At 39.1% G+C, this 72,089-nt stretch overlaps 1 protein-coding gene across 2 annotated transcripts; it reads right to left on the bottom strand.

Annotated features, from left to right (window-relative positions):
- Positions 1-4,714: 4,714 nt before the first annotated feature.
- On the bottom strand, positions 4,715-48,325 carry LOC128655705 (DNA ligase 1-like). 2 transcript variants are annotated; one of them, XM_053709281.1, is made up of 8 exons: positions 48,203-48,325; positions 19,702-19,873; positions 18,548-18,619; positions 16,963-17,013; positions 16,420-16,519; positions 8,051-8,151; positions 6,957-7,019; positions 4,715-5,546 (listed from the first exon to the last, which is right to left on the bottom strand). In XM_053709281.1, exons 6-8 carry the CDS (start codon positions 8,115-8,117, stop codon positions 4,873-4,875), a joined length of 804 nt encoding a protein of 267 aa, XP_053565256.1. In that variant the 5' UTR covers positions 8,118-8,151; positions 16,420-16,519; positions 16,963-17,013; positions 18,548-18,619; positions 19,702-19,873; positions 48,203-48,325; the 3' UTR covers positions 4,715-4,872. The 2 variants fall into 2 exon arrangements, with proteins under 2 accessions (XP_053565256.1, XP_053565257.1); XM_053709282.1 differs by lacking the exons at positions 19,702-19,873; positions 48,203-48,325 and adding an exon at positions 18,753-18,863.
- Positions 48,326-72,089: the final 23,764 nt, after the last annotated feature.

Below are 72,089 nucleotides of genomic sequence, written 5' to 3' on the forward strand. Positions count from 1 at the left end.
TTTTATTTATTTATTTCTTTTTTAATCTTTTATTGAGATTCTTGGTAAATAAACATCAGTGAAATGACATAGCAAGTAATATACATGAACAAATAAAGTTGTCTCTGCTCAGTAGTTGCACAATTGACCATTAAGTCTCATATATCAACAGGTGATAGCTGTACATTACTTAGTTATCAATAATTTGAGAATCTCGTTTTATAGCATATAGGTAATAGCATTTAACAGTCTCTAGTTTGATAATTACATATAAACCAACTGATATAGGAAACAGTATTGTTCTGAAAATGATAACCACAGAAATTATATCTTTACAATGAAATATATCAGGATGAAGCGGAAATCGTTATAGGAATATGCAGCGGGTAAACACCGCTATAAGTATAGTGGGGGGGAGGGAGTGTTGAGAGCGAAAGGGGGCAAACAAAATAATAATCTATTTTAAGGTGATAGTGTATCTCTTAAGATAAAATAGTACAGAGGATAAGGGGTGGGCAAAATATAAAAGTGTATCATATATTACAAAAGTTATGAGGGTACAGTGGCATTATTATATAGAGGCAATAATGATGAGGGAAACCCCGCGCCTCTGGAAGGTCCAGCATTCAAACATAGTCGGGTGCTGATGATGAGCCTTTGACACAGAAAATCTAACATCATTAACACCAAGACAGGTAACCTACTATTACCCCAAAGGTATTAGTGCACAAATTGAGGAGCTTAAACCATACGATAAGTGCTTTTATAACTGCAAGCCATATATAACTTTGCTTATGTATGGCTAAAACAGCCAATCTCTACCAGTTTCTTATCACAAGCTAAATATAGCAGGTAAAGCTAGTTCTGGGCTCAATAGATACCCATGTTAGTGATATTCTAGTACTCACCAAACCTACGTCCTTATAGGATATAGGAAATAGCATAGGCAGGTTAATTTGTAAACTAATCAAGGAGGAGCTAAGTAAACATAACCTCAGGAATAGAGTTAAATAAACTAAATTTAGGCCAATTACAATAGGATCCTGTAGCACTAATGAAGAGTTACATACCTGTTATTAAGAGAATTATATGTTAAATATAAGTTAAATATATGGACTCCCCTGCCCCGGCCGCAGGCAGGTGATACTGTATACATTTATTTAAACTAAACAAGAGTGCTTAGAGGGACAGTCAAATCCAAAAAAAGCTCATGATTCAAAAAGGGCATGTAATGTAAACAACTTCCCAATTTACTTTTATCATCAATTTTGCTTTGTTCTCTTGGTATACTTAGTTGAAAGCTAAACCTAGGAGGCTCATATGCTAATTTCTTAGACCTTGAAGGCCGCCTCTAATCTAAATGCATTTTGATAGTTTTTCCCCACTAGAGGGCATTAGTTCATGTGTTTCATATAGATAACATTGAGCTCATGCACGGGAATTTACCATGGAGTCAGCTCTGATTGGCTAAAATGCAAGCCTGTCAAAAGAACTGAAATAAGGGGGCAGTCTGCTGAAGCTTAGATACAAGGTAATTATAGAAGTAAAATGTGTATAATTATAACTGTGTTGGTTATGCAAAACTGGGGAATTGGTAATTAAGGGATTATCTATCTTTTAAAACAACAAACATCCTGGTGTTGACTGTCCCTTTAACTCCCCTTTAACTCCCACTATTTTAATATGAACAACATTTACAATAGCAAAATAAATATATTATAGGGACTTTTGCAGCATAAAATAAAACGGCTGTTAACTGCCTAACCTCTACCTGTTTATGATAGAAGGTGTCTCAGGCCTAAATGTACAAGCTGATAATTAATATAACAATTATAAATAGTCGCCACAATATAAGTAGTTGCTTTATACCATACTTGTGAACCTTTGTATAACCATAAAGCCTTAATTAATCCGTTGTAGACTGTATTTCTAGATATATTTGTATAAAGTAAATGGAAAAGTTAGCCAACAAATAACTAAAAGTAGATGTATAAAATAGTAGTATGGATATAGAACCTAGCTTCTAATAGAGATACCTTACTAAAATTCAAGGAGATATAACAATGTACGGAGACAATGATCTGCCTCAAGTAATTCACACATAGAACTTAACAGCGAATTACAAGGTACAAAGCGAAATGGAAAAATGGTATTGATGACAGAGCACACAAGAGGATCTTTAATCTTTTGGACCACTCTGACTTCATGTCGCAATGGGGAAATGTCAGATCCCATGGAGTGCTAGCCAACGCCAGTCCTGAAATGTAGTCTTGAGGAGGTCGCTACATAGGTCAGTATAAAGAGTAAACTATCGTGACTGGAGAGTGACTCCTGATCTTGCAATTTAAGTCCGACCGTGGTGAGCTGCAACCCAGCAGGGGATCTGTAGAGGTGTTGCTCTCCCTCTTTTCCCCAAGCTATCAATGCATCGCCTCTTGTGAGCTTGAGGAGTCTGTGGGGAGGGACATAACAGACTTGATTGTAGACTTCTGCAGGATTGCGCACACATTGCTCCAGCTCTGACATATGTAAGGGACCCGTAGCAAATTTTGTAGATATCTCAGTGTCTGCATTAGCATTGACTGCCCAGGTGTTAAAGTCATCATCCTCCCACTTGGTGCAACCCCTATAGCGGGAGAGGAGGTAAGGTATATGAGACTGGCTGGTTTATTTCTCAGTGTGCAGGCAGATACACCTCCTTCCATATGAATGTTTGTATCTGTTGGATCTTCCCCCTGCTGCTCTTCGGCCTTAGCTGATATCTCCTGTGTAGAAATGGCCGCCTCCATGCGCATATCCCTCACTATACCCATGAGGCTTTCAAATCTTTCGGACATCTGTAGATCCAAGTCCAGCAATAGCTTCTGAATATGTAAATTGTCGTTCTCTATATCCACAAAGATATAGTGCCTCAGTAACACAAAGGTTGCTGCCAAGCCTCGGGTAACCAGTGTGCAGGCAGATACACCTCCTTCCATATGAATGTTTGTATCTGTTGGATCTTCCCCCTGCTGCTCTTTGGCCTTAGCTGATATCTCCTGTGTAGAAATGGCCGCCTCCATGCGCATATCCCTCACTTATACCCATGAGGCTTTCAAATCTTTCGGACATCTGTAGATCCAAGTCCAGCAATAGCTTGCAAATATGTAAATTGTCATTCTCCATATTTACAAAGATATGGTGCCTCAGAAACACAAAGGTTGCTGCCAAGCCTCGGGTAACCAGATGGGATAGGATTATCTAGTAGTGGGCCAAGACTGAATAATTTAACATATCAGCTCTTCGAGATCATTCTCTTGATGTTCTTAGTCTTCCCCTTAGTATTATGGTATCTCCTCTTGCCAAAAATAGTCGCTAAACAATGGTTAAAGGTTACTTTTGAAACTGAAATAGCAGGAGCTCTCTGCTCCTGTCGACTGCTAGCTCTGACCCCAGATATCCTTATTTTATCACTTTTTATACGCACAAATGCTTCCTTATCTCTGTTTGTATACCAAATCCCAATACTTAGAGATTACTTAGTATGCTAAATCCCAATACTTATAGAAAACAATTGGAAATTAACATTTTACAACTTATCTTTCCTACCTCCCACTGAGAGTGTAATTTCTTCTGCTGACTATGTTTACACAGCTTTTCTATAGCTTTTAGTATAGGTAAGGAATCGGATACCACAGGCAAAATCAACTATTTCAAATAATGATATCAATGTTTTATAGAAGCTGCTGCTAGGGTTAGAGTACATTAAGCAAATATGAGCGGTAATCCCGACGAGCGCAAACCCCTGTGATAAACCCCTTATAGCTTGCGTTTGCACTCCACTTGTAACATGGCCAATAGTGTGAGAAAATCCCCTATCATCTGATGCCTCACTAATTACAGAGTTCCAAACTACAAGCTCCACACAAGCCTCAACATGCACAATAAGAGTCACCTGGAGTGAAAAAAATCACACTTTACTTTTATGCAGTTTGATTGAAGAGCCTGAGTGTGTCAGATACCAGGAGAACGCTACCTACCAGAATGCTTAGTGACTACAGCAACATTTGGTGATGGAGGGATAATGGTCTGTAGCTGTTTACAAATTTATTTTTATGGTTTATGCTAGTCCCCTTAATTCTACAGAAAACAAATTATTTTTAAACAATTGGGTACTTTAAACTTGGTGGCAACAGTTTGTGGAAGACCCTTTCCTATTTCAGAATGACTATGCCCATGTGCACAAAGTGCGGTCAATGAAGACATGCTTTTTAAAAAATTGGTGTGGAGCAACTCCAGTAGCCTGCACAGAGCCATGGTTAACCCCAGTGAACACCTTTGGGATGAACTGGAATGTCAATTGCAAGCCTGAGCTTCTAGTCCTACATCAGTGCCTGACCTCACAAAAACTCACAAACTCTGGATGGGCACACATTCCCATAGACTCACTCCAAAATCTTGTGGAAAGCCTTCCCAGAAGAATTGGAGCTGCTGTAGCTGCATAATGGGGGGTGGGGGTCCTTATTAATGCCAGTGACTTTGGAATGGGATGTCCAACAAGCTTATTTAGGTGTTATAGTAAGGTGTCCACATACTTTTGGCCATATAGTGTATATGATTGCACAGGTTAGCCAGTATTAACATATTGTATAAAAATAATTATATAGAATACACACTATGGTCAAATATCCAGCATCCAGAAAATGAGCAAAAGGCCTAGTAAAATGCAAAGAGACCAAAATAATTCCATTCCAGGTTGTTTTGTTTTTATAAGTTTTTTATTTACAAACTATTTACAAATTATTTACAAACTATTTACAAATGATTTAAGAACTATTTACAATATATAAAATTACTATGTACAATGAACAACTAATGCTAGGGGGCGGGACTTATATTTACATATATATAGACCTACTTAAACCTCTTAAATTTCTTAAACCTCTTTGGTTTTTTTAGACGAAGTTTTGGCTTTTTCTGTAGTTTAAGTTTTGGCATTTTCCTTATCTTTCGTATCTTTGAGAGTTTTAGTTTCTGAATTTTCTTTAGCTTTGGTGCCTTTGCAAGTTTGATTTTCTTCTTGCTTCTTCTTTCCTTTACTTTAGTCTTTTCAGTTTTCCTGACCTTTTCTGTCCTTTTTTTCTCCTCTTTTGCTTTTTTATGTTTACGTTTTTCTTCCTTCCCTTCCCCCTTTTCCTTCTTTTTCCTCTTCTCTTTCAGTTCTTTGCGCTCTTTCCTCTTCTCTTTCTCTTTCAGTTCTTTACGCTCTTTCCTTTTCTCTTTGTCTTTCCTCTTTTCCTCCTTTTCTTTTAATTTATCCTTGTGCTTTTCCTTCCTTTTCCTTTTTTCTTTTTTATCCTTTTTTGTGTCATGTTCATCGTCTTCACTTTCCTTGTGTTTATGTTTTTCACTATGCCTTTCCATTTCTTGTCTTTCTATCTCTGATTTCCTCTGTTCAATATGGTCCTGTATTTTCTGCCCTATCCATGACACTATTGAGCCTCCTGTCTGCTGTTCTACAGCTTCATCATTCGAGGTCTCATTTTCATCCGAGGAAATCTCTTTTTGTATTTGGTATTTACGGGCACCTAATGCAAAATCATAAGATAAAATCAGTACATACAAATCCTTCTATAAAACGCTAAAATTCTTCCATTTGCACTATATAACCTTCTTACATAACTAACCCTTATTTTTTATTACCCCTCTGCAGAAAATCGATTGTTCCGTAAACGTCTTCCCAGTAACTCACTCAGCTGCTTAACAGAACAGTCCATCAATCATCTCAGTGTTCCTTATATTTTTTAACAATATTATTTTCTACTTGATGCAAAAAGCTAAAAGGACAGTCTAGGCCCAATACATCATTTTGATTACTTATTGTTACATACCAGAGAAGCATCCTGCAACTGGTCCCACATCTATACGCTTGTTAGAAGTACATGAAACATTTAAATACTCATTGTTTTTTAGGAGCCAAAAATGTCCGCCAAGCCCCGCCCACCTATTGAGTGTATCTTTTGGTATGTTAAGTTTCTCCAATCACGATCGACTTGTGAATATGTTTTCCTACTAACACACACTGATTTGTGCATGTGCAACTTGAAAAAGCTAACTGAAAAATATGAAATGTGTCATACAAAAAATCAGCTTACTGGACAAGAGGAAAGCTGTAGACAGAGCTTGGTGGCCATTTTCAGCTGCTAACAAACTATGATTATTTGAAAGCAAGATGTGTGTCTGGTATGTCACAATAAGCAATAAACAATGAGTATTGGGTTTAGACTGTCCCTTTAAACTTACACAATTCTGAGAGAGAACGCAATTTAAAAAAATGAAAATTCCTTTTATTTTATTGTAAAAATGTTTTTTTTCACTTGGTGTCTTGTATTAAAACGTTAAGTCTGGAGAGCAGACCAAGGTAGGCTTAGGAGTATGCATGTGTTCTAAGCATTATATTGCAACAGCATTTAAAGGACCAGTCAACACAGTAGATTTGCATAATCAACAAATGCAAGATAACGAGACAATGCAATAGCACTTAGTCTGAACTTCAAATGAGTAGTAGATTTTTTTTTTCTGACAATTTAAAAGTTATGTCTTTTTCCACTCCCCTGTACCATGTGACAGCCATCAGCCAATAACAAATGCATACACGTACCATGTGACAGCCATCAGCCATTCACAAATGCATACACACTTATTCTTGCACATGCTCAGTAGGAGCTGGTGACTCAAAAAGTTTAAATATAAAAAGACTGTGCACATTTAGTTAATGGAAGTAAATTGGAAAGTTGTTTAAAATGGCTGCTCTTTCTGAATAATGAAATTTTACAGAGCTTAGAATAGCAAAAAAAAATTTTTTGTAATTGAATGTTTATTGTGAATCATGACCCTATAATTCTGACCTCCATGACCCTTTAACTAATTACGTTTATTTGATCTCACTTCGTTTTCTTTCCTTTACCTCCCTCTATATCACATTTACCCCTTTTTACCTTTTTTCTTGTTCTTTTTCACTTTCTTGGGTTTATCTTCTCCCATTTCAATGACTGTGTGTCCTATTGGAGATTCAAAGGCAAAATGATGTTATAATATTATACGTATGCTTTTATAACAGCCCAGGGGCGTATCTACCTAGGCAAACAAGGCACTGGCCTAGGGTGGCAATATGGGAAGGGGAAGCCCCTTTTTGTGATTATATTTGCAAGAAGCTTACAGTTATTTAAGTATTATACAGGTATATAATGGGAGATTTTTTCTAAAGAGCTTACATTCTAGGGGGTATAATAAGAGACTGCCCATGGAACTTACAGTAAAGAGGTAGCTCTGAACCTTTATTTTATTCAGCTAGCTATTGCCTTTAATTCTATTGTCTTTAGCCCTTAGTATTGTGTTTAGGGAAGTATTGTTTTAAGAAATCTGTGTTTGTTTTTTTTATATATATATATATATATATATATATATATATATATATATTGCAGCAATAGTTAGGTGTGTATGTGTCTGTGTATGCTTGTGTGTTGCTGTGTGTGTCTGTGTATGTCTGTATGTCTGTGTATGTCTGTCTGAGTGTCTGTCTGTGTGTGTGTCTGTCTGTGTGTGTCTGTCTGTGTGTGTGTATATGTGTATTTTTATGACTCTGTGTGTGTCTGTGTGTTGCTGTGTATGTCTGTGTGAGTGTCTGTCTGTGTGTGTGTGTGTCTGTCTGTGTGTGTATATATGTGTATTTTTTTTACTCTGTGTGGGTGGGTGAGACTGTGTGTGTGCCTGTGACTGTGTGTGTGTGTGTGCCTGTGACTGTGTGTGTGTGCCTGTAACTGTGTGTGTGTGCCTGTGACTGTGTGTGTGTATATATATACATGAACATTTATTTTGAAAATGCCATACAAAATTCACATTACTCCCTGGCCAAAAAAAAATTCTGGCTAAAAAAGGCCTAAAACCTTGGGGGAGAGGGTTAGATGGGAAGCTAAAGTTTTAGTGGCTATGGCAGCACAAATCTGAAATACGCAACTATATTAGCCCCTATAATGTCTCCAATGACTATATACTACCGCTTTTCTCAAATTTTCTATTTAGTTTGACGTACTATTGACATGTTTGGGGCGATGTTCCTTTCCCTTCTCTTCATCCGGTGTAATTTTACCCAAGGTCATCAGAATGTCTCTTACTTTTGTTGAATGCTGCTTACTGGGAAATAAAAAACAAAAAAACCATAATTTATGTAAGAACTTACCTGATAAATTCATTTCTTTCATATTAGCAAGAGTCCATGAGCTAGTGACGTATGGGATATACATTCCTACCAGGAGGGGCAAAGTTTCCCAAACCTTAAAATGCCTATAAATACACCCCTCAGCACACCCACAAATCAGTTTAACGAATAGCCAAGAAGTGGGGTGATAAGAAAAAAGTGCGAAAGCATATAAAATAAGGAATTGGAATAATTGTGCTTTATACAAAAAAATCATAACCACCACAAAAAAGGGTGGGCCTCATGGACTCTTGCTAATATGAAAGAAATGAATTTATCAGGTAAGTTCTTACATAAATTATGTTTTCTTTCATGTAATTAGCAAGAGTCCATGAGCTAGTGACGTATGGGATAATGACTACCCAAGATGTGGATCTTTCCACGCAAGAGTCACTAGAGAGGGAGGGATAAAATAAAGACAGCCAATTCCTGCTGAAAATAATCCACACCCAAAATAAAGTTTAATGAAAACATAAGCAGAAGATTCAAACTGAAACCACTGCCTGAAGCACTTTTCTACCAAAAACTGCTTCAGAAGAAGAAAACACATCAAAATGGTAGAATTTAGTAAAATATGCAAAGAGGACCAAGTTGCTGCTTTGCAAATCTGATCAACCGAAGCTTCATTCCTAAACGCCCAGGAAGTAGAAACTGACCTAGTAGAATGAGCTGTAATCCTTTGAGGCGGAGTTTTACCCGACTCGACATAGGCATGATGAATTAAAGATTTCAACCAAGATGTCAAAGAAATGGCAGAAGCTTTCTGGCTTTTTCTAGAACCAGAAAAGATGAAAAATAGACTAGAAGTCTTTCGGAAAGACTTAGTAGCTTCAACATAATATTACAAAGCTCTAACAACATCCAAAGAATGCAATGATTTCTCCTTAGAATTCTTAGGATTAGGACATAATGAAGGAACCACAATTTCTCTACTAATGTTAGAATACACAACCTTAGGAAAAAAATCAAAAGAAGTTCGCAACACCGCCTTATCCTGATGAAAAATCAGAAAAGGAGACTCGCAAGAAAGAGCAGATAATTCAGAGACTCTTCTGGCAGAAGAGATGGCCAAAAGAAACAAAAGAAAGAAGTTTAATGTCCAAATGAATGCATGGGTTCAAAAGGAGGAGCTAGAAGAGCCCCCAGAACCAAATTCAAACTCCAAGGAGGAGAAATTGACTGAATGACAGGTTTTATACGAACCAAGTCTTGTACAAAACAATGAATATCAGGAAGATTAGCAATCTTTCTGTGAAAAAGAACAGAAAGGGCAGAGATTTGTCCTGTCAAGGAACTTGCGGTCAAACCTTTATCTAAACCATCCTGAAGAAACTGTAAAAAAAATTCTCGGAATTCTAAAAGAATGCCAGGAAAAATGATGAGAAGACACTAAGAAATATAAGTCTTCCAGACTCTATAATATATCTCTCTAGATACAGATTTACAAGCCTGTAACATAGTATTAATCACAGAGTCAGAGAAACCTCTTTGACCAAGAATCAAGCGTTCAATCTCCATACCCTTAAATTTAAAGATTTGAGATCCTGATGGAAAAAAGGACCTTGCGACAGAAGGTCTGGTCTTAACGGAAGAGCCCACGGTTAGCAAGAGGCCATCCGAAAAAGAATCCGTCCATGCTGGAGCTACCAGCAGAACAAACGAGCATTCCTTCAGAATCTTGGAGATTACTCTTGGAAGAAGAACTAGAGGCGGAGAGATATAGGCAGGATGATACTTCCAAGGAAGTGATAATGCATTCACTGCCTCCGCCTGAGGATCCCGGGGTCTGAACAGATACCTGGGAAGTTTCTTGTTTAGATGAGAAACCATCAGATCTATTTCTGGAAGTTCCCACATTTGAACAATCTGAAGAAATACCTCTGGGTGAAGAGACCATTCGCCCGGATACAACGTTTGACGACTGAGATAATCCGCTTCCTAATTGTCTATACCTGGGAAATGAACCGCAGAGATTAGACAGGAGCTGGATTCCGCCCAAACCAGAATTCGAGATACTTCTTTCATAGCCAGAGGACTGTGAGTCCCTCCTTGATGATTGATGTATGCCACAGTTGTGACATTGTCTGTCTGAAAACAAATGAACGACTCTCTCTTCAGAAGAGGCCAAGACTGAAGAGCTCTGAAAAATGCACGGAGTTCCAAAATATTGATCGGTAATCTAACCTCCTGAGATTCCCAAACCCCTTGTGCCGTCAGAGACCCCCACACAGCTCCCCAACCTGTAAGACTTGCATCTGTTGAAATTACAGTCCAGGTCGGAAGAACAAAAGAAGCCCCCTGAACTAAACGATGGTGATCTGTCCACCACGTCAGAGAGTGTCGTACAATCGGTTTTAAAGATATTAATTGAGATATCTTTGTGTAATCCCTGCACCATTGGTTCAGCATACAGAGCTGAAGAGGTTGCATGTGAAAATGAGCAAAGGAGATCGCGTCCGATGCAGCAGTCATAAGACCTAAAATTTCCATGCATAAGGCTACCAAAGGGAATGATTGTGACTGAAGGTTTTGACAATCTGATATCAATGTTAGACTTCTCTTGTCTGACAAAGACAGAGTCATAGACACTGAATCTACCTGGAAACCTAAAAAGGTTACCCTTGTCTGAGGAATCAATGAACTTTTTGGTAAATTGATCCTCCAACCATGATCTTGAAGAAACAACACAAGTCGATTCGTATGAGATTCTGTTAAATGTGAAGACTGAGCAAGTACCAAGATATCGTCCAAATAAGGAAATACCAATACCCTGTTCTGTGAATACAGACAGAAGGGCACCGAGAACCTTTGTAAAAATTCTTGGAGCTGATGCTAAGCCAAACGGTAGAGCCACAAAACTGGTAATGCTTGTCTAAAAAAGAGAATCTCAGAAACTAAAAGTGATCTGGATGAATCGGAATATGCAGATATGCATCCTGTAAATCTATTGTAGACATATAATGCCCTTGCTGAACGAAAGGCAGGATAGTCCTTACAGCTACCATCTTGAATGTTGGTATCCTTACATATCGATTCAATATTGATAGATCCGGAACTGGTCTGAAGGAATTGACCTTCTTTGGTACAATGAAGAGATAGAATAAAACCCCAGCCCCTGTTCCAGAACTGGAACTGGCATAATTACTCCAGCCAACTATAGATCTGAAACACATTTCAGAAATGCTTGAGCCTTTGCTGGGTTTACTGGGACACGGGAAAGAAAAAAAATCTCTTTGCAGGAGGCCTTAACTTGAAGCCAATTCTGTACCCTTCTGAAACAATGTTCTGAAACCAGAGATTGTGAACGGAATTGATCCAAATTTCTTTGAAAAGAACGTAAACTGCCCCATACCAGCTGAGCTGGAATGAGGGCCGCACCTTCATGGGGACTTAGGAGCTGGCTTTGGGTTTCTATAAGGCTTGGATATATTCCAAAGTGAAGAAGGTTTCCAAACTGATACCGCTCCTGAGGATGAAGGATCAGGCTTTTGTTCCTTGTTGTGATGAAAGGAACGAAAACAATTATTAGACCTAAATTTACCTCAGATTTTTTATCCTGTGGTAAAAAAGTTCCCTTCCTTCCAGTAACAGTTGAGATAAAAGAATCCAACTGAGAACCGAATAATTTATTACCCTGGAAAGAAAGGGATAGCAAAGTTGACTTAGAAGACATATCAGCATTCCAAGTTTTAAGCCATAAAGCTCTTCTAGCTAAAATAGTTAGAGACATATACCTGACATCAATTCTAATGATATCAAAGATTTCATCACAAATAAAATAATTAGCATGTTATAGAATAATAATGCTATGAGAATTATGATCTGTTACTTGTTGCGCTAAAGCTTCTAACCAAAAAGTTGAAGCTGCAGCAACATCCGCTAAAAATATAGCAGGAGTAGAGACAGCCCCATTAACCTTAGGGATTTTGTCCCAAACTCTAATCTGTCAGATGGCACAGGATATAATTGCATAAAACGTTTTAAAAGGAGTAAATGAATTACCCAAATTATTCCATTCCCTGGAAATTACTTCAGAAATAGCATCAGGGACAGGAAACACTTCTGGAATAACTACAGGAGATTTAAAAACCTTATTAAAACGTTTAGTTTTAGTATCAAGAGGACCAGAATCCTTTATTTCTAATGCAATTAATACTTCTTTAAATAAAGAACGAATAAATTCCATCTTGAACAAATACAAAGATTTATCAGCATCAACCTCTGAGACAGAAACCTCTGAACCAGAAGAACCATTATCAGTATCAAAATGATGATGTTCATTTAAAAATTCATCTGAAAAAAGAGAAGTTTTAAAAGACTTTTATGTATACTAGAAGGAGAAATAACAGACATAGCCTTCTTAATGGATTTAGAAACAAAATCTCTTATGTTATCAGGAACACTCTGAGTATTAGATGTTGACGGAACAGCAACAGGTAATGTAACAGTACTAAAGGAAATTTTATCTGCATTAACAAGTTTGTCATAACATTTAATACAAACAACAGCTGAAGGAACAGATACCAAAAGTGATACACTTAGCTTTGGTAGCTCCAGCACCGGGCAGCGATTTTCCTGAAGTATCTTCTGACTCAGTTGCAACGTGGAACACCTTGCGATACGTAATAGAAAAAACAACATATAAAGCAAAATTGATCAAATTCCTTAAATGACAGTTTCAGTAATGGGAAAAAAATGCCAGTGAACAAGCTTCTAGCAACCAGAAGCAATAAATAATGAGACTTAAATAATGTGGAGACAAAAGTGACGCCCATATTTTTTTAGCACCAAATAAGACGCCCACATTATTTGGCGTCTAAATGCTTTTGGCGCCAAAAATGACGCCACATCCGGAACGCCGACACTTTTGACGCAAAAGAACGTCAAAAAATGACGCAACTTCCGGCGACATGTATGACGCCGGAAACAGAAAAAAATTTTGCGCCAAAAAAGTCCGCGCCAAGAATGACGCAATAAAATGAAGCATTTTCAGCCCCCGCGAGCCTAACAGCCCACAGGGAAAAAGTCAAATTTTTTAAAGTAAGAAAAAATGATTGATTCAAATGCATTATCCCAAATATGAAACTGACTGTCTGAAAATAAGGAATGTTGAACAACCTGAGTCAAGGCAAATAAATGTTTGAATACATATATTTAGAACTTTATAAAAAAGTGCCCAACCATAGCTTAGAGTGTCACAGAAAATAAGACTTACTTACCCCAGGACACTCATCTACATGTTTGTAGAAAGCCAAACCAGTACTGAAACGAAAATCAGCAGAGGTAATGGTATATATATAAGAGTATATCGTCGATCTGAAAAGGGAGGTAAGAGATGAATCTCTACGACCGATAACAGAGAACCTATGAAATAGACCCCGTAGAAGGAGATCATTGCATTCAAATAGGCAATACTCTCCTCACATCCCTCTGACATTCACTGCACGCTGAGAGGAAAACCGGGCTCCAACCTGCTGCGGAGCGCATATCAACGTAGAATCTAGCACAAACTTACTTCACCACCTCCATAGGAGGCAAAGTTTGTAAAACTGATTTGTGGGTGTGGTGAGGGGTGTATTTATAGGCATTTTAAGGTTTGGGAAACTTTGCCCCTCCTGGTAGGAATGTATATCCCATACGTCACTAGCTCATGGACTCTTGCTAATTACATGAAAGAAATAAAAAAACTCCCCCATGTCAATATGTTCTGGTCTTGGGATCATATATCAGTTTCTAATATTAGAAGCTTAACCTCATTAGCAAATATGTAAAATTAAAAGGACGTGAAACTCAAACATTTTCTTTCATGATTCATATACAACATACAATATTATGTAACTTTCAAATTTAGTTCTATTATCAATTTTGCTTCATTCTCTTTGAAGGCGCAGCAATACACTACTGGCAGCTAGCTGAACACGTCAGTAAGCCAATGACAAGAGGTATATTTGTACAGCCACTAATCAGCAGCTAGCTCCCAACTCCTGAGCCTACCTAGGTATGCTTTTCAACACAAGATACCAAGAGAATAAAGCAAATTAGATAATAGTAGTAAAGTGGAAAACTGTTTAAAATTACATGCTCTATCTGAATAAGGGAAAAAACATTTTTGTCCTTTTACAAAAGTTTTTGAATGTATAATAAGTTAAAGGTACCATGTATCAGGAGCAAGTATCACTGCTGTGTGAGAATTCACCATGAGGTAACTGTCCCTTATAGAATATTTATTTGAATTCTACAATCTGCACTACTGTGCATAGACAGCAGTCAGCTCTATGTAGTTTGATAGATTACCTTGTGGTTCTAGCTATCTCAATGGCTCCTTATCTGGCAGAGGTTATGGGTCATGTCGGGGACGGTTGTTAGGATTAATGGTTTATTACAGTTCGGGATCTAGTAGCTAAATTGATAATTACACTGGGTTCTTTTAGTTTATGGGTTACTGGTAGGGGGAGTCTTGTAGATCATGGATTAAAAACAACTTAAGTTTTCATAAGGGTGGAGATCTGCTGGTCTAAAGGTGTTTATTGTTGTGAGAAAAATATAAAAATTTCAAATTAATTTGAACAATCTCATATGCTAAAGCTTGGTTATACAGCACAAAGAGAACCAAATCTATTAAATGCACTAAAAGGTTGAATATTTTAGAACATTTCTGTCTTGTGTTTACGTAAAACATAGCACTAGTTCACTGCAAATGTTATGGGAAAATTAATTAAGTTATTAATTAAATTAACATGGAGATATTGATAATTTGGGGCCGATTTATCAAGCTCCGTATGGAGCTTGATGCCCCTGTTTCTGCGCGAGCCTTCAGGCTCGCCAGAAACAGAAGTTATGAAGCATCGGTCTTCAGTAGCGGTCTAAAGACCGCCGCTCCATAACTTTATCCGCCTGCTCTGAGGTCGCGGACAGAAATTAATACCGATACTATATGATCGGGTTGATTGACACCCTCTGCTAGCGGCCAATTGGCCTTGAATCTGTAGGGGGCGGCATTGCACCAGCAGTTCACAAGATAAATGCCGACAGCGTATGTGCAGAGGACATCGTATTATGTCCGCTCGCACTATGATAAATATACCCCTTTGACTTGATTGTGAGGCAATTTATTTTGTGCTGTCAATTAGGATGTGAGTATCTCTTTCTATCTATTATTATTTATACAGAGATTGTACAGATATATTTATGTATAAAACGTTTATGTATTAATCAAAGTAACTGGGCTACTGAGTACTAAGGATGAGGCAGAGACCTCGAGCAACTTATTGAAACCGTTGTGCATCTGTAATATCCTCATTCTTCAACCTAAATAACTTATTTTTCAGATGGAATTATAAATTAGAAGTTAATGTGTTTTTGACATGGAATAAAAAAAAACAATTTTCTATAAATGGAGTGGGTGATAGAGAATAAAAACACATTTTAAAGCCTTGGGACCATGGTGGACGTCACCTGAAATGCTTAAAAGGGGATTGTCCATTATTTTTATGTTTTACTTATGTTGCTGTACTTAATAAATTTATGTTACTTGTTAGAGGATATCTCTGGCAGGAATAATACAGTATCTATTGCATATAAATACACATGTTAAGTGATTTAATTTCAATTAAAATAACTACTATTTAACTTTTACAGAAATATTTAATATGTTAAAAGAGATACTGAACCCAAATTTTTTCTTTCATGATTCAGATACTGCATGCAATTTTAAGCAACTTTCTATTTTAGTCTTGTTATCAAATTTTCTTTGTTCTCTTGGTATCTTTTATCTTACAAGCCGGCCCATCTTAGGTTCAAAACTTGGGTACAGCTTGCTGATTAGTGGCTAAATGTAGCCACCAATCAGCAAATGCTATCCAGGGTACTGAACCAAAAATGGGCTGGCTCTTAAGCTTACATTCATGCATTTTCAAATAAAGATACCAAGAGAATGAAGAAAAATTCATAATAGGAGTAAATTAGAAAGTTGCTTTAAATCACATTAACTATCTGAATCATAAGAGAAAAAAATTGGGTTCAGTATCCCTTTAATTACATATCTTGCATACATATTATAGAACATTTACTAGTTATGCTATTGTGACTCTGATTTAGTTTGGACTTGATATCCTGACATTACCGTTTATTTTATGAAACCCTCATATTATGATGTATGTATGTAATATACACAATGCACAGCTTGTGTGATCTCTATAACTTACTAAGCAAGGATGAAGAGGGCAATTGATAACAGGATAACCAGAATGGTAATAATTGGTACCACAAGCACCACAGTTGGAAACGTGGCTGGGCTCCAGATGTCTGTGGAGAAAAACAGATTATGGGAATAAGATTTATGTTCTAGATAGTTACAGGGCAGCTAGTTTGTAGAACTCACCTATTTACATAAGTTAAAGGAATGAAAATTATTAAATGCTATAGAAATAATGGAAAACAAAACAAAATAATTACATTCCTATGTTGTGGTGTAAAAACTGTGACTTGGTGAGGTGTAATAAAGCAAAATAAATAAATAAATAAATATACACAAAGCTACAAGAACTATCAATGCTTATTTGAGGTAATTTTATAACAATAGTAGGTGAAATAAATAATAAATGTGTATTGCATTGTTATTTTATTATTCATGTATAAATCTATTGCTTTTATCAGGTGCTTTGGTTCTATTTGGTACTGATCCATATTTGTCTATTTAATAATTGTATGTATTATAAAAAGTGTATTTATAAAAAATATTAACTTACTAAAATTATCTCCTCTTCTGGCTCCTGCGTCATTTCCAGAGAATATAAATTCTGAAAGAAAAAAAATAACTGAAAATATATTAACTGTACTAATTATAAATATATAACAGTGGGGAAGAACTCAAACAGTGCTGCAGGAAAAGGGACATTGTACACAGAATTTTCTTTGCATAAATGTTTTGTAGATGATCTATTTATATAGCCCATCTGGGGGTATTTTTGTAAAAATCTATAGTTTGGCTTATTTTTAAATAACATTTTGCTGATTTTCAGACTCCTAACCAAGCCCCAAAGTTTTAGATGTATACTGATGTATACAGACTCCAGCTTGCTCCTAGTCTTGTAAAAGGGTCTTTTCATATGCAGGTGAGGGGGAATGTCTGCTCTTCCTGCTTTCTCATCCTATTTCAGTGGGTGTCCCAGCCTAATCTCATTAACAGTGCTAAATTGGGATCTTTTTCTTTATAGTAGTGCCGATTACATGCAGTTATATGAAAATTTGTGTATACTGTCCCTATAAAGATGGTAATGGGAAGGGAACCCATAAAGATTATTTTGTGTCTGTCTGGTTGAACATGTATGTGAATGTAAAGGAATCAAGATCAAACAGAAGAAAAAGTCACCAAGTACAAGTTAAACACACTAGAGTTATGTACCGTACGTAATCATCCTCATAGAAAAGGTAACTGTACCCTAATGTGAAATTATATAGGCGAGTGTACAGGAGGGATCGACCCAAATCTATCATCAAATGTAAAACGTCAATCTCTAAAACACAAAATATAAACACACAACCATAAAAAATAATTATATACATAAACATTGGAGGCCCTAGTTAATAACACTGAAATATCACATAAAAATAGAGTGAGTCACGAAAAATTATAATATCAGATAATGGAAACAGTTCTCAAATATCGTCATGGGCTATTATACAGTCCGTAACTCAACTGACCAATTAAAAACCAGACCCATGAATATGAACACCGATACTGAAATACACACCAATAGAATTACAAGTCATAGTCCCAGAGATAATTTTAATGTTAAAACAACATCAACTCTAAAAAAGTTACAAAAAGGGATGTACTAGGTTGAATTTGGGCTTTAATGCTGTTTATTTGCACCCCTGCTTACTAGCTCAGTAATATCTACATAATTTACTCCAAATGAAAATAAATGTATATATAATGTTTTCCATATGGAATTAGTTATAGTAGGTATCACTGAGTTAGTAGAGATGCATAAAAACAACATTTAAGTCCAAATCAAAACACAATCTGCCTTTTTTAGATCAATAATTCTCACAGTGGAAATATGTGCAGTGACTTTCAGTTGTGTCACATTAGTTTTATAAAGATGCCTATTTATTACTATCTATACCTCATGTAATATTCCATAACACACTAATTACAGAATGTAGCTATTTCCTTTTTCATATTAGATACTACTGAATATTAACTATACAATGATTTAAGTTAATAACTTTATTTGTTTATAAATAATGCTTCATTCACGTCCATTGACTTTAACTACCAAGTTAACAAGTGAACAATTCATTAAATCAATAAAAACCTCCACTTACCATCTGGGTTTGTTGTGCCTTTCGGCCGATGTTCCGGGAGCTCTATGCTCTCTGTAAATCCACTGGGCAACCCTGTGTGTGCAAAAGAAAATGTCAGTAAACACATTGTTCTCTCTAAGTATTGAGCTTTGGTTTACAAACAGATATAATATAAGGAACCAAGTGTGTGTACACTAAGTGATAACAAAATGAGATCTAATTTTACCTGCAAGCTCAACCCATTGTAATAGGCTGTGGTTTCAAAGTACAAAACCAGCAATTTCATGTACAAAAATAAACCTGAAAATGCAATTTCTCATAAAGTCTTTACTCTGCAGCTTGTATAACAAGTCATTGGAAATACATTAATGTAAAAAGCAATTTTACAGTAAAACTGTCCCTTTAACAGTGTTATTTTTAATAAAGTTTTCCCATTGATCATTTCCTTTTTGTTTTTAAATTAAGCTCAGCAACATGTTGGTTACAAAATGCTTGACCAGCCATATTAAAGCAGTCACAGAGAGCTACTGAATGGGAGTGATAACCCATACCAAGCTACAGTTATAAGTGCAAAAGTCTATGAATAGTAAAGCATCCTTACCTTGCAGGGTGCGCACAGGCAGACCCAGAATAGCATGGCTCATCAGTAGAAAAATAAGGCTCATGAGGGCAATATAGAGCATGTCTACTTGCTATTCTCACTCGCAGAAAAGGGACTGCACTGACTGCTTACAGCTAGCATATACTAGGTGTGATGTCATAATAGTGCTGTGACATCATTTGCTCTGGCTGATTTGTAGAGAGAGTGTTATTGTTGTGTCACTACCTCTGGCTGATCTGTAGAAAGGCTATTTATTTTACTAATCACAATATCATTATAGCATATAATGTACATGTATTACTCATAAAGCATATGTCTTATTCATTCTACTATTCACTCCTCCTGTTCACAAGCCTATATTTACTAACAATTCAGGCATCTTTCCTGTAACATTTTTTAGAGTTTCTGTTATTCAGCATAGCTGAAACCTAGTGGGATGATTCACATGACTGGGCAGTTAAAGGGACAGTATACACTCATTTTCATATAACTGCATGTAATAGACACTACTATAAAGAATAAGATGCATAGATACTGATATAAAAATCCAGTATAAAACTGTTTAAAAACTTACTTAGAAGCTCTCAGTTTAGCTCCGTTGAAAAGGTAGCTGGAAAGCCCACTGCACTGGGAAATAAGACCCTCCCCCTTCTTTTGCATATGAAAAGACCATTTACACAAGCAGGAGCAAGCTGGAGAAGGTAGCTGACGGTATTCACATAAAACCTTGGGGCTTGGTTAGGAGTCTGAAAATCAGAGCAATGTTATTAAAAAATAAGCAAAACTATACATTTTTTTAAAAAAAAAAACCCTTTATGGGCTATATAAATAGATCATCTACAAAACATTTATGCAAAGAAAAAATGAGTGTATAATGTCCCTTTAAGTTAGAGGGTTATACTTTATTTAGGAGGGATAGGGGTAATAAAAGGGTAGGGGGAATTTGCAGGGACAGTATACACCAATTCTCATATAACTGCATGTTATAGACACTACTATAAAGAAGAATATGCACAGATACTGATCTAAAAATCCAGTTTGAAACCTTTTAAAACGTACTTAGAAGCTCCCAGTTTAGTACTGTTGATTAGGTAGTCTGGGACACCCACTGAAAGGGGCTGGGTAAACAAAAAGAGCAGAACCCCCCTCCCCCCTTCCTTGCATATGAAGAGACAGATAACATAAACAGGAGCCTGCAGGAGTCTGTAAACGCATGTATACATCTGGCACTGTGGGGCTTAGTTAGGAGTCTGAAAATCAGCACAATGTTATTAAAAAATAAGCAAAACTATACATTGTTACAAAAAACTCTATCAGATGGGCTATATAAATGGATCATCTACAAAACATTTATGCAAATAAAAGTCTAGTGTATAGTGTCCCTTTCTGCCTACAATAAGGGTAGATATTGTATGATGATATAGGGGATAATGTAGAGACACTGTGGGTTGAAGTAAAGATTGGGGAAAAAGTCCCAAATAATTATTTTTAGGTACATGCTACAAGCCCCCCCCCCCCCTCACACCCCACAATAGTGACATGGAGTGTTGTAATTATGGATTTTAACTACCCTGAAATACTTTGGGTCAATGAAACTAGCAATGCGACTAAGAGGGAAAGCTTTTTATAAAAATCTTTATGACAATAAATGAAGAAGCCAAATAGAAATAAATCTATGCTGGATTTCATGCTATAAAATAATACAGAAATAATATCAACCATAGAAGTGAAAGAATATTTAGGTAACAGTCACCTTAACATGGTCAGGTTTTTAGGTAACTTTCCATAAGCAGTGTTACGAGGGTTCAACCAAGACTTTTAAATTCAATGATTTAAGGAAATCACGAAATAGCATTTATTCAAGAGACATAAAACCCAAAAATGTTATTTTATGATTCAGATAGATTATACGTTTAAACAACTTTCCAATTTACTTCTGTTATTAGTTTTGCTTCATTCTCTTGGTATCTTTTATTGAAGCAACAGCATTGCACTCCTGGAAGCTAGCTGAAAACATTTGTAAGTCAATGAAAATGGGGATACAAGTTAAGCCACCAATCAGCAGCTTGCTCCAAGCTCATGAGCCTATCTAAATATGCTTTTCAACTAAGGATACCAAGAGAATGAAGCAAAATAGCTAATAGAAGTAAATTAGAAAGTTGTTTGAAATGGAATGCATCATGAAAGAAAAAAAAATTGGGCTTCATGTCCCTTTAATGAAGAACATTTAAAACGTTGTTTAAAGGGACAATCAGGTTAAATTAAATTTTCATGATTCAGATACAGCATGTCATTTTAAACAACTTTCCAATTTACTTACATTAAAAAAAATGTGAATAGTCTTTTATATTTACACTTTTTGAGTCACTAGATCCTACTGAGCATGTGCAAGAATTCACAGACTATACGTATATGCATTTGTAATTGGCTGATTGCTATCACATGGTACAAGGGGAGTGGAAATATACATAACTTTGAAATTTGTTATTAAAAAATCTACTACTCATTTGAAGATCAGACTAAGTGCTATTGCATTGTCTTGTTATCTTGCATTTGTTGATTATGCAAATCTAATGTGTTGACTGGTCCTTATACACATTACCACATGGTTCTAAAAGTAAAATAAATAAATCCAAGCCAATGTGGCAAAATATAAGTTGGTTAAGAGCAATTAGAAACAAAACATGAGGTATTAATATTATTCAAGAAAATAGTATGGACTTGCAATTCGAAATATATAAGGAATTTAACAATGCATGCAAAAGAGACACAAGGTTAGCCAAAATTGAAAATGAAAGAGTAATTGAAAAGACAAAGCCGAAAATATTTTTTTAAGTATATAGGGCTAGATTACCTATGGCGTGCTAACTGTTGCTTTAGAGAGATATCAGCTTTTTTTCAGCTTTTTGCATGCAACGGAAATAGTATGAACATTACAAATGGAAAGTAAATGTTTTCGCTCAAGTGCAATCACGATTTACGTTTGTCAGGCTAGCGCAACTTGAGAGCTTGTGTAAAGGGTAGGGAAAAAAGTTGCATTAAACACCACATAAATACACTTAAAAGTACAGTTACACTTATATTAACACTATATGATAAAAATTATTAATAAAATAAAAATATTAAAAAAGTTATAAGGGCTCAAAGATATATGATATAAGGTGTTTGACAAAAAAAGCTGCAAAGGGCTTTAAAATACATGTACATACAAATACAGGTCTAATATATATATATATACATATATATATATATATATATATATATATATATATATATATACATACAGTTGTGCTCATAAGTTTCCATACCCTGGCAGAATTTATGATTTCTTGGCCATTTTTCAGAGAATATGAATGATAACACAAAAACGTTTCTTTCACTCATGGTTAGTGTTTGGGTGAAGCCATTTATTATCAATCAACTGTGTTTACTCTTTTTAAATCATAATGACAACAGAAACTACCCAAATGACCCTTATCAAAAGTTTACATACTTTGGTGATTTTGGCCTGATAACATGCACACAAGTTGACACAAAGGGGTTTGAATGGCTATTAAAGGTAACCATCCTCACCTGTGATCTGTTTGCTTGTAATTAGTGTGTGTGTATTAAAGGTTAATGAGTTTCTGGATTCCTGACAGACCTTTGCATCTTTCACCCAGTGCTGCACTGACGTTTCTGGAATCTGAGTCATGGGGAAAGCAAAAGAATTGTCAAAGGATCTGCGGGAAATGGTAGTTGAACTGTATAAAACAGGAAAGGGATATAAAAAGATATCCAAGGAACTGAGAATTCAAATCAGCAGTGTTAGAAGTGGAAAATGAGGGGTTCTGCTTGATAACATCCTGCATTCATCTTGCCATCAATTCTGACCAAATTTCCTGTGCCTTTGTAGCTCATACATCCCCAAAACATCAGCAATCCACCTCTGTGTTTCACAGTAGGAATGGTGTACCTTTCATCATAGGCCTTGTTGACTCCTCTCCAAATGTAGTGTTTATGGTTGCGACCAAACATATCAATTTTGGTCTCATCACTCCAAATGACTTTGTGCCAGAAGGTTTGAGGCTTGTCTCTGTGCTGTTTGGCGTATTGTAAGTGGGATACTTTGTGGCATTTGCGTAGTAATGGCTTTCTTCTGGCGACTCGACCATGCAGCCCATCTTTCTTCAAGTGCCTCTTTTATTGTGCATCTTGAAACAGCCACACCACATGTTTTCAGAGAGTCCTGTATTTCACCTGAAGTTATTTGTGGGTTTGTCTTTGCATCCCGAACAATTTTCCTGGCAGTTGTGGCTGAAATTTGGTTTCAACAGAACCCTTTATTTTCCACTGTCAGGGTTTTTTCCCTGCTTTGTTTGCCATGTGCTGCTGGCAGCCATTTCATTCACCTCTCTTGCTGACTCTGGTGCATAGTGTGTGATGCTGCTCATTTCCTGCATGTCCTTTTATGGCCAGACTGGTGTACATCATCCATGTGAGACAGGTTGCAGTCTCAGAATTGTGATGTCATCACTTATTATTTAAAGGGCCTCTGTTAAGAATGCTTTGCCCTTGCGTTGTCTCAGACCTGTTTGTGAGTGTTCCTGTTCCTGTGTATTACCTGGCTGTCTGAGGTCCCTCCTGGTTCCTGATCCCTGGCTTCTTCCTGACTCTATTGCTCTCCTTGTTCCTGATTCCGGCTCGTCTGACTACTCGCTTTGGCTCCTGACTCGGCTCGTCTGACTATTCACTTTGGCTCCTGACTCGGCTCGTCTGACTACCAGCTCTGGTTTTGACTCCTGGCTTGTTATTTGACTTGTGGACTTTTTATTATTTTTTGCTATTAATAAAGGTGTGATTATTTTTGTACTTCTCGTCTCAGTCTAATTCCTGGCACCCTGACATCCACTTCTTGATCAGAGTTTGAACACTGCTGATTTGCATTCTCAATTCCTTGGATATCTTTTTATATCCCTTTCCTGTTTTATACAGTTCAACTACCTTTTCCCACAGATCCTTTGACAATTCTTTTGCTTTCCCCATGACTCAGAATCCAGAATCGTCAGTGCAGCACTGGATGAAAGATGCAAGGGTCTGTGAGGAGTCCAGAAACTCATTGACCTTTTATACACACACACGAATTACAAGCAGATAAATTAACAAGAAATTACCAATGGCACTACTTCTATGTAATAGACCTATTTGTATCTTAAATTGTGCCCCTAAAATACAGCTAGATGTGGGTGCTTAGTGTATGAATATGAATACTTAAATATACAAGAGAAAAGCATACACATAGACAGCACTCCTAGGTCAAATTGCAAACTTGTTGCAAATAACAATCACTTAGTTACTAATCCAAGGTTGGAATACAGGAATAGGAATAGACACTAAATCTAAAATATAACTTTTATTGGGTTCAAAAATTAAAATAGGAGAAATTAATTAAAACCACTCTTAAGTACCGACTGTAGTTTATAAAAATTCAATAACCAATTATTTATTGGATTGGTAAGTCATATCTGCTAGCGTGCAAGAAACATGTACCAATCAGTAGTATTACATAACAGTTAAATCACGAGATGTAATGGTAGATGTAACTTAGCACTCTATGTTAGTTGATGTGTGAGAGAGTAGAGTAGATAGTATGTCAACGCTTATTTAAACAGGTAGGTTGGCCATAGATAATATAGAAGATTCAAGTTATGGTTGTAAATAGAACATGAACTGGATAGACTGACTCTGTGATAGCACAAAATTGTGTAAATATGTATGTATTTTTCCTCTCCTAGATATTGGTGTGATTAACGTAAATATTAGAAGCGTTAATATAACAGTAGGAAAGAGGTTGTGCTTGAATCACAGTCGTTTTATATACCCAGTACTTACATGTGTATTCAAGGTTCGTTATAGTGAAACCTAATACTGTTAATGTTAGTAGGTAACTTATCTAGCTGTTGGTAATACCGGGATCAACTGGTTTACTGTATTCGATATATTCAGTACTGATTGTACACCGTATAATGTTAGTATACACAGTATTAGGGGTGGCTGATTCCTACATAAAATAAAGTTAGTCCGACAACTCAATGTATGCCGGTTTATTATGCGTAGTGAGTGTAGTGTCAAGTCTGCCCCTAATCCCTATCAGTTTCGTGTTTATTACCAAAACATCACAGTCATATTGAGTGATCCACTTAAATCAAACATTCCCATAAATCTTGTATTGAATATTATATGTTTTCCCCACTTACATGTTGTGCAAAAAATAGGTCGATTAAATGGTTGCACATCAAATGGACAAGGTCACAATGACAAATATTACCATGCGTGTCCATATATATATATATAACAGTAGGTTGAAAAAGTAATGCCAAGAACCAACTGATAACCACAAATAGGTGTGTGGTGATACAAGAGCACTATATCTTTATCATAGTGTCATACGAAACAGCCATTTGTATTATGATCACTCACTAGTGTTTAGTTTAATACAATAGTAGCTAGTAGCGTGTTTAGCTGTTGCTAGGTGATAATATTTAAATTGCGGCGGTAGATCAGTGCTAGTCTCTAGTGTCGCCCGGATGTTAAAGATATAGGCGGAGGTTGGTTTGGTTCTCATATACCATTGGTAGTTGATATACTGCCGCTACTATGAGTTTTGTGCTAGTTATAAATTTATATTAAACGTTTGCCTCGTATTTAAACTACAGCTGTACAAATCTCAGGTTCACTTGTCATATGTGTATCCGGCTTTGTATTACGGTTTGTTCACCTTATGATATTTAGCCGGTATACCTTAATGTGATATTGACCCAAACAGCTATAGATAATAAGAGGTAAGTAAGGCGTCAGTCAAGTGTTAGTAGCGTAAGCTAAATTAGAGCTAAATATATATTAACCGTGCAGCATCTGAGTTAAACAAGTCCTCGCAGACTTAGTTCCCATATAAGTACTTGAATCAGAGATTGTGATAGCGCTCTGGACCAAAGTATCATGCACACACTCTCAATCACACTAATAAGTTAATGCAGGATGACTTAGATTACTGAAAATGCTTATTCCATAATAAGTATTGTTAGAGTAGGTTCATACTCCGTGTAATGACTACAGTAAAGGTTCGGTAGCTTAAGGCTAATCTAAAACACAGGAGCTCCTAGGACTCCTCACCATTGCCCTAACGTCGTATGTAAGTGGGGAAAACATATAATATTCAATACTAGATTATGGGAATGTTTGATTTAAGTGGATCACTCAATATGACTGTGATGTTTTGGTAATAAACACGAAACTGATAGGGATTAGGGGCAGACTTGACACTACACTCACTACACATAATAAACCGGCATACATTGAGTTGTCGGACTAACTTTATTTTATGTAGGAATCAGCCACCCCTAATACTGTGTATACTAACATTATACGGTTTACAATCAGTATTGAATATATCGAATACAGTAAACCAGTTGATCCCGGTATTACCAACAGCTAGATAAGTTACCTACTAACATTAACAGTATTAGGTTTCACTATAACGAACCTTGAATACACATGTAAGTACTGGGTATATAAAACGACTGTGATTCAAGCACAACCTCTTTCCTACTGTTATATTAACGCTTCTAATATTTACGTTAATCACACCAATATCTAGGAGAGGAAAAATACATACATATTTACACAATTTTGTGCTATCACAGAGTCAGTCTATCCAGTTCATGTTCTATTTACAACCATAACTTGAATCTTCTATATTATCTATGGCCAACCTACCTGTTTAAATAAGCGTTGACATACTATCTACTCTACTCTCTCACACATCAACTAACATAGAGTGCTAAGTTACATCTACCATTACATCTCGTGATTTAACTGTTATGTAATACTACTGATTGGTACATGTTTCTTGCACGCTAGCAGATATGACTTACCAATCCAATAAATAATTGGTTATTGAATTTTTATAAACTACAGTCGGTACTTAAGAGTGGTTTTAATTAATTTCTCCTATTTTAATTTTTGAACCCAATAAAAGTTATATTTTAGATTTAGTGTCTATTCCTATTCCCGTATTCCAACCTTGGATTAGTAACTAAGTGATTGTTATTTGCAACAAGTTTGCAATTTGACCTAGGAGTGCTGTCTATGTGTATGCTTTTCTCTTGTATATTTAAGTACGAATTACAAGCAAACAGATCACAGCTGAGGATGGTTACCTTTAATAGCCATTCAAACCCCTTTGTGTCAACTTGTGTGCATGTTATCAGGCAAAAAATCGCCAGGGTAGTTAAACTTTTGATCAGGATCATTATGATTTAAAAAGAGTAAACACAGTTGATTGATAATAAATGGCTTCAGCCAAACACTAACCATGAGTGAAAGAAAAGTTTTTGTGTTATCATTCATATTCTATTATGGCCAAGAAATCATAAATTCTGCCAGGGTATGTAAACTTATGAGCACAACTGTATATATATATATATACAGTTGTGCTCATAAGTATATATATATATGTGTGTGTGTGTATATAAATGTATTTATGTATTTATATATGTATTTATATACATATATACACATATAAACACTTATATGCATATGTAGCCCTGATGAAGCCCCAGTTCAGATTGTAAGCAGGGGTGAAACAAACATGTTGTTGGCAAAGAGTCTTCATGAGAGGACAGTTTTCTTTTGAATGGATACTAACATTGCTGCAAGCATGCAAAGCTATGGAGCAAGCTAATCTCTCTTAGGAATAAAGGAATGAGCATCCAGTAAGAGGAAAAGAAAACCTTTTATTCAAGTTTATTTGTTCACAAAAGGATCCCTTTGGGGTTCTCACATTTAAGTGAAAAAGAAAATATGACATCACAAACCAGTTACCTGACCCAGATGATCATGTTTTAACCCCTTAACGACCGAGGACGTGCAGGGTACGTCCTAAAAAAAAGCAAACGCCTGAGGACGTACCCTGCACGTCCTCGGTGTGGAAAGCAGCTGGAAGCAATCCTGCTCACTTCCAGCTGCTTTCCGGTTATTGCAGTGATGCCTCGATATGGAGGCATTCGGCAATAACCTTTTTAAGCCATCCGGTGCAGAGAGAGCCACTCTGTGGCCCTCTCTGCACTGGAGATCGGTGGCTTACTTTGTTGGTGGGTGGGAGCCGGTGTGGGAGGCGGGTGGCGGCCATCGTTGGCCCTGGTGATGTGGAGGGGGGCGGGGAAGACCAGGGGCGTGCACTGACGCGCGCGCGCGTGCACGGGAGGGCGGGGGCGAGCATGGGGAGGGAGCGGGTGGGAACCGCTACACTACAGAAAAAAGTTTAATAAAAGTGCTACAAAAAGGGGAATAAAAGTTTAAAAAAATTAAATCTATCAAGGTGTGGGGGTTGGTCTGTGGGGGGGGGGGAGCTATACTACAGAAAAAAAAAACCAAAAACAAAAAAAAAGCATTTTTTTCTGTAAACTGGGTATTGGCAGACAGCTGCCAGTACCCAAGATGGCCCCCAATAATGCAGAGGGGGAGGGTTAGAGAGCTGTTTTGGGGGGGATCAGGGAGGTAGAGGGCTAAGGGGGATCCTACAGAGCAGCATATGTAAATATGCTAAACAAACAAAAAAACTTTTATTTTAATACTAGCAGACTTTCTGCCAGTACTTAAGATGGCGGGGACAATTGTGGGGTGGGGGAGGGAAGGGAGCTGTTTGTGAGGGATCAGGGGGTTAGATGTGTCAGGTGGGAGGCTGATCTCTACACTAAAGCTAAAATTAACCCTGCAAGCTCCCTACAAACTACCTAATTAACCCCTTCACTGCTAGCCATAATACACGTGTGATGCGCAGCAGTATTTAGCGGCATTCTAATTACCAAAAAGCAACGCCAAAGTCATATATGTCTGCTATTTCTGAACAAAGGGGATCCCAGAGAATCATTTACAACCATTTGTGCCATAATTGCACAAGCTGTTTGTAAATAATTTCAGTGAGAAACCTAAAAGTGAGAAAAATATAGCGTTTTTTTTTAATTTGATCGTATTTGGCGGTGAAATGGTGGCAGGAAATATACCAAAATGGGCCTAGATCAATACTTGGGGTTGTCTATTACACTACACTAAATCTAAAATTAACCCTAGAAGCTCCCTACATGCTCCCTAATTAACCCCTTCACTGCTGGGCATAATACACATGTGGTGCGCAGTGGCATTTAGCAGCCTTCTAATTACCAAAAAGCAAAGCCAAAGCCATATATGTCTGCTATTTATGAACAAAGAGGATCCCAGAAAAGCATTTACAACCATTTATGCTATAATTGCATAAGTTGTTTGTAAATAATTTCAGTGAAAAACCTAAAGTTTGTGAAAAAAATTGTAAAAAAGTGAACAATTTTTTTTATTTGATCGCATTTGGCGGTGAAATGGTGGCATGAAATATACCAAAATGTGCCTAGATCAATACTTTGGGATGTCTTCTAAAAAAAAATATATACATGTCAATGGCTATTCAGGTATTCCTGAAAGATATCAGTGTTCTAATGTAACTAGCGCTAATTTTGAAAAAAAGTGGTTTGGAAATAGCAAAGTGCTACTTGTATTTATGGCCCTATAACTTGCAAAAAAAAAGAACATGTAAACATTGGGTATTTCTAAACTCAGGACAAAATTTAGAAACTATTTAGCATGGGATTTTTTTGGTGGTTGTAGATGTGTAACAGATTTTGGGGGTCAAAGTTGGAAAAAGTGTGTTTTTTTCCATTTTTTTCCTCATATTTTTTTAAAAGTAAATTATAAGATATGATGAAAATAATGGTATCTTTGGAAAGTCCATTTAATGGCGAGAAAAACGGTATATAATATGTGTGGGTACAGTAAATGAGTAAGAGGAAAATTACAGCTAAACACAAACACCGCAAAAATGTAAAAATAGCCCTGGTCCCAAACGGACAGAAAATGGAAAAGTGCTGTGGTCATTAAAGGGTTAAACAACCAGTAATTGACTCAGGAGAGCATATGCTGCAGAGCATATGGTTCAAACAGCGTGGATTCAGCTGTTAGCAGCATAACGGATGAGCAGGTGGAGAACAGTGAACGCTTCAAGCAGCTCTGGAGGAGGTAATGAGGCCGAATTATCAAATGTCTAACGGACCTGATCCGACAGTGCGGATCAGGTCTGACAGACATCGCTGAATGCGGAGAGCAATATGCTCTCCATATTCAGCATTGCACCAGCAGCTCACAAGAGCTGCTGGTGCAACGCCGCCCCCTGCAGACTCGTCAATCAACCCGATTGTACTCGATCGGTTTGAATTGTGGTGATTCCTGTTCGCCTCATCAGAGCAGGCGGACAGGGTTATGCAGCAGCGGTCTTTTGACCGCTGCTTCATAACTGCTGTTTCTGGCGAGTCTGCACTCTCGCCAGAAACACAGGGCCTCAAGTTCCATTCGGAGCTTGATAGATAGCCCCTAATATATGTACTCACAGTGACTAACCCCATAAGTAAGATCCTATGTGGAAAATGTGCGGGGAAACTAACTGCTTTAATAAAAAGTGACACTTTAAAAAAGAAGCAGCCTATAGACCTTAAGTGTGGTTGAAACAACAGGCATAATGTCTTTAATCGTACCCCAGCTTTAAATTCCTTATGAGAGTTTCATACATAAAACTGAGGTGCACCTCTTTATTTTTATGGGACTGCCTTTGATGAAAAGGGAACATTTCCATTATAATGTGCATCCATTTTTTTTTGCTTTCCTTAAAGCGACAGTATGCAAATATTGCTTGCAACAAAGTAAGATTGTTTAGTATCAAGATGCATACACTTTTTTTAGGGGCATTAGTCTTTTTAGCAGTTTAGATTATTTTAGGATGCTATGGTATGATGATTATGTATCAAATGTTGAATATTCTGACCTCTGCTAGGAGGATATCTTTCAAATAGGTGGATGTTTGATATTTAAAGGGACAGTAAACCTTAAAAATAATGTTATATAATTCTGCACATAGTGCAGAATTATATAACATTATTTAGGTGCTATATAGCCATAAAAGCATTTTTTTACCGTTTAATTTGCTAAAATACGGCGCTTTTACAGACCCGCTCTCTGCTCTCTGCTGAGCGGGTCTGTTATTTTTAGTCAGCGCATCGGGCCAGCTGTATAGTCACAGCCCGGCCCGACCGCGCCATAGCACTAAGTGCAGCTCGCTCCTGTCACAGGAGCGAGCTGCACCTAAATAATGTTATATAATTCTGCAGAATTATATAACATTATTTTTAAGGTTTACTGTCCCTTTAAATCACAAAATAAAAAGCCCTATTTTTTCAAATAAAAAGAGTGTTGAATTCCCTTACTTTTGCATATAAAGAAGATTATCTGATTTATACATATTTTTCTTTCAAGGTCTCATAATTATTTTAAGGGTCTGCACCAGTATTTTCCTTTACTGGGAATTTACTTTAGGGGCTTATTTAATATGATATAGAAAGATTATAGGTCTCTTCCCAAATTCAACATATATATATAAATTTACTGTAAATATTTTACATTCCATTGTTCTTCACATAAGAGAATATTTTCCAAGTATTTTTAAATATATATTCCTATATATACTTTATCTGTATATACCTATATATAATCATATACAGGGAGTGCAGAATTATTAGGCAAGTTGTATTTTTGAGGATTAATTTTATTATTGAACAACAACCATGTTCTCAATGAACCCAAAAAACTCATTAATATCAAAGCTGAATAGTTTTGGAAGTAGTTTTTAGTTTGTTTTTAGTTTTAGCTATTTTAGGGGGATATCTGTGTGTGCAGGTGACTATTACTGTGCATAATTATTAGGCAACTTAACAAAAAACAAATATATACCCATTTCAATTATTTATTTTTACCAGTGAAACCAATAGAACATCTCAACATTCACAAATATACATTTCTGACATTCAAAAACAAAACAAAAACAAATCAGTGACCAATATAGCCACCTTTCTTTGCAAGGACACTCAAAAGCCTGCCATCCATGGATTCTGTCAGTGTTTTGATCTGTTCACCATCAACATTGCGTGCAGCAGCAACCACAGCCTCCCAGACACTGTTCAGAGAGGTGTACTGTTTTCCCTCCTTGTAAATCTCACATTTGATGATGGACCACAGGTTCTCAATGGGGTTCAGATCAGGTGAACAAGGAGGCCAAGTCATTAGATTTTCTTCTTTTATACCCTTTCTTGCCAGCCACGCTGTGGAGTAGTTGGACGCGTGTGATGGAGCATTGTCCTGCATGAAAATCATGTTTTTCTTGAAGGATGCAGGCTTCTTCCTGTACCACTGCTTGAAGAAGGTGTCTTCCAGAAACTGGCAGTAGGACTGGGAGTTGAGCTTGACTCCATCCTCAACCCAAAAAGGCCCCACAAGCTCATCTTTGATGATACCAGCCCAAACCAGTACTCCACCTCCACCTTGCTGGCGGGAGTCGGACTGGAGCTCTCTGCCCTTTACCAATCCAGCCACGGGCCCATCCATCTGGCCCATCAAGACTCACTCTCATTTCATCAGTCCATAAAACCTTAGAAAAATCAGTCTTGAGATATTTCTTGGCCCAGTCTTGACGTTTCAGCTTGTGTGTCTTGTTCAGTGGTGGTCGTCTTTCAGCCTTTCTTACCTTGGCCATGTCTCTGAGTATTGCACACCTTGTGCTTTTGGGCACTCCAGTGATGTTGCAGCTCTGAAATATGACCAAACTGGTGGCAAGTGGCATCTTGGCAGCTGCACGCTTGACTTTTCTCAGTTCATGGGCAGTTATTTTGCGCCTTGGTTTTTCCACACGCTTCTTGCGACCCTGTTGACTATTTTGAATGAAACGCTTGATTGTTCGATGATCACGCTTCAGAAGCTTTGCAATTTTAAGAGTGCTGCATCCCTCTGCAAGATATCTCACTATTTTGACTTTTCTGAGCCTGTCAAGTCCTTCTTTTGACCCATTTTGCCAAAGGAAAGGAAGTTGCCTAATAATTATGCACACCTGATATAGGGTGTTGATGTCATTAGACCACACCCCTTCTCATTACAGAGATGCACATCACCTAATATGCTTAATTGGTAGTAGGCTTTCAAGCCTATACAGCTTGGAGTAAGACAACATGCATAAAGAGGATGATGTGGTCAAAATACTCATTTGCCTAATAATTCTGCACACAGTGTATATAGCACACAGAAAAAGTCCAGCACTCACTTACAAGCTCACAACTAAGATAAAAAGTAACAATGGAAGAGTTAGTTACCGCATCTGGCCAAATGGGAGAAGCCCAGGTACCACGTCAAGGTCTCTTCCAAAACCTGGGTCCCTAAACAGCCACACAATGCAGGCTCACAGTCAAACAAACTGGGGGGAAAATGAAGGGTGCACAGGCTTATGTAATCTCCCCAGACATATACAAAACACGATTAGGGACAGCACTCTCAGGCCAGACTGGGTGCACATCCCATGACCCTGTAACATGCAAAGCCCTGGGTGCAAGACACAGCACTCTCAAGAAGCTGCACTGTCCACAGAGCCACAGGCAGTTAACACCAGACAGGTCTGGGTGCACGGCCCAAATGAGTAAATTACAAAAAATATATACGATAATATAGCACACAGATAAAAGTCCAGCACTCACTTACTTTTTATCTTAGTTGTGAGCTTGTAAGTGAGTGCTGGACTTTCTCTGTGTGCTATATTATCGTATATATTTTTTGTAATTTACTCATTTGGGCCGTGTACCCAGACCTGTCTGGTGTTAACTGCCTGTGGCTCTGTGGACAGTGCAGCTTCTTGAGATTGCTGTGTCTTGCACCCAGGGCTGTGCATGTTACAGGGTCATAGGATGTGCACCCAGTCCGGCCTGAGAGTGCTGTCCCCTATCGTGTTTTGTATATGTCTGGGGAGATTACATAAGCCTGCGCACCCTTCATTTTCCCCCCAGTTTGTTTGACTGTGAGCCTGCATTGTGTGGCTGTTTAGGGACCCAGGTTTTGAAAGAGACCTTGATGTGGTACCTGGGCTTGTCCCATTTGGCCAGATACGGTAACTAACTCTTCCATTGTTACTTTTTATCTTAGTTGTGAGCTTGTAACAATGGAAGAGTTAGTTACCACATCTGGCCAAATGGGACAAGCCCAGGTACCACGTCAAGGTCTCTTCCAAAACCTGGGCCCCTAAACAGCCACACAATGCAGCCTCACCGTCAAACAAACTGGGGAAAAAATTAAGGGTGCGCGGGCTTACGTAATCTCCCCAGACATATACAAAACACGGTAGGGGACAGCACTCTCAGGCTGGACTGGGTGCACATCCCATGACCCTGTAACATGCACAGCCCTGGGTGCAAGAAACAGCACTCTCAGGAAGCTGCACTGTCCACAGAGCCACAGGCAGTTAACCCCAGAAAGGTCTGGGTGCACGGCCCAAATGGGTAAATTACAATAAATATATACGATAATATAGCACACAGAGAAAGTCCGGCACTCACTAATCATATATATATATATATATATATATATATATATATATATATATATATATATATATATATATATATATATATACAGTATATATATATATATATATATATATATATATATACAGTGGGACAAAAAAGTATTTAGTCAGCCATCAATTGTGCAAGTTCTCCCACTTAAGAAGATGAGAGAGGCCTGTAAATTTAATCATAGTTATACCTCAACTATGAGAGACAAAATGTTGAAATAAATCCAGACAATCACGTTGTCTGATTTGGAAAGAATTTATTTGCAAATTATGGTAGAAAATAAGTATTTGGTCAATATCAAAAGTTCATCTCAATACTTTGTTATATATCCTTTGTTGGCAATGACAGAGGTCAAACGTTTTCTGTAAGTCTTCACAAGGTTGTCACACACTGTTGCTGGTATGTTGGCCCATTCATGCATGCAGATCTCCTCTAGAGCAGTGATGTTTTGGGGCTGTCGCTGGGCAACACAGACTTTCAACTCCCTCCAAAGGTTTTCTATGGGGTTGAGATCTGGAGACTGGCTAGGCCACTCCAGGACCTTGAAATGCTTCTAACGAGGCCACTCCTTTGTTGCCCGGGCGGTGTTTGGGATCATTGTCATGCTGAAAGACCCAGCCACATTTTATCTTCAATGCCCTTGCTGACGGAAGGAGGTTTGCACTCAAAATCTCACGATACATGGCCCCATTCATTATTTTATGTACACGGATCAGTCGTCCTGTTCCCTTTGCAGAGAAACAGCCCCAAAGCATGATGTTGCCACCCCCATGCATCACAGTAGGTATGGTGTTCTTTGGTTGCAACTCAGCATTCTCTCTCCTCCAAACACGACGAGTTGTGTTTCTCCCAAACAGTTCTACTTTGGTTTCATCTGACCATATAACATTCTCACACTACGCTTCTGGATCATCTAAATGCTCTTTAGCATACTTCAGATGGGCCGGACATGTACTGGCTTAAACAGGGGGACACGCCTGGCACTGCAGGATCTGAGTCCCTGGCGGCGTAGTGTGTTACTGATGGTAGCCTTTGTTACGTTGGTCCCAGCTCTCTGCAGGTCATTCACTAGGTCCCCCCGTGTGGTTCTGGGATGTTTGCTCACTGTTCTTGTGATCATTTTTGACCCCACGGGTTGAGATATTGCGTGGAGCCCCAGATCGAGGGAGATTATCAGTGGTCTTGTATGTCTTCCATTTTCTAATTATTGCTCCCACAGTTGATTTCTTCACACCAAGCTGCTTGCTTATTGCAGATTCAGTCTTCCCAGCCTGGTGCAGGTCTACAATTTTGTTTCTGGTGTCCTTCGACAGCTCTTTGGTCTTCACCATAATGGAGTTTGGAGTGTGACTGATTGAAGCTGTGGACAGGTGTCTTTTATACTGATAACAAGTTCAAACAGGTACCATTAATACAGGTAATAAGTGGAGGACAGAGGAGCCTCTTAAAGAAGAAGATACAGGTCTGTGAAAGCCAGAAATCTTGCTTGTTTGTAGGTGACCAAATACTTATTTTCCACCATAATATGCAAATAAATTCTTTCCAAATCAGACAATGTGATTGTCTGGATTTGTTTCCATATTTTGTCTCTCATAGTTGAGGTATACCTATGATGAAAATTACAGGCCTCTCTCATCTTCTTAAGTGGGAGAACTTGCACAATTGGTGGCTGACTAAATACTTTTTTGCCCCACTGTATATATATACAGTGCTTTTTTGTAAAAGAAAAGGTGCCGGTACTGAAAAAAAATGGTGCCGGTACTCATTGATTATTGATTGATAAATTCCGCTCAGTAACTTTGAGAAAAGTAAAGGGACAACATTATTTACTTACACCTAGATTACGAGTTGTGCGTTCGTGTTTTAACGTTGAAAAAATTGCCATTTCAGCGTTAAAACAGCACCGCAGCCATTACAAGTCTTGTCAGTATAGCTGTACCACAAGCCTTTTAGCCTGTAACGCAACGTCAGTCCTGCACTCGTAAAAATGATGTTTTTTTCATGGGATTCCCATAGCGCTGGTATTACGAGTTTTGCGGTGAGGCTAAAAAGCTTGCGTTACACCCTAAAATGACAAGATCTGTACCGCTATCTGAGAGCAGTAGTTATGAGTATTACACAACAAAACTGTTACATAAAACTCATAAGTAAAGTGTTACAAAGTACACTGAACACCCATAAACTACCTATTAACCCCTAAACCGAGGACCTCCCTCATTGCAAACACTAAATTAAACTTATTAACCCCTAATCTGCTGCTCCTGACATCACCGCCACTAATAAAATTTATTAACCCCTATTCGGCCGCTCCCCAACATCGTCGCCACTATAATAAACGTATTAACCCCTAAACCGCCGCCCTCCCACATCGCAAACACTATTTAAATATTATTAACCTCTAATCTGCCGTCCGCCCACTTCGTCCCCACTATACTAAAGTTATTAAGCCCTACACCGCTACCACTATAATAAACCTATTAACCCCTAAACCGCAAGCCCCCCACAACGAAATATACTAAATTAAACTATTAACCCCTAAACCGAAAGCCGCCAAATCACAATAAACTAATTTAAACTAGTAACCCCTAAATCTAACACCACCCTAACTTTATATTGAAATTACAATTTCCCTATCTTAAATTAAATTAAAACTTACCTGTCAAATTAAAAAAACTAACAATTAAACTAATTAGAGGTCCGCCAGTATCAAGTTAGAAGATGCCGCCTGGATAAAGATAGAAGAGGCCGCCTGGATGAAGACTTCTCGACGCCTGGATGAGGACTTCATCCCACCTGGATGAAGATAGAAGAGGCCGCCTGGATGAAGACTTCTCGACGCCTGGATGAGGACTTCATCCCACCTGGATGAAGATAGAAGAGGCCGCCTGGATGAAGACTTCTCGCCGTCTGGATGAAGGTCGTTCAAGTGGGACTTCAAAAACTGTAAGTGTATTGGGGGGTTAGTGTTTTTTAAGGGTTTTTTGGGTGTTTTTTTTTTTTTAGATTAAGGTTTGGGCAGCAAAGAGCTAAACGCCTTTTAAGGGGAATGCCCATACAAATGCCCTTTTAAGGGCAATGAGTAGCTTAGGTGGGTGGGTCTTTGTATTTTTTTTTCAGGTAAAAGAGCTTAGGGGGTGTTTGTTTTCTTTTGTTGGAAAAGAGCTATTATCTTTAGGGCAATTCCCTACAAAAGGCCCTTTTAAGGGCCTTTAGTAGTTTATTATAGATTAGGGTTTTTTTTTTTTTAAAGGGTATTAGAATAGGAATAATTTGTATTGTTTTGTTTAATTTTCTTTGTTATTTTTTGTAATGGTAAGATTTTTTATTTTTAGTAATTGTAGTGTTTGTTATTTTTTGTAATGTTAGGTTTTAGTGTAAAGTAGCTTAAGTTTTATTTCATAGGTAATTTTGTATTTATTTTAACTAGGTAGTTATTAAATAGTTAATAACTATTTACTAACTAGTCTACCTAGTTAAAATAAATACAAACTTACCTGTGAAATAAAAATAAAACCTAAGCTAGCTACAATAAAACTATTAGTTATATTGTCGCTAGCTTAGGTTTTATTTCACAGGTAAGTATTTAGTTTTAAATAGGTATTATTTAATTAATAATTGTAATTTTAATTTATTTTAATTATGTCAAAGTTTGGGGGGTTAGGTTTAGCATAAGGGTTACGGTTAGGGTTACATTAGGGTTAGGGTTACGTTAGGGTTAGGTTTAGGTGTTAATATAGTTTAATTTAGGTTGTTGCGATGTGGGGGGCTGGCGGTTTAGGGGTTAATAGGTTTATTTAGTGGTAGTGATGTGGGTGGGAGACCAGAGGTTTAGGAGTTAATAGCTTTATTTAGTTGTAGCAATGTCGGGTAGCAGCGGAATAGGGCTTAATAGATTTATTATAGTGTGGGCAATGTTGGGGTGCAGGCGAATAGGGGTTAATAACTTTAGTATAGTGGCAGCGATATCGAGAGCGGCAGATTAGGGGTTAATAGTTTTATTTAGGTGGCGACGATATCGGAGGGAGGCAGATTAGGGGTTAATAACATTATGTAGGTGCCAGCGATGTTGATGGGGGGCAGATTAGGGGTGTTTAGACGTGGAGTTTATGTTATGGTGTTAGGTTTAAACTGTATTTTTCCCCCCCATAGACATCAATGGGGCTGCGTTACGGAGCTTTTCATTCCGTGATCGCAGGTGTTAGGTTTTTTCTGACCCGCTCTCCTCATTGATGTCTATGGGGATAGCGTGCACAAGCACGTCAAAACAGCACTTGTTTTTGGTGCGGTATGGAGCTTAAAAGCACCATATCGCCCGCACAAGCCATTTTTTTTTAAAACTTTGTAATGGCTGCGCTATAGGTGTTAAATAATGCCACTTTTGTTGCTTTCGTTAATTTACCTATAGCGCGCATAACTCGTAATCTACCGGTTAGTGTGTTATTTTACCTGGCTAGAACCTACATATAGTCCAGAATACACATATTGGATACAATAATCATATGTATTGTAAATGTACTTTCATATGGAGTCCAAAAGGAGCATTTTTTAGGGGTATTGGTTGTTACTATCAGAATATATGATAACAACTTAGGGGCATTAAAATAATAATAATAATGTATACATTTATGTAGAGATCAAAAGAAAACTAGTATAAACCTAGGTTACCAGGGGCTGTGTCATACATTTATGTAAAGAACAGGAAAAATATGTGATATTAAACAGTTTAGATTTATGAAGAGAAACTCATACAGAAAATATACAGGACCTTTGGAGTATATATGATAATCATCATTGCCAGGAATTGATGATACTGAATTCAGAATTGAATCCAACAGGGACTAGTGTATTAAATTTGTGTATCCAGTATATTTCTTGGCGGCACAAGATTTGAAACTTGTCACCCCCTCTGGGGTCTCAAGACCAGTTCGATAGCTTGCCACCTGAAAGTGCTGACATTTCCTCTGTGAATCTCTATGAAGTTTTGGGACAGGGAAGAACATGATTTTTCACCTGTTATGTACGACAGATGTTCTTTAATATGTTTGCATACCTCCCTGGTCGTTCTACCAATGTACTGTTGGACACATGATGTACATTCAATTAGATAGATCACAAATTTGCTTTTGCAATTAGCACAGTCCCTGGTAACGTAGGGTTCTCGGAGGTTTAAAGAATAAAAAAGGTTCTGTAATGTGCATGTGGTCACAGGACTTACATAACCTCGTACCACACATACACGTGCCTTTAAAGCCCATCCAAGAGCTGTCTGTAGTATCTTGTTTCAGAAGACTTGGAGATAATATATTACCCAAAGATTTTTTTTGTATACAAAACTGCAACCATTCTGCACTGTACCCCTGAGTTGTTTGTCAGCCATAAGAATGGGCAAATTACTTTTAACAATTTCACATACTTTGACATATTGATTCGAAAAAGTGGTAATAAATGTAAGTTTACCACTTGACAAAAACTCTTGTCTGTAGTTAATCTTATTTTTCTGTTTCTTAAGGTTGCTATCCAGTAGGCTGTTACAACTCATGCCTTTTACTTCAGTAAAAACATTGTTAATCAAACATTTCGAATATCCCCTGGAGAGCAAACAATTAGACAAGTCACTACTTTCCTTCAAAAAGTTATTTTCCAAAGAGCAATTGCGCGTTAGGCGCATAAATTGGCTTTTGGCAATGTAAAAGGGCATGGCCCGCAATTGGTTTCCTGTAAAGACCTGAAGTGACACACCTGTTGACTATATCCCCTGTCATTGTAATATCAAGGAAATTAATCTCTTTGTGGTGCCATTCAAAGGTAAAACTCATCCCTACCTCGTTAATATTAAGATAGTTGACAAAATGTTGGGCCATGTCCCTATCTGATGCCCATACTATCAGAATATCATCAATGTATCTCACATAATAGATTATGTGAGACACATAACGATTAGTAGGTCCATAGACGTGGAACTGCCACCCCATAAAGAGGTTGGAGTAGGAGGGGGCAAATTTCGCCCCCCATCGCGGTTCCCTGTCTTTGGAGGTAGAATTTACTCAAGAACATGAAGAAATTATGTTCCAGAAAGAATTGAATAACCCCTACTAGGAACGCCTTAACTTCAGGGGACAAATCTGTATACAAATCCAAAAAGTATTTAACGGCAACCAGGACAAACTTGTGTGGTATTGTGGAGTACAGTGAGACGACATCAACTGTCAACCAGCTGTACCGCTCTTTCCACACTCAATTCTCTATTTTGGAGAGGGCATGAGTCGTATCCCTGAGATAGCTTGTCAATTTGCCCATTAGAGGCTGCAAAAATGTATCAACCCATTTGGAGAGCGGTTCAATGAGGGAGCCTATGCCCGTGACAATAGGCCTCCCCCTGACATTCTCAAAGCTTTTATGCTCCTTGGGGAGGTGGTGGAAGATGGGCATAACAGGACTATTGACCAGCAAATATTTCATTGTCTTATGGCCAATCACACCCATCTCGACACCATCATTCACAAGATGCCTGAGCTGTCTTCTGTAGCTCTCAGTAGGGTCTCTAGACAGTGGGAGATACGTTTCTGCATCATCAAGCTGTCTAAGGGCCTTATTGACATACATCTGTCTATCTAGTACAACTACACTTCCCCTTTATCCGATTCTTTAACCATGATATTGGGGTTGTTCTGCAATTTGGACAGAGCTACTCTCTCATTTCTACTCAAATTAGAGTGATGAGTAAACGTACTAGAAGAAAGTTCAGTGAGATCCTCAACTACCCTGTTGTGGAAAGTTTCTAGGGATTTACCTCTAACTTGTATTGGGTAGAAATTTGATCTTCTATGGAGATTAACTGTTGTGGTACTGGTGATGTCTTGTACGCTATTCTCTGTACCCTATAGATCCTCAAGAGAGGTCAAGGCACAGATATCATTTAAAGAAAAATCATCATACGTACATTCTCTTTGGTTAGTCTGAGACTCACGCATAGATGTAGATCTACATTGGGATGTAAAATACTTTTCAAGGTCAAATCTCTCACAAGTTAATTTACATCCAGTATGGTCTGGAACAATTCAAAGTCCTTGGAGGGTGCAAAGCCCAAACCATAGCTCAAGACTTTTTTTTCTATCTCAGAGAGCTGATGTGATAAGGGATTGATGACCTTGTTTATTGACATTTGTTCTTGTGTTTGTCTTTCTGCCCCCTCAATTGGTATCTTGTATTTTTTGTTAACTGTTGTCCCCTATTTGATGACACTATGCTCTAGGTACCTCCCCCTGGCGGTTGTTGGTTGGCCCACTGAAAAACCTGTGTACTAGTATTTATATTTGCTGATTTTTGTGACCCCATCCTATGGTCCTGTAGGGATGGTTCCCCAATGTTGGTATTTTTATGCTGTTGTTTGGGTTGTGCCCCTTGTGCGCCTATGGAGCTAGATTCCTTTAATATCCCCTTATTGTAGGTCATAGATGTGTGCTCTTTGTCTATACCACTTGTGTGTAATACAGCAGAAGGTAAGGAAACATCAGTCTCAGGTTCAGGTTCTGACTGATCCTCAAAACTTGAGGCAAACCTGTCCTCATCAGAGATCTCAGGTTCTGAGTTTGAGAATGTGACCTTTTTCTCGGAATCATTATTCCATCGTCTGTTTCTCCTATTACGTCTCCAATTTTTATTTTTATTTTTGTTTGTATTGTTGTTAGTATGTCCCACCTCTTAGCTATCTCTGATTGATTAGACCAGGATTTCTTACGCTGGTGCCGACGCCATATATACACAGTCCCTATTGTGTAGTCTTTCTGATCCCTAATAGGTCTCATATGTTTAGTTTGTATAACCAATTTTCTGGCCTCCTGCATAGTGGCTTTTAATACATCATCAAATTTGGGATGTCACAGTGCTTATATTTGTTCATATCAACCTGTAACTTAGTTATTTTGTGCAAACAAAAGATAACTATCTAGAAGTATCAAATATTATAACATTTCCCCGACAATACAATTGTAGCTGACTATGGATATGTGACAACTAAAGACACTTAAGGAATCAACCAATAAGCAAGCGGTTTAGAGGTTTAAATAAGACCGCCAAACTTCAATGGAGCATTATGTATGAAAAAGGCTGCAGGTGACAGCCGAAATGCGTCCAACGTATTGCTCCACTATTGCTGGAACTAACAATAATTGTTTCAAGCTTCCTGATCGTACATCTAACTACAGAACCAGCAGTTCTGTACTGCACAGACATCGAAAGTATTACATCCGGATAAAGCACAGAAAGACTGCCACCAAAAGAAACTAATACATCGTCTAAGAAGGACCGTTAACAAGAGGGAGCTGAGAAAAGATTGTCAGCGTGAATCCCCAGACGTTCTTCACTCTGCATAACTGTCCTACACAAAGGGTGACACCAGAGGTGCAGGAATACAAGATCATCAAGTTTGACAATAAAGTGCATCTGTAAAACTTGAAGATACCCCCTGGCGGGGTTTTCCAACAAAGGCCAAATAAGAACAAGGTTTTAAATATCTCGCATACGGATACCACACACGGAATTTATTGTACTTTGGCAATAAAGTACATCTGTGAAACTCCAAGATACCCCCTGGCGGGTTTTTTCCAACAAAGGTCAAATAAGAACAAGATTTTAAATATCTCTCATACGGATACCACACACGGATTTCATAAAAATCTATACCGGTATAGTACACAGAATTGTTCTGTCTCCAACTACAACTATAACATTTAAGGTACCTTCTACATCTTTTAAGTCCCGGGCAAATCATTGTGCAAACTTATATGACAAAACTCGAACAAAAATAAGTCATAAGATTATACTAAATCACATGTTGTATAAATTGTTTCTCTATGTGAATTGATCTAACTATCTCCTTCAACTGTTGCTTTTTAGTATTTGGATCGAGATTTTTGCATAAACCTAACTCTTATTAAGTTCATATCTATTGATCTATAAGATGATCTCCTATTATACATCACTATTATTGTCCATAGCAAGAATTTTAGGCCTAGATTTAGAGTTCGGCGGTAGCCGTGAAAACCAGCGTTAGAGGCTCCTAACGCTGGTTTTGGCCGCCCGCTGGTATTTGGAGTCAGTGATTAAAGGGTCTAACGCTCACTTTTCAGCCGCGACTTTTCCATACCGCAGATCCCCTTACGTCAATTGCGTATCCTATCTTTTCAATGGGATCTTTCTAACGCCGGTATTTAGAGTCGTTTCTGAAGTGAGCGTTAGACATCTAACGACAAAACTCCAGCCGCCGGAAAATAGCAGGAGTTAAGAGCTTTCTGGGCTAACGCCGGTTTATAAAGCTCTTAACTACTGTGCTCTAAAGTACACTAACACCCATAAACTACCTATGTACCCCTAAACCGAGCTCCCCCCACATCGCCGCCACTCGATTAAAATTTTTTAACCCCTAATCTGCCGACCGCCACCTACGTTATACTTATGTACCCCTAATCTGCTGCCCCTAACCCCGCCGACCCCTGTATTACATTTATTAACCCCTAACCTGCCCCCCACAATGTCGCCGCCAGCTACTTACAATAATTAACCCCTAATCTTCCGACCGCAAAGTGCCGCCACCTACGTTATCCTTATGTACCCCTAATCTGCTGCCCCTAACACCGCCGACCCCTATATTATATTTATTAACCCCTAATCTGCTCCCCTCAACGTCGCCGACACCTGCCTACACTTATTAACCCCTAATCTGCCGAGCGGACCTGAGCGCTACTATAATAAATGTATTAACCCCTAATCCGCCTCACTAACCCTATAATAAATAGTATTAACCCCTAATCTGCCCTCCCTAACATCGCCGACACCTAACTTCAATTATTAACCCCTAATCTGACGACCGGAGCTCACCGCTACTATAATAAATGGATTAACCCCTAAAGCTAAGTCTAACCCTAACTCTAACACCCCCCTAAGTTAAATATAATTTAAATCTAACGAAATAAATTAACTCTTATTAAATAAATTATTCCTATTTAAAGCTAAATACTTACCTGTAAAATACATCCTAATATAGCTACAATATAAATTATAATTATATTATAGCTATTTTAGGATTTATATTTATTTTACAGGCAACTTGGTAATTATTTTAACCAGGTACAATAGCTATTTAATAGTTACCTAGTTAAAATAATAACAAATTTACCTGTAAAATAAATCCTAACCTAAGATATAATTAAACCTAACACTACCCTATCAATAAATTAATTAAACACAATTCCTACAAATAAATACAATTAAATAAACTAGCTAAAGTACAAAAAATAAAAAAGAACTAAGTTACAAAAAATAAAAAAATATTTACAAACATAAGAAAAATATTACAACAATTTTAAACTAATTACACCTACTCTAAGCCCCCTAATAAAATAACAAAGCCCCCCAAAATAAAAAATTCCCTACCCTATTCTAAATTAAAAAAGGTAAAAGCTCTTTTACCTTACCAGCCCTGAACAGGGCCCTTTGCGGGGCATGCCCCAAGAATTTCAGCTCTTTTGCCTGTAAAAAAAAACATACAATACCCCCCCCAACATTACAACCCACCACCCACATACCCCTAATCTAACCCAAACCCCCCTTAAATAAACCTAACACTAAGCCCCTGAAGATCTTCCTACCTTGTCTTCACCATCCAGGTTCACCGATCCGTCCTGAAGAGCTCCTCCGATGTCCTGATCCAAGCCCAAGCGGGGGGCTGAAGAGGTCCATGATCCGGTCAAAGTCTTCATCCAAGCGGGGCAGAAGAGGATCTTCCATCCGATTGAAGTCTTCATCCAGGCGGCATCTTCTATGGTCTTCCATCCAGAGCGAAGCGGCAGGATCCTGAAGACCTCCAGCGCGGAACATCCATCCGGCCCGACGACTGAACGACAAATGACTGTTCCTTTAAGGGACGTCATCCAAGATGGCGTCCCTCGAATTCCGATTGGCTGATAGGATTCTATCAGCCAATCGGAATTAAGGTAGGAATTTTCTGATTGGCTGATGGAATCAGCCAATCAGAATCAAGTTCAATCCGATTGGCTGATCCAATCAGCCTATCAGATTGAGCTCGCATTCTATTGGCTGATCGGAACAGCCAATAGAATGCGAGCTCAATCTGATTGGCTGATTGGATCAGCCAATCGGATTGAACTTGATTCTGATTGGCTGATTCCATCAGCCATTCAGAAAATTCCTACCTTAATTCCGATTGGCTGATAGAATCCTATCAGCCAATCGGAATTCGAGGGACGCCATCTTGGATGACGTCCCTTAAAGGAACAGTCATTCGTCGTTCAGTCGTCGGGCCGGATGGATGTTCCGCGCTGGAGGTCTTCAGGATCCTGCCGCTTCGCTCCGGATGGAAGACCATAGAAGATGCCGCCTGGATGAAGACTTCAATCGGATGGAAGATCCTCTTCTGCCCCGCTTGGATGAAGACTTTGACCGGATCATGGACCTCTTCAGCCCCCCGCTTGGGCTTGGATCAGGACAACGGAGGAGCTCTTCAGGACGGATCGGTGAACCTGGATGGTGAAGACAAGGTAGGAAGATCTTCAGGGGCTTAGTGTTAGGTTTATTTAAGGGGGGTTTGGGTTAGATTAGGGGTATGTGGGTGGTGGGTTGTAATGTTGGGGGGGGGTATTGTATGTTTTTTTTTACAGGCAAAAGAGCTCAAATTCTTGGGGCATGCCCCGCAAAGGGCCCTGTTCAGGGCTGGTAAGGTAAAAGAGCTTTTACCTTTTTTAATTTAGAATAGGGTAGGGAATTTTTTATTTTGGGGGGCTTTGTTATTTTATTAGGGGGCTTAGAGTAGGTGTAATTAGTTTAAAATTGTTGTAATATTTTTCTTATGTTTGTAAATATTTTTTTATTTTTTGTAACTTAGTTCTTTTTTATTTTTTGTACTTTAGCTAGTTTATTTAATTGTATTTATTTGTAGGAATTGTGTTTAATTAATTTATTGATAGTGTAGTGTTAGGTTAATTGTAGGTAATTGTAGGTAGTTTATTTAATTAATTTATTGATAGGGTAGTGTTAGGTTTAATTATATCTTAGGTTAGGATTTATTTTACAGGTAAATTTGTTATTATTTTAACTAGGTAACTATTAAATAGCTATTGTACCTGGTTAAAATAATTACCAAGTTGCCTGTAAAATAAATATAAATCCTAAAATAGCTATAATATAATTATAATTTATATTGTAGCTATATTAGGATGTATTTTACAGGTAAGTATTTAGCTTTAAATAGGAATAATTTATTTAATAAGAGTTAATTTATTTCGTTAGATTTAAATTATATTTAACTTAGGGGGGTGTTAGTGTTAGGGTTAGACTTAGCTTTAGGGGTTAATACATTTATTATAGTAGCGGTGAGCTCCGGTCGTCAGATTAGGGGTTAATAATTGAAGTTAGGTGTCGGCGATGTTAGGGAGGGCAGATTAGAGGTTAATACTATTTATGATAGGGTTAGTGAGGCGGATTAGGGGTTAATAACTTTATTATAGTAGCGCTCAGGTCCGCTCGGCAGATTAGGGGTTAATAAGTGTAGGCAGGTGTCGGCGACGTTGTGGGGGGCAGATTAGGGGTTAATAAATATAATCTAGGGGTCGGCGGTGTTAGGGGCAGCAGATTAGGGGTACATAGGGATAACGTAGGTTGCGGCGGTTTACGGAGCGGCAGATTAGGGGTTAAAAAAAATATGCAGGGGTCAGGTTAGGGGTGTTTAGACTCGGGGTACATGTTAGAGTGTTAGGTGCAGACGTAGGAAGTGTTTCCCCATAGGAAACAATGGGGCTGCGTTAGGAGCTGAACGCTGCTTTTTTGCAGGTGTTAGGTTTTTTTTCAGCTCAAACAGCCCCATTGTTTTCTATGGGGGAATCGTGCACGAGCACGTTTTTGAGGCTGGCCGCGTCCGTAAGCAACTCTGGTATCGAGAGTTGCATTTGCGGTAAAAATGCTCTACGCTCCTTTTTTGGAGCCTAACGCAGCATTTGTTTGAACTCTCGATACCAGAGTTAAATTTATGGTGCGGCCAGAAAAAAGCCCGCGGAGCGTTAACAGCCCTTCTACCGCCAAACTCCAAATCTAGGCCTTAGTATTTTTTAGAACAAACATATACTTTTAAGCCGTACATTTTTAGTTTTAAACCATTCATATGCTAAATCCACTATAAGTTGCTTACCGGATCCGGGGTATTTTAAAGGGCGATAAAGATCTATTACTATTTGAATTGAATCTACCCTTTTCTATGTAATTGTACAATTATTAAGATTTTAGGTTATTTATTTATTTATTCACTAATGTTTATTGTATCTACTGTATTTATTAATGAATTGACTGTATTATTATATGTGATCCAATCTAATCAGTAAAAATAAATGAATTTATTTTAATAAAAACATCCAGATATTTGTCATTTATATCATAATTATGAGAGTGGAGGGCCCTCTAGTGGGTCTGTAACAACATTAAGGGATTACCAACTTGAAGTCTGGAGAAGTGCTAGGGTGTTTTTGTTATAATGTTGCAGGCGAGGAGGCGGTGTTTTGTGCTTACCTTTATAGGGTCCTGCAGCAGTGTGTCCGGCCTCTTTCTGTTCCAGACTTCGAGGAGAAAGTTTTCTGTTGTTCTGCAGTTGGATGATGGAGAGATCTAGAAGAAAGTCGTTGCCTCCCAAGCGATTTAGGGAGGTGGTGGAGGTTGCAGCCAGGAAGAAGGGACCTGCAACGCAGAGAGATGAGGACATGTCAGATGAGGCGGTACCCCCCACACCCCAAAAAACACCCCCCACAGAGGAGTTTTAATAAAGGGAAAGGCCCTAAAAAAGGGGGAGAAGGGGGGTCAGGCACTGTGAGGCAGAAGCAGGTTGGAGCAAGGGAAAGGGCAGCACAGGGCCCTGGTAGTCAGGGTTGTTATCCGGTCACCAGCACACCTAGGGTTATCCCTTCCCCCAAGGCTAGGCAGGGGGCTGGAGCTGGTAAGGGAGTGGGCATTGCAGGGGGTCCACCGGCAGTACTAGCGGGACCTAATAGGGAGCTGGGGCAGTCACCGGGAGTTAGCGGCATGTGTGATAGGTCGCGTGTTGGAGATGGGCCTGACTGTGGGCTGGGGCCTGGGGATGCAATAGGGCCTGAGCAATTGGGCCTGGCACAAGATTTGTTACCCTCCCTCCCACCGGCCGCCATGGCGGCGGTCCTGGCTCTTGCCCGGTCACTGGCGGTAAGATGCCCCATCTGGCCGGGAGCGGGCTGGGTCGGCCGCGGTGGTTGCTTGGGGTCCGGGTCGGAGGCCGCGCGCGAAGTCAGAGGTGCAGAGTGCGCAGCAGGCCCTCCCTCCTCAGATGGCGGTTCCCGCCATCTTGGAGGGAGGGACCGAGACAGGCAGGATGGACCTCGCGACCGGAGCAGCCCAGGTAACTTGGGGAGGCTCCGGTTCGTGGGGGGGGGGCACCAATGGCCGCGGGGGGGACCCGGGAGGCAGAGGGGTACTCACCAAGGGCGGTAGGTGGATCGCAGGTGGCTAGCGGAGCACAAGCGGCAATGAGGCTGGGTGGAACCAGGAGTATGGCTGTGTGTGACGTAGAGAGGCCGGGAACAAGCGCACATGCGCAGATGGAATTGCAAGCGCTTAGGGCGAGCAGGCATGTTAATCGGTCCCCGGCGGGGGACATGCAGCATCAGCAGGTCTCAGCATGGGAACATGTGGGGATGACACATGGTAGGAGCGGAAGCTTGGTGCAGCAAAGTGCGCATGGTGGGATATCTGACAATAGATATGGGCATACTAGGGCGCAAGAGGATGCAAGGCATGTTTTGTATGGTGGCCCCGGGTTTGTGAATGCACATGGAGTGATGCAAGGGGAAGGTAGAGGCAGGCAAGATATGGCTCGAGATGCCGGTATGCATGTTAACAATGACAGTATGGAAGAGATGATTAAGAGGGCTGTGCAAGCAGCTATGCGTGATGCAGGTGTGATGGCCCCACCTGGGTTGGGTGCCAACGCCCAGGGGGGTAACAGTCATGAAGCTGATGTGAGAAAAGCTGTAGCAAGTGCACTGGGGATGAATACAGGGGAACAGAGGGATGGTAGGGTGGGGGCATCAGTTGGGGCCCCTCCTGCAAACCAGATTGCTCCCCAGGTTGTTTTATCTTCACAGGTGACGGCAGCTACAGGGACCAGGCCGGCGGATGGATCCTCCAATGCGTTGGTGGATGCTGGGACCAGCAGGGAACAGCAGAGAATGGATGACACAGCTCCACAGGGGACTGCCGATGCAGAGAGACCAGGGGGTGGTGAGTCGCATTTCTTGAACATTACACACGCTGACACAGACACATCATCTAGCTGTACAGGGTCAGATAGCGGTGAGGACCTAGGGCTAGTTGGGAAAGGTCAGCGTAGGATGTTTCGCTGGATAAAAAAGATGGCGTCAGGGCAGGAGAAAAGGAGGTCCGGGGTTTCAGTACAGGCTGAGGTGCAGGCAGGGGTGACGGCACCTGGGCCTAATATGCCCTTGGATACGCCAGTTCCGCGCAAGGTGGCGGCGCAAGGGGATACTTACCCGTGTCTAGTTCACTCCTTGTATGGTCACCTGAAGGCTAAGGTGATTAAGAAAATACAGGAGGGGCGCTATGTCAATGTTTTTGAGCTCTCTCTGGATGCGTTCAGGGCCAAAGAAAGGGCGGACGGTTCAGGACCAAAGAGGGTGCGCAGGCCGGAGACCTATGAAGAATGGTTGAAATGCTTCAGGGTCCTGGCAGCATGCTATGTAGACAGGTGGCCCCTGCAAGGCCACAACCTGTTTAAATACCAAGACACCATTGAGGACATACATGTCAGGTTCAAGGAGGGCGCGTGGCGTGAGTACGACACGGCTTTCCGGCGCAAGATGGTGGGCAACCCCCTGTTACATTTTGGAACGCAGGATATGCACCTGTGGTCCAAATTGGGCCTCGAAGGGCCTTCGACCCTCCCCTCACCTACGCGGCAAGCGACAGGTAGGACTGGCCAGAAACAGGGCAGACGAGGCAGGGAGTGCTGGAAATTCCAGGACAAACTGTGTGATAGGGGGAGCAATTGCTCCTTTCATCACATCTGCAGATACTGCGGCGGGCCTCACCCAGGAACAGAGTGTGGGAAGAGGAAGGAGCAGGGTAAGGCAAGACCACTCCCTAAACAGGGAACTGGAGTCAAGGGCCCCAACACCGCTTAAGCTGCAGGCCATGCTGCCATGGCTGGCGGATTACCCGAACCAGGAGGCGGCGGAGCTGCTCAGGATCGGGCTCGGGGAGGGGTTTAGAATACCGGTTAGGGGTTCCGTGGCCAGGTCTGGGGTACATAGGAACCTGAAAACTGCCTACGAGTTCCCTCAGGTGGTTAGAGACAAATTGGCGAAAGAGGTGACGTTAGGACGAGTGTCTGGTCCTTTCGCATCTATTCCTATTGCGGGCCTGGTGGTCTCCCCTTTGGGGGTCATCCCTAAAAAGGAGGCTGGGAAGTTCAGGTTGATTCATCACCTGTCATTCCCAAAGGGGGCATCGGTGAACGATGCAATTGACCCCGACCTTAGCACAGTGCACTATCAGTCGTTTGACGAGGCTCTTGCTTTGGTTCGGGCGCTGGGCCACGGCGCGTTAATGGCCAAGCTGGACATCGAGTCAGCATTCAGGCTATTGCCACTTCACCCTTCAGCGTTTATGCTCATGGGGATGAAGTTCGAGGGAGCGTACTATGTGGACAGGTGTTTGCCCATGGGGTGTTCACTGTCCTGCGCGCTGTTTGAGTGTTTCAGCTCATTTCTCCACTGGGTGGTCCAGGAGGCGTCGGGGGGCGGGGCAGTGGCCCACTACCTGGATGACTTCCTGCTGGTGGGGAGAGCACGTAGCACCGAATGTGCTCGGCTCATGGAGGTTATGAGGGACATAATGGAATGTTTCGGAGTCCCATTGGCCGCAGACAAGACTGAGGGCCCGTGTACGCGGCTCACATTCTTGGGTATAGAGATTGATACTGTCAGGGCTCTATGCAGGTTGCCAGACGACAAAGTGGAGCGGATGCGGCAGACCGTGCGGCTGGTACAGGGGCGAGAGAGAGTCACCAGGAGGGAAGTACAATCCCTACTAGGACTTTTGAATTTAGCCGGAAGGGCAATTTCAATGGGCAGGGTCTTTAATCGGTGCCTAGAAGGGCAGCTAAAAGGGCCTGCTGGAGGTGGAAAATGGGTCAGAATTTCACCCGAGGTGAGGGAGGATCTGGAGGTGTGGGACACGTTCCTGTCACACTTCAACGGGGTTTGTCTGTGGAGACACCCGACGGTTTCCAATCAGGTTTTGCACCTGTTCACAGATGTAGCCGGCGCGTTCGGGTATGGGGCATACCTGGATGGTGAATGGAGTGCGGGGCCTTGGCCCCGGGAGTGGGTGGACGCTGGCTGGGTCAGGAATCTGACCTTGTTGGAGCTTTTCCCCATTGTAGCCGCGGTTGAGATATGGGGGGGGAGGCTGGCCAATAGATCGGTGGTGTTCTGGTCGGACAATTTGAGTGTGGTGTACTCCATTAATAAATTGTCCGCTTCCTCCCCAGGAGTAGTGTGCTACTTGCGGCACCTGGTGTTGCGCTGCTTGGAGCGCAACATCACGTTCACGGCCAAACACGTCCCGGGGGTGCATAACGTTATTGCGGATGCACTCTCTCGATTCAACTGGGGGCAGTTTAGGAAGGTAGCGCCAAGGGCCTCAAAGGAGGGTTTAACATGCCCGTCTTTTCTTTGGCAGCTGTTCCAGCCTGGGAGGGGATCCTCCCATTAATCAGAGCATCATTGGCACCTAAGACTTGGGCAACATATGAGAGCCACTGGAGCAAATGGGTGGTCTTCTGTCAACAGATGGGAGTACGGGTGGAAGACGCATCCAGGGTTCAGGTACTGGAATGGTTGGCGCAGATGAGGGCTGGAGGGGTCAATAAGCTGGGGGCAGCAGGCAGATTGGCAGCGATAGCATTCTTTAATAAGGCGTTGGGCTATGTTGACCACTCCAGATCATTCTTGGTTAGGCAGGTGCTGAAAGGTTGGGGCAGGGTCTCTCCCCGTCCGAAGGATCGGAGGGAACCCATAACTTCGGGGCGGTTAAAGGAACTGGCTATACAATTACGATCGGTTTGTATGTCAGATTATGAGAGGCTCCTGTTTAACGCGGCATTTGCTCTGGCATTTGCGGGTGCCCTACGGGTTGGGGAGCTAGTGTCCTCCTCCAAAGTTAAGGGAACGGGGGGCATCCTTGAGGAGCACGTGCGTTGCTTGAGCGAGGGTCTGCTCCTATTTGTGCCTCGATCCAAAACGGATCAGGAGGGAAAGGGAGCGTGGCTCCCACTTGCGAGACATGCACTTGCAGAGTGCTGCCCGGTGCGGTGCGTTGAGGAGTTTCGGAGAGTAAGACCTTCAAATAGTAGGCAGTTTTTAGTACACGAAGACGGCAGTTCATTGTCACTGTTTCAGTTTCGCAGAGTACTCGCTAAAACGGCGGAGTTGGCGGGGCTGGATCCGAAAAGGATAGCCCCGCACTCCTTCAGGATTGGGGCGGCTACCAGCGCGGCTGCGGCTGGTACATCGGCACCAGAATTTAAAAGGTTGGGTAGATGGAAGTCTACTCAATATAAAAGATATATTAGACCCACTTAGTAAGGGGGGCTGGGGCACACATCCGCTTGGGTTGGGTGCCAGGGCATTACTAGGTGGGGGATGTAGTTGGGGAGTTGTTGACAGGGGGCATGACGGGTAATGTGGTTTGATCTGTTTTGCCAGGTGTAAGAGGAGGAAATTCCCCTCCGGTTCGTGTATGGATTGTCGGGCATTCCTACATCCATTGGGCGTCCATCAGGGCACTGCGGTCAGTGGAAGGGCAGCAACTTGGATTTGCAACGTCCAGGGCGAACTTCCGATGGTTAGGGAGCAGAGGCCTTACGTGGGCAGATCTGCCGGCCTTATTGCAGGAGGCGCATAAGAGGTGGGGGCAGCCTCATGTGATAGTGCTGCACCTCGGGGGAAATGACTTGGGGTCTCTCCCCGCATTGAATTTGATTAAACGCATGATGGCAGACTTGAAGTGGGTGCACACTTGGCTTAAAAATGTTAAGTTGGGATGGTCCAATGTGGTCGCACGACTACATTGGAGGTATATTGTGACCCAGAAGGCCGCGTACAATGTACGAAAGAAGGTTAACCGGGAGATGGGAAGGACGGTCACGGCATTAGGGGGCTTTGTGGTCAGACACGAGCTCATAACGGCCGACAGGAAGGACTTGTTTCGCCCTGATGGTGTCCACCTGACAGATGTGGGTTTGGATATCTTCTTAAAAGACATCAGGAGTGCTCTACTTTTAGTCATATAAAAAAAAAAAGTTATTGATTGGTTATAGGGTATGTATATAGTTGCCTGTTGGCTTAGTGGTTTGGCGGCAAGAGTACGCCTGGCTCTTGTGGCGGGTGGTCAAGGCCCTGGGGAGCGGGCACAGAAGGAGAAGAGTGACGGTCAAGAAAGGGGAGGGGTTATGCCCGCCTAGGCGCCGGCCTGGGGGGTCCCCTCCCTTGCGAGTACAGGCTGAAAATCTCTTATTTCCACAGCTCTCTTTTTGTGCCAATGGGCTTGAACAGCCGGGTGTCACGCTGCAAACACCGAAAGGGGCCTTGACCAGCTGCTGATAGGGGTTAGGTTAGGGTGAGATGCCGCCAACTGATTGTTTAACGAACTTGTTGCCAAGTTTGGAAGTTAATTTATTCAAGTGCCTGCAATGGTATTAAATATCATCGCAGGCTCAAGTTAACCGTTTATGTTAAATAAACGTGACCGTGACTGGTCTTTGTTCTTTCTCCCAACTACGTGTCTGGTGTGTTTATTTCTATAGCTATAAGGTATAAGACAAGTCATAAGATGGAATAGGGGGTTAAGACCTTATGAGAGTGGAGGGCCCTCTAGTGGGTCTGTAACAACATTAAGGGATTACCAACTTGAAGTCTGGAGAAGTGCTAGGGTGTTTTTGTTACAATGTTGCAGGCGAGGAGGCGGTGTTTTGTGCTTACCTTTATAGGGTCCTGCAGCAGTGTGTCCGGCCTCTTTCTGTTCCAGACTTCGAGGAGAAAGTTTTCCCCGCCCACCCGGCCCCTGGAAGGAAGGAGAATGGCGGCTACGATGCGGCAGCATTAGGGTGAGTGAACCCGGCCGGGGCAGGTTTAATTGAGCTAGCCTTTTGTGAGCCCGGGTTGTTAAGATAGCCACCCACATCAAGAGGGTTGTACGATTCGCTTGATGGGGGGTGCCTTACTGGGTTGGGTGGAGATGCCCTAGCTGGCGGGTGGTCAAGGCCCTGGGGAGCGGGCACAGAAGGAGAAGAGTGACGGTCAAGAAAGGGGAGGGGTTATGCCCGCCTAGGCGCCGGCCTGGGGGGTCCCCTCCCTTGCGAATACAGGCTGAAAATCTCTTATTTCCACAGCTCTCTTTTTGTGCCAATGGGCGTGAACAGCCGGGTGTCACGCTGCAAACACCGAAAGGGGCCTTGACCAGCTGCTGATAGGGGTTAGGTTAGGGTGAGATGCCGCCAACTGATTGTTTAACGAACTTGTTGCCAAGTTAATTTATTCAAGTGCCTGCAATGGTATTAAATATCATCGCAGGCACAAGTTAACCGTTTATGTTAAATAAACGTGACCGTGACTGGTCTTTGTTCTTTCTCCCAACTACGTGTCTGGTGTGTTTATTTCTATATCTATAAGGTATAAGACAAGTCGTAAGATGGAATAGGGGGTTAAGACCTTATATAGAAATTTATTACACTTCTGTCTACATCTAATAGAGTTGAATTATAAAAATTAAACACATAGCTAAAGCATACTTAGCCCAATCCAATCTAAATATACAACACTTATACACTTTTTAGTTTTAGCACTTTAGTTATGAGTTTTTTATTACGGCGTTGTACCATAAAACTCATAACTACTGACTTTTAAATGCGTTAAGGATCTTGACAGGGTAGGGTATACCGCTCACTTTTTTGCCTCCCAGGACAGACTCATAATACCGGCGCTATGGAAGTCCCATAGAAAAAAGACTTTACAAAGTTTATGTAAGTCATTTTGTGGTAAGACCAAAGAAGTGTGCGGTACACCTAAACCTTCAAGACTTGTAATACCAGCGGGCGTAAAAAAGCAGCGTTAGGAACTCTTAACGCTGCTTTTTTTACCCTAATGCACAACTCGTAATCTAGCCGTATGTTTCCCTTTTTTTAATTATCACATATATATACAGTATAAGAATCTGCTAGACTCAAAATAAACTATGATTCAGTGTTGTGATAGTTTAGAGATCACATTTTTTTATGACACCTTATATACAGAAATTAATCTAAACTTTCTTACTATTGTTTAAAAAAAAAAAAAAAACAGTGTTACACTATTCTAAACAGGAAACACTTATGACCTTGGGTCTGGTATTGCCTGTTGTCTAGGACATAATAAAATGCCTGTAAACCCATGTAAGGTATGGATTTATTGTGCTTGTAAAATTATATGTACAGTGCTGCAAGTTTAGACAGCACCATATAAAAAAAACTATTATAAATCTCTTATATTTCATTGTGATATCATAAATGTTTTGAGCAGCTCATAGTTCCCTTTACTGTCTTAGTCATAGTGCCTCATTCACATACGAATGGTTTATTTTTTGTATCCCTATACAATCAGCTCTAGCTAGTTTAGGGCCAGATTACAAATGGCGCACTAACAGTCAAGCGCAAGCGATATCGGGTTTATCGCAGCTGGTTTGTGTTCATCTGAAGGAGCAATCATATTAAATACTGAAAGTAATTTTTATTTATAACAGTGTAACTAAAGTAAAAGAATAGGTTATTTCAGTTTAACAAGTGAAAGATGGCTATGTAAAATTATAATGATTATGTACAACAGACATCCCAACCATCTTCTATTCTGCGCCATTTCCACTGGCTGAGAAGTCTAAACACTTTTCCACCATCAGCTTTTCCAGCCAAGGCAAATGTCTCCATTTGTAGGGACTGCCCAATTCTGCCCAGGACACGCCCAGACTCCACTTGACTCCTCCCATGATGCCCTGCCCATGTCACAACAGCCCTGCACCTCCCATTTAGGTCCCACCCACAAAATACAAATGGGCATATGCCCTCTAGTACCCTCACCTCCATGTCCTGGAAAGAAAAATTATTCTGGTTGTTAAATGTATTGAAAAAGATAACATTCATATTGAATTTCAGAATAATTGTCATTACTTCTAACATGCGAGTCTGAGAATACAGATATTTGGCAATCTATATTCAAATGGTGAAATAGGTAAGTCACAATTCAAAGTGCACTCTCAATTCAAGCTACAATAACGATCAGGGTGCACAGATACACACACACTGAGGATAATTTAATTTTGTCTGCAAATACAAAGAGCCAGATTAAGTGGAGTGGTATTTAACGCTACTGCTCAAGCGCTAACTCTGCTAGAAGTACGTTTTTTGCATGCGTTCGGGATAGCGCTCGTATTACAAGTTGAAGATAAAAATAAAAACCTGATGCGCATAAATAGCCGAAGTTAGAATACCGCGTGCATTTAACTTATTCCCCCATATAAGTCAATGAAGCAAAAAAAGTGGAAAAAAAACACTAAAATCCTATTTGCGCATAAACCCAATCGCATATTCTTAAGTGCGCTAACCCGACATGAAAATATAAATATTATGTTCTATTAATGAATATGAAGATTATGTTCTATTTATTCATAAATACACACATTTATATATATATATATATATATATATATATATATATATATATATATATATATATATATATATATATATATATATATATATATATATATATATATATGTATACACACATAATTATATATAGGTATAGATAAATACAGATATATATATAGGAATATACATTTACAAATATATAGAACATATTCTGCTATGTGCAGAACATTGGAATGCAAAATATTTACAGTAAATACATAATTAAAACCTTTATTAAATATGAATATTTCATAAATATGCTTTTACATGTTTTTAAAGGGCTCCAATGCACTTATATATATATATATATATATATATATATATATGTCTATATGTGTGTACATATATATTTATGTGTTATGTATATATATATATATATATATATATATGTATATATATCTGTAACTACACATATACATACAAAAATACATATGTACACACACACACATATATATATATATATATATATATATATATATATATATATATATACATACATATACATGTATATGTACGTATTTATATGTTAAAGCTCTTTGCCAGCCTAAAACCCCATATCTTTGAGCCCTTATAACTTTTTTGTGCAATTCTTTTAAAAATATTTTTTATTAGAAAGTGTTATTATGAGTGTAAGTGTACTTTGTAATGTAATTTTGTTGTGTTTTGTGACACTTTTTTGCTTTAAACAGTTAACCAGAGCTCTGAGGACGTGGTAATCATTCTAGCGTAAATCGCGATTGCACTCACACATTTGCTTTCAACTTGTAATACGAGTGCTAAAGCCAATCGGCTAGATTACGAGTTGTGCGTTAGGGTAAAAAAGCAGCGTTAAGAGGTCCTAATGCTGCTTTTTTACGCCCGCTGGTATTACGAGTCTTGCAGGTTTAGGGGCACCGCACACTTCTTTGGCCTTACAGCAAAATGACTTACATAAACTTCGTAAAGTCTTTTTTCCATAGGACTTCCATAGCGCCGGTATTACGAGTCTGTCCTAGGAGGCCAAAAAGTGAGCCTAATCTGCCTTTCCCAATGTCGCTGCAACCTACCTCCATTTATTAACCCCTAATCTGCCGCCCCCAACGTTAGCCGCAACTATATTAAAGTTATTAACCCCTAAACCTAAGTCTAAACCTAATACCCACTAACTTAAATATAATATAAATAAATCTAAATAAATATTCTTATCATTAACTACATTATTCCTATTTAAAACTAAATACTTACCTATAAAATAAACCCTAAGCTAGCTACAATATAACTAATAGTTACATTGTATCTAGCTTAGGGTTTAATTTTTTTTTACAGGCAAGTTTGTATTTATTTTAACTAGGTAGAATAGTTATTAAATAGTTATTTGGATGGGCATTGCCCTTAAAAGGGCAGTTAGCTCTATTGCAGCCCAAAGTCCCTAACCTAAAAATAAAACCCACCCAATACACCCTTAAAAAAACCTAACACTAACCCCCTGAAGATCGACTTACCGGGAGACATCTTCATCCAAGCCGGGCCGAAGTCCTCTACGAAGCCGGGAGAAGTCTTCATCCAAGCCGGGCGAAGTGGTCCTCCAGACGGGCAGAAGTCTTCATCCAGACGACATCTTCTATCTTCATCCATCCGGCACGGAGGGGGTCCATCTTCAAGACATCCAACGTGGAGCATCCTCTTCTTCCGACAACTAAAGCTGAATGAAGGTACCTTTAAGTGACGTAATCCAAGATGGTGTCCCTTAGATTCCGATTGGCTGATAGAATTCTATGAGCCAATCGGAATTAAGGTAGAAAAAATACTATTGGCTGATGCAATCAGCCAATAGGATTGAAGTTCAATCCTATTGGCTGATCCAATCAGCCAATAGGATGCGAGCTCAATCCTATTGGCTGATTGGATCAGCCAATAGGATTGAACTTCAATCCTATTGGCTGATTGCATCAGCCAATAGGATTTTTTCTACCTTAATTCCGATTGGAATCTAAGGGATGCCATCTTGGATTACGTCACTTAAAGGTACCTTCATTCAGCTTTAGTCGTCGGAAGAATAGAATGCTCCGCATCAGATGTCTTGAAGATGGACCCGCTCCGCGCTGGATGGATGAAGATAGAAAATGCCGTCTGAATGAAGACTTCTGCCCGTCTGGAGGACCACTTTGCCCGGCTTGGATGAAGACTTCTCCCGGCTTCGTTGAGGACTTCGGCCCGGCTTGGATGAAGACGTCTCCCGGTAAGTCGATCTTCAGGGGGTTAGTGTTAGGTTTTTTTAAGGGTGTATTCGTGGGTTTTATTTTTAGGTTACGGACTTTGTGCTGCAATAGAGCTAACTGCCTTTTTAAGGGCAATGCCCATCCAAATGCCCTTTTCAGGGCAATGGGGAGCTTAGGTTATTTTAGCTAGTATTTTATTTGGGGGGGTTGGTTGTGTGGGTGGTGGGTTTTACTGTTGGGGGGTTGTTTGTATTTTTTTTACAAGTAAAAGAGCTGATTACTTTGGGGCAATGCCCCGCAAAAGGCCCTTTTAAGGGCAATTGGTAGTTTAGTTTAGGCTAGGGTTTTTTTTTTATTTTGGGGGGGCTTTTTTAATTTAATACGGCTATTAGATTAGGTGTAATTAGTTTAAATATCTGTAATTTGTTTATTATTTTCTGTAATTTAGTGTTTGTTTGTTTTGTACTTTAACTAATTTAATTTAATTTAATTTAGGTAATTGTATTTAATTTAGTTAATTTATTTAATTATAGTGTAGTGTTAGGTGTTAGCGGTTAATAAATATAATGTAGTTGTCGGCGATGTTGGGGGCAGCAGATTAGGGGTTCATAAGTATAATGTAGGTGGCGGCGGTGTCCGGAGCGGCAGATTAGGGGTTAATAATATAATGTAGGTGTCGGCGATGTCGGGGGCGGCAGATTAGGGGTTAATAAGTGTAAGATTATGGGTGTTTAGACTCGGGGTTCATGTTAGGGTGTTAGGTGTAAACATAAATTTTATTTCCCCATAGGAATCAATGGGGCTGCGTTAAGGAGTTTTACGCTGCTTTTTTGCAGGTGTTAGACTTTTTTCAGAAGGCTCTCCCCATTGTTTCTTATGGGGAAATCGTGCATGAGCATATTACACCAGCTCACCGCTGACTTAAGCAGCGCTGGTATTGGAGTGCGGTAATGAGCAAAATTTTGCTCAACTCTCACTTCTTGTTTTTTATCGACGGGTTTCTGAAAACTCGTAATAGCAGCGCTGCATGTAAGTGAGCGGTGAGACAAAACTGCTCGTTAGCACCGTACAGCTTCTAACGCAAAACTCGCAATCTAGCCGATAGTGTGCAAACACCTGCAAAAAAACCCTTTTCGCTCACGCGCAGCTGTTAACGTGCCACTTGTAATTTGGCCCAAAATGTTTGATTAATAGTGAACATTCATTTATTACAAACATCTGGCACTTTTAGAAAATACCTTTTTTTTTTAGAAAAAAAAGATGCATTGTTTATTTGCTCAAAAACTTAAGAAACTTTTAAGAAGTATTTTCATTCAATTTATTGTATGTTTTAATCTTTTTCTGTATTTAAAAGGTTTTGCTGTGAATGCAATGGGTTAATTCACCTAGGCCAGTGTTGGCAAGTCAATAGCAACTAATATTGTAGCTCCATAGACCATCACTCCTAAAAATAATATCTGTTTTTGCTATTTATAACAGAAACATTTATATAGGATTGGTTGCTGCAGTCAAATTTGGATACTTGGTTCTGAGCTAGAAGGTTAATGAGGAAATGAGAAACGTAAAAAATATGTGCAGTATATCTGTGGGTACTTGTCAGAGGTGAAATCCGAGGGCATTTTAATTTTTTTCCCAAGATACAGATGGGAATATGTTGTATTCAATCAAAATATGCAGTGATACTTTGCCTATTATGGTTTGGCGTTTGTTTCCCTTGAGAAACAAATTCTGTTTTAGGCATTAAAGGACTGTGAAACTTTTTTTTCAGATGTGCTTAATGTTACAAGCCAATATTATAAACGCACAGAACAAATTTCTGTAGCTATGCAGAGCCGCTAGGATATCTGGTTGCTTTGTTAATAGTTTTGAGGAGACGGACACATTTTTTGTTTGTGTGTGTGTTTTTTTTCTATACCCTGATTTCATTTAAAGAGTGATAGAGCAATTTATTCTTAGTAATCTGACCAAGCAGGCTTAAAGCTGTATAGTTTTTTCTAAAATAAATAAATGTACAGTATAAGTACTAGCAATTGCAGATTTAAGTGAGTTGTTTATCAAGCAAGAAGACAAAAAAAACCCTCCTGGTCTATGAGATAGATTAAGGAAAATGCTTTTGTGCATCTTACTCAAAAAGACTCACAGAAGTTAACCCTGACAATACAAAATGTATTGTATGTGTGATGAGCTACTGGCTGAATCAATCTCAATTCGGTAATGATGTAATTCACCTGAAGTAACAGAATACAATACATTATAATGGCCTGTTTACTGGCAGTTACACTTCACAGTTTCTTTTCTAAAATAAATGAGCTATAATAAATTATCAAGCGGTATATAGTAAGGGTATTTTTTATTTACATTTAAAAGAAAATTAAATTCAAAATTAAAGGGATATGAAACCCATTTTTTTTTTCTTTCATGATTCAGATAGAGCACGCAATTTTAAGCAACTTTCTAATTTACTGCTATTATCAAATTTTCTACATTCTCTTGATATCTTTGAAAAGCAGGAATGTAAGGTTAGGAGTTAGCCTTTTTTTGGTACAACCCCTGGGTAGCACTTGCTAATTGGGGCTAACCAATCAGCAAGCGCTACCCAGGTGCTGAAACAAAAATGGTCCTGCTCCTAAGCTTACATTTCTGCTTATTCAAATAAAGATACCAAGAGAACAAAGAAAAATTGATAATAGGAGTAAATGAGAAAGTTGCTTAAAATTGCCTGCTCTGTCTGAATCATTAAAGAAAAAAAAAATTGGTTTTATATCCCTTTAAAGGGACAGTCAACACAAATTGTTTAACCATTTGAGTGCTAAACACTTTCCCACCTGGGTGCTAATATGTACTAAGGTTTTTTTTATATTTTTTTATTTTGGAAAAAAATTTTTTTACAGATCCCCAAGACTTACACCGTTGGAAAGGTTAGGTGATTACCTTTCCAACAGTGGGTATTGGGGGTGTGTAGCTGCTTAGATGCCTGAGATACAGGCTTCTAAGCGGCATGCCCCCTCCTCCTATACTTAACATTGTTAAGTATAAATAAAGTTGCGCGGTGACGTCATCACGTCATTGCGCGTGATGTCACCGCGCATCACGTGAAGCCCCGGCGATGCCTGTCACTCTACAGGCACGATCACTGGGGTAGGAGCAGTTAGGAGCCCCCAGATCTCCCTCAAGGTGGGAGAGTGCTCATGACGGCTCTGAGCCGTCATTAGCACCAGAGTGAGAAACTCTGTGACGGCTCAGAGCCGTCATTAGCACTCAAAAGGTTAAAGAGATAGATAACGCCTTTACTACCATTCCCTAGCTTTACACAACCACAATTGTTATATTAATATACTTTATGACATGTAAACCACAACATTTCTGCCTGTTTCTAAGCCACTACAGACAGCCTCTTATCACATGTTTTTTTATTAGCTTTTCACAACAAGAGACTGCTAATCCATGTGGGCCATATAGATAACATTGTGCTCTCTCTTGTGGAGTGGCTGAGACTGCACTAATTGGCTAAAATGCAAGTCAATAGATAATAAATAAATAGCCTTGTGATCAGGGGGCTGTCAGAAGAGGCTTAGATACAAGACAATAACAGAGGTAAAACGTATTTTAATATAACCACTTTGTCTGTGCAAAACTGGGGAATAGGCAATAAAGGGATTATCTATATTTTTAAACAATAATAATTTTGGAGTAAACTGCCCGTTTAAACTTTATGATTCAGAAAGATTACAAAATTTAAACAACTTTCCAATTCACTTCCATTGTCAAAATGTGCACAATCTTTTATACACACACTTCATTAGGTACCATCTCCTACTGAGCATGTGCAAGAATTCACAGTATATACATATGTGCATTTTGTGATTGGTAGTTGACTGTCACATGATGCAGAGGGGAAGGAAAATAGAACTACAGTAACTTTAAAAATGTGTAAGAAAATATCTACTGCTCATTTGAAATTCAGAGTACAATTGTATTGTCTTTTTTAATATATATTTGTATTATATTTAATGGTCCTTTAGCATCACACAGGGTACAGCATTGGTTGTTTAGTCCTTAAAGGGACAGTCAAGTCAAAATTGAACTTTCATGTTTCAGACAGGGCATGCCATTTTAAACAACTTTCCAATTTACTTTTATCACCAAATTTGCTTGTTCTCTTGGTATTCTTTGTTGAAAGCTAAACCTAGGTAGGCTCAAATGTTAATTTCTAAATCCTTGAAGTCTGCCTCTTATCTCAGTGAATTTTGACAGTTTTTCACATTTAGACACTGCTAGTTCATGTGTGCCATATAGATAACATTGTGCTCACTTGGCTAGAATGCAAGTCTGTCAAAAACTGAGATAAGGGGGCAGTTTGCAGAGGCTTAGATATAAGGTGATCACAAAGGTAAGAAGGGTATTAATATAACCACATTGGTTATGCAAAACTGGGGAATGGAGTAATAAAGGGATTATCTATCTTTTTAAACAATTAAAAATACTGGAGCAGACAGTTCCTTTAAGGACCAGCGCCATAACCGGTCCAGACGCTGTGTCCTGGGCTGTTAGCGTGTCTGTCTCAATCCTGTCGGCACGACCGCCTTACTTCTGCATGCTGGAGAGAGGCAGTACAGAAATAGTGTAATGGAAGACACCCTAGGCTAGCGATCGCCGGGACAGGGTGTCCCTGTGATTCCATGCCTGTCAGTGGGGTGTCCCTGTGATTCCATGCCTGTCAGTGGGGTGTCCCTGTGATTCTATGCCTGTCAGTGGGGTGTCTCCATTCGTGAGATACAGACTGAGATCACTGTTTATCTCATGCTGATTCTGGAAGTTTGCATGTAAGGCTAGACAGCAGCAGTACAGTAACTGTCACAAATGACAGTTACTGTGTATGGAGTACATGTTGGTATAAGACTCAGAGGCCAATCACTGGATGCCTCAGAAGTGAGGCAGTCCAGTGTTACACAAAAAAGTGGCCATGTCATGTGATCACTGTAACAATGGCTTTTCTTTGCCCCCCCCCCCATTCAGACCCAGTGAACATGTACAGTGATGAAATTGTAAAATGTAGTTTAATAAAGTGTGTTTTTTAATATTATTTTTTATACATTTATTTTAAAATATTGTATTTTTTATAATTTTATTTCAATAAAGTTTTTTTCTTTTGTGTTTTTTACCCATAAATTATATTTTTTACCTTTACGATAAAAGGGTTAAACATAATTGGCTAGATTACAAGCAGAGCCTAATTTTAATGTGCACCTGTAAACGGGCAAATTTGCCTATTACAAGTGGCTGTTTAATGCTACCATGAGCTCGCTATTGCACTTTGCGCTCAAATTCATTAACCAGAGATCAGGTTAATGAAAAAAATATCCCCCAATTTCCCCCAAAATAAAGTGTACTTTACATTAGATAAAATAAAAATGAGCATCTTTTTTTAAAAAAATAAATAAAAAAAAACTACACAAAGCAGTTATAAGGGTTAATATAAGGGGATGTGGGGTGTTAGAAAAAAAATCAGCACTGAAAAGTAAAGGTACTTTCTAACACCCCACATCCCCTTACTTTAACCCTTTATAACTGCTTTGTGTAGTTTTTTTCTACCTTTACATAGAGGTCTATGAAGAATGTGTTTAACTCCTTCGCGACCGAGGACATGTCAGGCACGTCCTACAAAAAAATACCATTAAGGACCAAGGAAGAGCCTGACACGTCCTCTGGGGTTTAAAGCGCTAGAAGCGATAATGATTGCTTCCAGCCACTTCCAGGGTATTGTAGTGATGCCTCGATATTGAGGCATCACTGCAATACACTTTTTAAACCACTCTGTGGCCCTCCCTGCATCGGCGATTGATGGTGCCGACCGTTGGTGGGTGGAGTGCTTTTTATTTTAGTACTGGCAGACTTTCTGACAATTGTGGGGTTGGGGAGGGTAGAGAGCTGTTTGGGAGGGATCAGGGGGTTGGATGTGTCAGGTGGGAGGTTGATTTATACACTAAAGCTAAAATTAACCCTTCAACTCCCTACAATATACCTAATTAACCCTGTCACTGCTGGGCATAATACAAGTGTGGTGCGCAGCGGCATTAACAGCCTTCCAATTACCAAAAATCACTGCCAAATCACCGCCAAAGCCATATATGTCTGCTATTTCTGAACAAAGGGGTTCCCAGAGAAGCATTTACAACCATTTGTGCCATGATTGCACTAACTGTTTGTAAATAATTTCACTGAGAAACCTAAAATTGTGAAAAAGTTAGCTATGTTTTTTATTTGATCGCATTTGGCGGTGAAATGGTGGCATGAAATATACCAAAATGGGCCTAGATCAATTCTTTGTGTTGTCTACTACACTACACTAAAGCTAAAATTAACGCTACAAACTCCCTACAAGCTCCCTAATTAACCCCTTCACTGCTGGGCATAATACATGTGTGGTGCGCAGCGGCATTTAGCGGCCTTCTAATTACTAAAAAGCAATGCCAAAGCCATATAAGTCTGCTATTTCTCAACAAAGGGGATCCCAGAGAAGCATTTACAACCATTTGTGCCATAATTGCACAAGCGGTTTGGAAATAATTTCAGTGAGAAACCTAAAGTTTGTGAAAATGCTTGTGAAAAAATGAACGATTATTTTTATTTGATCGCATTTGGCGATGAAATGGTGGCATGAAATATACCAAAATGGGCCTAGATCAATACTTTGGGTTGCCTACTAAATAAAAATATATATACATGTGAAGGCCGGTTATCCAGAGATTTCTGACAGATATCAGTGTTCCAATGTAACTATCGCTAATTTAAAAAAAAAAAAAAGTTTGGAAAATGCATTGTATTTATTGCTGTATAACTTATAAAAAAAAAAAAACATGTAAACATTGGGTATTTTTAAACTCAAGACAAAATTTAGAAACTATTTAGCATGGGTGTTTTTTTGCGGTTGTAGATGTGTAACAGATTTTGGTGGTCAAAATTTTGTGTGTTTTCTCCATTTTTTCATCATATTTTATAATTTCTTTATAGTAATATATATGATACAAATAATGGTATATTTATAAAGTAAATTTAATGGCGAGAAAAAATGCATATAATATGTGTGGGTACAGTAAATGAGTAAGAGTAAAATCACAGCTAAACACAAACACAGAAGAAATGTAAAAGTAGCCGTAGTCCCAGACGGTCAACAAATGGAAAAGTGGCCTGGTCATGAAGGGGTTAAAGGGTCATTGAACCCAATATTTTTATTTCATGATTCAGATAGAGCATGCAATTTTAAGCAACTTTCTAATTTACTCCTATTATCAATATTTCTTTGTTCTCTTGCTATCATTATTTGAAAAAGAAGACATCTAAGCTAAGGAGCCAGCCAATTTTTGTTTCAGTACACTGGACAGCACTTGTTTATTGGTGGGTGAATTTATCCAACAATCAGCAAGAACAACCCAGGTTGTTCACCAAAAATGGGCCGGCATCTAAACTTACATTCTTGCTTTTCAAATAAGGATACCAAGAGAATGAAGAAAATTTGATAATAGGAGTAAATTAGAAAGTTGCTTAAAATTGCATGCTCTATCTTAATCACGAAAGAAAAAAATTGGGTTCAGTGTCCCTTTAAACTGTATATATATATATATATATGCTTATATACATATATATTTTTGTGTTAATATATATATACTATATCTATATATCTATCTATATCTATATCTATATCTATATATATATATATATATATATATATATATTTTAACTTCCATACAATGCGTCCATCCGGTATTACTGAATGGAGCGCAAATATCGCGCTCACAAAAGCGCAATTTTACGCTCCACTCGCAATCTGGCCCAATGTGTCAAAATACTTCTAGATAAATACCCTGGGGTGACTTGGGTATTTGGGTATTTGACTGGGGTTTTTGGGTGACTGCTATTTAGCTTATAGTCCATACATAGCAAATGATTTCTTTAGCTACACTATTTTTGAAGAAATGGTTAAAAAGAAAACTGCAAACAATGCTTTTTTTCTCCTATTTTTCAGTATAATATTCCTTTTTATTGTTGTTTTAAATACCCATATAGAGTATCACTAGAAATGCCTGTTTGTCTGTAAATAAAAGGTGTATAAAATGTGCCCTTAACAAGAGAGTGGACAATTAAGGTGAAACCAATATTGAGCAATAATACCAAATTTGCTTGTGTCATTTAAAGGGACATGAAAACCAATTTTTTTCTTTTGTGATTTAGACAGATAATAACATTTTAATCAACTTTTCAATTTACTTCTATTATTTAATGTGCTTCCTTCTCTTGTTGTTCTTTGCGGAAAGGTTTATCTAGGTAAGCTAAGGAGCAGCAAAGAACCTAGGTTCTAGCTGCTGATTGGTGGCTGCAGAAATAGTATGATTGTCATTGGCTCACCCATATGTTCAGTTAAAAAACAGTAGTGCATTGCTGCTCCTTCAACAAATGATACCAAGAGAATGAAACCAATTAGATAGTAGAAGTCAATTAGAAAGTTGTTTGAAAATTTTCTTTCATGATTCAGATAGAGAATACAATTTTAAACTCTTAAACCATATACAGGTAATGGATTAGCAAATAAGAACATGTTATGGATAATCTACCCTTTCATATATTTGTGTTCATTTTATAATTAATCTTTTTGTAAGTCCACAAACTTAATTGCAATCATAAACAAACAGCCAAATGTCCATATTTAAGATGTATACAAATTTCCTAATTTAAAAGGGGTATTTAAGCATTTAACATTTCTGTTAAACCCAAATTGATCCTGTTTGGTAACAAAGGAACTGACCATGGGCGCCATGTACTAAACGGCGGGCGGACAGCTTCTTAACTCGCGAAGCTGTCCGCCCGCCTCTGCTACACACGGGCAGCGGATCTGTTGATCCGCTTGCCCGTATGTATCATTACACACTCATCGGAGTGTGTAATGCCCGCCCCTTCAATCGCGCGACCAATCACGCGACTGAAGGGGCTGTCAATCACCGAGAGTGAGTGTGCTCTCAGTGATTTTGCTTCGCCACCTAAGAGGTGGCGTAGAGTGTAGGAAGCAGCGGTCTAATGACCACTGCTTCTTACATTGTGGGAAGCAGGCTCGCATATGCGAACCTGCCCCGCAAAGGCTCCGGAGCAGTTTTCGCTGCTTCGTACATGGAGCCCATGTACAAATGCTTTACCATTGGGAAAAGATGTACAAACAACCAAGATATGTGCTTGAAATAGGCCAACATCGTTTTTCAAGAAATCAGGGCTGTTGGATTTGAAAAGTCCAAAAATCATAGAAAAAGCACCTGGAAAAGTGTTTTCTTAGGAACTGAACTACTGAATTATAACCACAAAACATATAGGGGGTGTTATCACACAATGACTGTGGTTAACCTACTTGTAATAAGGGGGTTATTATGGTTCACATAAAGTGCATGTACAAATGCACCAAGAAAAGACACCTACAATAACATACGTGTCTATAGGAATCTATAGTTGATCTTATGTATGCTATAATATCGAAGTTATCATTTATCAATTAACTCCTAGGTAAGTCAGAGAGAGGGGAGTCAAAATCACCTCATCCCCTCATCATATGGCTCAGGGTTAGAATTCGATTAAATTGAATATTTTACTTTATGATGTTTTCCCAAATTTCCTTTGCTTCTAGATATCTCTCTATACTTCCACCTTGTAAAAACTGGTATTCTTCATTTATAAGAAATTCTTTGACTTTGTTTATCCACTCCTTCTGTGTAGGTGGGAAATGTGTTTTCTTTCTTTTTAGGATAACATTTTATGCCCTATTAAACATAGTTTGGTAAAGTTACATTCTTGTTTGCTGATCTTACTATCCATGTTATTCAAGATAGCGGCCAAGAAGTTATTTAGATTATGATGGTCTATGCTTTTATCTATAAACGAAAACGCTTGGGCCCAAAAGTTTTTGATGAATGGGCAAAACCATAAAATATGAGATAAGTTAACTCTACCTCCATACCTTCTCCAACATAGATCTTGTGTATGGGGATACACTTTCTGAATTCTAGTAGGAGTACGGTCCCATCTAGTCACTATTTTCAGATTTTGTTCAATCACTCTAGCTGAAACTGAAGATGTTGTGGTTTGTTGGTATATGTTTTGCCAAGTTTTTAAATCTATGCTTTCTGTAGCAGAGCATATGATTTGGAAAGTAAGTGCTTTATACTGGATTTAGCTATACAGAGATTCTCAAATGTTGTTAAAGGCCTTAACATCTTATTTTTATTCGTATTGGTAAATATATAATGATATAATTGAGCAAAGGTAAACCAATCTGTTAAATACATTAAGCCTCTAGTCTGGAGAACTTTTTGTGAAAGTAGGTTTCCCCTTTCCATTACATCTATTATTCATATCACATTGGGAACAATACCCCCTTTAAGTTGTCTTTTTAAAACATTACTATTTTCCACTAAAGAGACCAATGGAGATGGAATGGTAGATAAGTTGTTTTTCTTTTTGGTTATTTTGGTCCCAAGTCTTAAATGTCTCTTTTAAGATACTAGAACTCTCAATCGTTATAGATCTATCCTTTATACCCAACCAACATTGACTGCTCACAGATTTTTTTAAGATAAGTTTTCTTTCTTATTGGACCCAGCTTTTGGATTCCTCATTTAAATTCCAATCAAGTATCCATTGGATCATTGTAGCTTGTCTATATTTGGCTATATTAGGCAATCCTAATCCTCCTATATTTCTTTTCCTATATAGGGTATCTCTGTTGATTCTCGGATGTATTTTTGCCCCATACATTAATTAACTTTGTATTTCTTCTAGATAGGTATTTGGAATTGGGATAGGGAGCGTTTGTTGTAAATATAAAATTTTAGGTAAAAAAATCATCTTTATCACATTCATTCTGCCCAGCCAAGAATTTTTTTTATTAAAGTGACAGTCAACACCAGAATTTTTGTTGTTTAAAAAGAAAGATAATCCCTTTATTACCCATTCCCCAGTTTTGCACAACCAACACAGTTATATTAATATACTTTTTACCTCTGTAATTATCTTGTATCTAAGCTTCTGCTGACTGCCCCCTTATTTCAGTTCTTTTGACAGACATGCAGTTTAGCCAAGCAGTGCTCAGTCCTAGGTCACTTTACGTGCATGAGCTCAATGTTATCTATATAAAACATGTGAACTAATGCCCTCTAGTGGTCAAAATGCATTCAGATTAGAGGCAGTCTTCAAGGTCTAAGAAATTAGCATGTGAACCTCCTAGTTTTAGCTTTCAACTAAGAATACCAAGAGAACAAAGCAAAATTGGTGATAAAAGTAAATTGGGAAGTTGTTTAAAATTGCATGCCCTATTTAAATCATGAAAGTTTTTTTGGACTTGACTGTCCCTTTAAATAAAGATAGTAAGTCACTCGTTATGACTTTTTTAAAGATTCAGGTACTTAAGGTGAATCATTGTTTTCACTAATTATACCCCTAAGTACTTCAAATCTTTGACTTCTCTAAAAGGGAAGTTCCTAGCCATAGAATTCACCGTCTTTTTGTCAATATTTATAATAGTATTTCTGATTTATTTACATTAACCAAAAAATTAGAGAAGGATCCAAATACCTTTAATTCTTTCAGGAGTTCTTCTATCGATGAAATGGGATTAGATAGAGTCAAGAGGATATCATTTGCGAATAAAGATAATTTGTATTCTCTGTTTCCATTTTTTTTTTAAACTTTATTTATGAACAGATCCAGTACATACATAACAAATCAGTTAATGTTAATAACAGTATATTGGTAAATCTTAAGAGGTTTGAGAATTTATATAAATCAGTACAGAGTATTTGTCTAGATGCATTTCGATTGTCCAACTTAGACCTGTCATGTAGAGGTCTGGATCCAAATTTTCTTATAGAAAACAAAATAAACAAACAAAACATTATAACAAAATAACACAAGTCTTACTTGAGTCTGACGTGAGGGGGGAAGAGAAGGGAATGAGGGGAACCCTAACTGTAATAGGCATATACGTCAAGCGTTGGAATATGGGAAGCACCATTTACCTTTAAGATTCTCATTTAAGATGTGAGAACTGTTTCTAAATGGGTATATGACTTCCTTTCTAACAGTATCTGATAAGAACAAGAGGTAGGCTTCCCATTTATATAAAAAGTGTTTAATTTGTTTTTCTGGATCTCCCTTCACATCTGCTTGTTCTACTATCATCTGGGTGTATACTTCTGAGTAATTGTTGAAATGGGGGGGTTTTGTTGCCCACCCATCCAGTCAGAATTAGTTGTTTTGCTAGGACAATAACTATAGATATAAAGATGTCAGAAACCTGTATTCTATTACTTGGGATTAAAACGATTATTTGTTGGGCTGAGAGGGTTATCTGTGCCTTTGTTACCTTAGTCAACCAGTAAGAAATTTTAAGACAGAAGGATTT

Source organism: Bombina bombina, chromosome 4 (assembly GCF_027579735.1).
Source record: "Bombina bombina isolate aBomBom1 chromosome 4, aBomBom1.pri, whole genome shotgun sequence".
Classification (NCBI taxonomy): domain Eukaryota; kingdom Metazoa; phylum Chordata; class Amphibia; order Anura; family Bombinatoridae; genus Bombina; species Bombina bombina.

Excerpts from the sequence above, each read along its gene's own strand:
- LOC128655705 (XM_053709281.1), bottom strand. The coding sequence starts at position 8,117 with ATGACCTTGGGTAAAATTACACCGGATGAAGAGAAGGGAAAGGAACAT. Across the intron at positions 7,020-8,050 it reads TCGCCCCAAACATGTCAATA|GACACACAGTCATTGAAATG; the intron begins GTACGTCAAACT and ends AATCTCCAATAG. Across the intron at positions 5,547-6,956 it reads GAAAAAGAACAAGAAAAAAG|GTGCCCGTAAATACCAAATA; the intron begins GTAAAAAGGGGT and ends ATTTTGCATTAG.